This window comes from Saccopteryx leptura, chromosome 2 (assembly GCF_036850995.1).
Source record: "Saccopteryx leptura isolate mSacLep1 chromosome 2, mSacLep1_pri_phased_curated, whole genome shotgun sequence".
Classification (NCBI taxonomy): domain Eukaryota; kingdom Metazoa; phylum Chordata; class Mammalia; order Chiroptera; family Emballonuridae; genus Saccopteryx; species Saccopteryx leptura.
Window position 1 is genome coordinate 134,806,480 of NC_089504.1, and position 72,089 is coordinate 134,878,568.

The following is a 72,089-nucleotide window of genomic DNA, read 5'->3' on the forward strand; positions in this document are numbered from 1 at the left end:
AAACCTAAACTATCTTTATTGCAGATGACTTGTTAGAGAATCAGATACTGCAGTTTTCAAATTAAATGTATTTCAATTAAAATGATTTAAACTGAAAGCACCAAAGTCATAAAACAATTTCCTACAATTGCTATTTCCCTCTCAGTTGGGAATAAACTTGGAAGGTGAAGCTTATACTTAACCGAAGGACTGTGCAGAAATTTTAGAGGCTGAAAATAAATGAGCTGAACAGAGTTCCCATTCCCTCAACTTCTTAAGACAGCTACAGCTTTCGCAAAGTACAAAGGCAAACCTGGAATTCACTGAGTTAGTTCTTTTTGCCCTTGTTTGCTGTGTGGCATCAACTTCAGAAGCTTTATTAAAACAGTTTTGTCAGAGGCCTTGATGAGTTAATGCCCAGCTGGGTTTTAAAGTCTTAATTCTTCATTCAAATAGTAATTAAACTTTAAAGCTTAACTCAGTTAAGACTTTTTTCCTTCCATTGAACAGGTAACATGCTTGTCATGGCAGGGGGTTCCTTAGCTCGCTAAGCCCCGATTAAAATATTTTTTACAAACATAACACACAATCACCCGGTATTATGTAGGGTTTTTAAAATTATTATTTCATGGCAAAAATGTAAGCTGATAACAGCAAAAGGAAATTTTCCACTACTCTTACTCTACCAATTAATTTTTCTGGAGATTTATTTCTTTGAAAAAGTAATTCAGACTTACCATGGAAATTGAGGGAAATACAGAAAAATAGAAAGGGAAAAACAAATAAAAGACGCATAGGCCTTTCCATAAAGATCACTCCTATTGCAAGTTGATGAATTTCCTTCACTTCCGTTTAGTCTTTTCTGCATGCACAATATTTGGTTTGGCTTTTACATCATTATAATAAACCAGAGTTAGGGTAAGTGTTTGTTTTTTGTTTTGTTTTTAATAGTGATACAAACTAAAATAAAGAACTTTCAGGCCAGTAGGGCTGACTTTTTTTTTTTAAAGCAAGATCAAATAAGTCAAACTTCAGTTGCATTTTCTCTAGCCTGATTTTTAATTAGTTTCTTTAGTTCATTTTGATGTAGGACTTAAAAACTGTGTGTTGTAGCAGAGAAAACAGGCACTTTGGAATCTTATCTTCATCCTGCATTTGAATTCTAGTTTCACTGCTTAGTAACTGTATTGTCTTAGGCATGTTCAGTTTAACAAATATGTCCATGGTCCATTTATTTTTATATGGTAGGCCCTATGATTCAATCTGAAGCAATGTATTTAACTTCTGAGAAGCTTTGCTTCTTACTTGTTGAGATGAAGAATAACATGAACAGTGTGCCCCAACAAGGACAAATTCACGGGATTTTATTTTATTCACTTAGAAAAAAAGCCTCATAGATTTTAAAACCCCTAGCTTCAGATTGTACAAAGGAGCCAGTTAATGACAGAAATCAACGTAGTTGATTCAAAGGAGTTAATTCACTGTAAAAAGTGTTTTAAGTAAAACAACAGAAGGGTTTCTGAAAGATTTTATGTGTGCTGCTGTTGCTTAGATCTGTAGAAGACCAGAAAATAGAGATAAAAGAAGAAGAAAGAGGAGGAGGGAGAAGGGGAGAAAAGGAACGAAGGGATGGAGAAAGGAAGAAAGGAGAGAAAAAATGAACATGAGTCTGGCAGGTGGACTAGAGAAGTATATGCAGTTGAGTTGATTAGACAAAAATGCAAGTACCTGTAAAAAATGAAGGATGTAAGTCCTAAGAAAAGAGGAATTCTGCTGTGAATACTAGACGAGAAGGAAATGTTAGAGTACTGTGTGGTGGATACATACAGCATGAACTGGTTCCACTGCTGGGTGCAGTGGTTGATGTGCCTGTATTCCAATATACATACCCTTTAGAAACACAGGCAGACCGCTCCGTGCTCTCTCCTGACATAGCAATCTGGAATGTTTGTGTTACCTCCAGTCCATTGGGTCTGCCCATAGTGACAGTAAATCATTCAAAAAGTCCTGACATTGGCCAAACTGTCACACCACCCCTACTATCCTCCACCTAATTTTCTTCCCCCAGAGCACCTCTGAAATGGAAAGGAGTTAGGAGCAGGTGAGGAAGGTGAACAGTGAGTGGTACGCCTATGCCTTCTTCACACTGAGTAACTACAGATTGTAATAAAGCAGACAAGTTCATTGTTGTGTTTGTCTTTCTGATCTTTTAAATGAACACCAACAGAAAAGGAATATACATTTGATAACAAAATATACTTATGAACATCATGTTTATATTTTGTTATATGATATTTATATTGAAGTTGCAATCATTTGGCATTTTGTTTTATTTCTTTAAAAGAGCATTAAAAATAATATAAGTGTTAAAATGAAACACATAGTGCTCTGGCCAGATAGCTCGGTTAGTTAGAGCATCCTCTCAAAGTGCAGAGGTTGCTGGGTTCAATCCCGGGTTGGGCACATACAAGAACAGATTGATATTCCTGTCTCTGTCACTTTCTCTCTCTTCCTCTCTCTCTCTCAAATCAATATAATAAACATTTAAAAAATAGAAATAAAAATTTAAGCCCATAACGTGTAGCTCCGCCTCTGCTCTGACCCCTCCTCATTAAGGAAATGATACTTTCACTAGAAAGAAGTAGACATCCTTCTGATAAGTTTTTAAAACATAATTATTAAAATTAAAAGCCGAATGTAGTACTCCTTCCCTAATTCTCTATTTTATAAGTTTTGATATTATGTTTTTAAGAAAATGCTTAGATTGTTGGATTGCCTATCAAAGCAAAAGTATGGACATTTGATGGCACATTGAGTGTGTTTTCTATTCTCTCTTTCTTCCTTTGTCCTTATAAGTAGATTTGATGTGACCTCCCATAAAAACTAGACTAGAATTATTACTTTTCCATTCTGTAACAGCTATAATCAGTTCTGATTTTCAACAATTTTAAATTCAAGTTTTTCTCTTTTTTTCTGAAGTATGAAAAGCTCCATCTTTACTGAGAGAATGTTAATCTGAGGTCTCTCTTCCATGTATTATAAATTATTTCTTTTTATGAAATTTGGAAAAGAGCTTAAGTCATTGGCAATAAAAAAGTAAAGATACAAAATAAACATTAAATTTTCAAGTATATTTAAGACAAAATTAGACTAGTCAGAAAGTAATATCAAAACAGAAAAACAATTTCTACATAAGGCCAAAAAATATTTTAAAAAACATTTAAATACAAAAAATTGAAGTAGAAATAGGGATTAAAAATGTAATAAATATGTAGGAATTGAATATATTTAGGGAATAATAACTTCTAAAAGAAATATAATCAAGAAGAAGCAGCTATAGTTTTTGTGATGACCTATTTCTCTTTTTTTTAATAATGATGTTTTAATAATCAAAAGAATGTCTAAAATGAATTACTGCATACATCTATTACTTGAAACAATCATGTGAATATCATGTATGAATCATTTTATACCTTTGAAGTCTATACTTTGACATTCTCAAAGCAATGAAGAAAAATCAAATTCAAGCCCCGGGGTATCAACAGTGACAGGGAAAGGTCAGGTTGAATTTTTTCCATGTTAATGATGGTGAGAGTGGGTTTAATTCTTCATTGAACAAAGTGGACCTTTATTTGATAGTTTCTCTCCTTAGAGAATTGGATGAAAACAGCCAATTTACAGCAGATGAGAGAATTCTTGCTGTGAATAACAAACATAATGCTTAATCAAGTTTCTCATACCTTGAGAAGTGCCACAGAAATCTAAACAAGATAGAATGCCAACTGGCTTGGACACAAAGCTTCCAGCTTTGTTGAAAACATCCACATGCACTGAAAATATGACATTTCTTTAATATTCCTCCTTTCTCTTTTCAGCAAATTGCAAAATTTTGATTATGAGTCCACATCCCCTATCCCACCCCAAGCTCTTCCCAATTTACTAATAACATCACAAGTATTATAGTTCCAAATTCCTTGGCTTGTTGTAACTGGCAGAACTTGTTTATTCTCCTTCCAAAAATTGTTTTATGTCTGACATTTCTTCATATTCTGATGCACACTGATAACAAAAGGGTCTCTAGTACTTTTCGTGTTTCAGATTAGAAAAGAAAAAAAGATATCACACATCATATACAGTCCAAAATAAACAAAACTGAAATGCTTTTAAGCATCTGGTTTGCTGTAGTTTTCAGAATGCTGAGACTTTGAAGGAAATTCTTTTTAAAGGACTTTAACAATGAAGTAAAATAAAGGAATAAAGATCTCCCTATGAGAAAAATCTTAACTAACCATTTTTGAGCATTTACTCCTTTTAGTCACCTATGCTCAGTAATTTTACTGTGTTCTTATTTAAAGACTTGTGAATAGATAGTTCTTATGTCAAATAATTATAATAATCTTTCTCCCTGATTAATTAAAATGGTCCTTCAGATTAGAAAATGGTGATGATAGAGTTTACTGACCTAACACTATGTTTAGCTTTCAACTGAAAAATAGTGTATCATTAGTCTTAAGTATTAGTGCCTCAGAGAAGTAGCACAGGCATTGATTTCCTTTTTCTTTTAATTTCCAAAATATCTTGCCATTTTAATTATGAAACACTTATAAAATAGTTTCTTCCCTGTATGTAAGAAAAAAGTTGCAACATATAATTTTAAGATTTAGAGATTATTCACTTTTAGCAGAAATAACTTTGCAACAAAAACTAAAATAATCTAGATCTCATTGTATAGATAAAATAAAACACAATTGTGTGTCAAAAGATCCCTCAAGTGTTTTATTTTTTTAAACTAATCACTAAATAACATAGGACTGTCTTGGTAATTATGGGTTCTTCAGATTTTAGTTGATGATTTTTCTGTGTTTTTTTTTAAGGTTTATGTAACTATAATGTTGTGTTAAGGCATTCAATTAAGAAGAAGTAAATTTAAAAGTTTTTCTTTTCTATACATCTTATAAATGAACGATCATCATTAATCTCAAACAAGTGAAATTTAATGCAACGACAGATTTGTTCTTTGCTTATAATTTAAAATTTTTATATGTAGAAAAATTTTACCATACTAGTTTATAGATACTTGATAATTTTTATGGAGAAATTATCTTTGTTTCCACTATAATACAGAGGTGCATCCATGTACATAGTAGATGCTCAGTAAATAATGGTTCTTTGACAGAATGTGAAGCCATTTTCATTTAACATAAAATAATCTCATGCAAACTTTTCTGTTCAGTTCCTAGAAAAAAAAAAAGGAAACATTATATAAGGCCTCTGCCTTGCTTTATATTACCCATAAACACTTCCTTTGGCAGCCTTCAGTTTTGATTTTTCTCCAACTTCAATGTTTGTTTGCTAATTAATTCACTCATATTTATTTTATTTATTTATATCACCATATATTCAATTTCTATTCCCCTAAGAGACCAACATGCAGGTAGTCTCAGAACCAATATCTTTTACTTTTCTCTGCTTCATCAGCTCTGGAAAAAATTTTAACGGGTATCTTTCAAGTGTGATAAAGGCAAAAGTTACACATCTTACACAACTATACTTCCTTCCCCTTAAGATCTGATTTCTCTAGAATACCCTTCATTCTTAAAACCTTAAGAACACTAGGTTTGAAAATGCACACTCATCTAGGATTGAAATTTTATGGTCATGAAAGAGAATCCCTGAAACTCCATCAGTGTCACTGGGCAGAACTCTACCTGCCCTGTGAAACCCTGAGCCCTTGGGAAGCCAATAGTCAGAACAATTGCCTGTCCTTGCTTTGACATGAGGAGAGTGATAATAACACTCATTTTTAAAGAGGTGTGAAAGTTTTCCCATCAATTTCCACTTTGTTTTTCACTTCTAGGGAAACTGTTCCCTTGGAGATTTCTGGTCACCTCCTCTCTGCTAGGAGTAGGCTCAGGGGATTGGCATGTGCAATTTAGGCTTACAAAAGGCATAGGGGGGTCGAGTCCTGTCATCTCAGACTCAACCATCCTTACCTTCTAAATAGCTGCACCATGACAAGTAGACCTTTAGTAATTACACTCCCGACAGTATGCTGAGCTGGCCAAAGCCAACGAGACAGAATAAGGCATTTAGAAGATGTTCCCAGGTCCACTTTCCTCCCCACTCCCTGACTCACTGCTACCTTGGGTGATGTCATCAGCTATTTTAGGTATCATGTTGTTCAAATGAAACTGCTAATTGAAATATTTGCTGACCACCTACCTCCCAGAAGTATTATGAAGCTCAGCTATTAAGCTATTGTAAAGCAATCTAACATCATAAAAGACTATGTCAGCATTGGCTCAGTGAGAAAAGAAAGAATGATGTACATTGAATCACCAGCTTGGTTTCCTTCTTTCAGTCTTTCATAGTCATTTCCTGGAAAAATAAAAGTGCTCTTCCAGGGTGACAGGTCCAGGCCTGCTCCTGGAAGGAACTAAGGGGATTGAATTTAAAAGCCATAAAGCCCTGAGCCACATTACTTTCTTAGTTTAGGGAAATTGATCTTCAAAATTTAACAGAATTTTGTTCAGAGCAGTTTCAAATTCACAGAAAGATTGATCAGGAAGTACAGAGGATGCCGAAAATGCCCCCCCCCCCTAAGAATTTCTCCTCTTATTTACATTTTGTATTAGTGTAGTATGTTTCTGACAATTGATGAACCAATACTGATATCCTTACTAATAACTAAAGTCTATTGTTTGTTTGTATCAGGGTCCACTCTTCATGTTGTACATTCTATAGATTTGAAAATCTATTTTTCAATGAGCCAGAGTAGAATTCTACATCATTCACCTACACTATATATAACTGGATGTTACAGAAGAGGGGAAAAGACTGAATAGGAATACATTTCATCCTGCTTATACAAAAATAAAAAGAAACCAAACGCTGATAGAAATTTATAAAGAAAGAATATTGTTCTTGGGAGCCTAGAGTGATGTAAAAGGTACTTTTAACAAATAAGGTAGGAGACGCCCTTAAGACTCTTGCCTACAAGAGGTGGATAACAACCTCAAATTAAACTAGGGATAGGAATTGGAAAGATATCAGGGTCACAGAAAATAATTTAAGACAAAGAATATATAATAGGGGGATTTTGAGAGTAATTAGTATCATTCAAAATTAAAAGCTTGAATATGTTTGAACTGTGACTTCATGAAGCCAAAGAAAATCTTTGAGAAGAGGAATGTTCAACCCATATGCCAAGTTTCTCATGTGGTTACCCTTTTCCTTGTACAGAATCAACCTAAATCTGCGCAGGGAAATCCCTTCATGTATTTTCTTCCGTGAAGTATCAGCTTGTGATTTATTGTAACTACCATTATGAGCAAAATAAAGAGCATTATGAACAAAAAGGTGTTTTTGTAAGAGTTTTTATTCCTTAATTAAGCCCAAGAAAGAGCTTGCATGTTATTAAATACAATTTATCTTGAAAACTATAATAATAAGATCACAAAATAAAGAATATATAAAAGACCAGGCTTCACTGAATCTTAGGAAGTCATCAACTGTAAGAAGTACTATTATTTTATGTGTCATTAAAGAAGTTAAAACTTTCCCAATTATAATTTTAATAAGAATCTTAATTTTAGATATTAAACTTTGAAAAAATGTGTCATAGATTTGGTGAAATACAGTTTATGGAGTAATCTAGAAGAAGAAGTACTCAGTTTTTTCAGATTTCATTTAGAAATGTATTAATTTGTAGGTGATTTATTTTTTTTCTTTAGAAAAATTAAATTTGACAGGGTGACATTATCAACAAGAGTACATAGATTTTGAATGACCTATTTTTAAAGAAATATTAAAACAATCTTACATTTAATCCTTCACTAGAGAGTTTTTTTAATCATTATGTTTTGTTCTATCAAATAGAAGTTATTTGCTAAAAACACTACTGAGTTTGCTCAATTTTAAATTTTTAATTTTGAGGTAGGTTTCTTATCAGAAGAAAATTTGTGTTTTGAGTCAATATTAGTTTGACTTAACTTCCAAGTTATTTGAACTCACTAAGCCTCAGTTTCCTGAACTGCAGAAAGAGTATCATAATAGTACCTATTTTAAAGCATTCTTATGAGGGACAAAAAAGCCCAGTACCTGGCATCTTGTAAGCATTGAATCAGCTATTGCTGTAAGTATTTGGTAAACAGAAATCACACCGATCTAAGTGTACCTTCTTTCTCTACCATTTTCTGGCCATATTAACTTGAGCAAATTGATTATTCTCAATTTCTTCATCGTAAATGAGGATAATCACCTTGGTCTTTTAGGTTATTATGAAGATTCAGTGAGTTAACTAAAACATAATTTATCACCTTCCCTACATTTTGCCAGCCATATTCTGCTGATTAACTCCAAATGTGATACCAGTACATGACATGTATCAAGCACTTACGTGTTCCAACATTCTATGCTCATTAACTCATTTGATCCTCACAATAATCCTACAAGGTAGCCATGGTTATTATCCCCATTTTCCAAACAAGGAAACTGAGGCACAGAGCAGCTAAGGAATGGTCACACAGCTTTGACAGAGCTGTAGATTGAGCCCAGATAGAGTGGCCCACATCTTGTATGCTGCTCAAGGTACCTCTCCCCTCAGCTTGACTTGAGCGTTAGGAATAATACAAGACAGCCTTAGAGAATGACCTTCTGTTAGGCCAAAAGATTTGGGAGATAACAACAATCCAAGATATGACTGGCCACCACAGTTGTGCTTTTCAGTGGAAGGCCAAAGGAGGGCATAGGACCCACTGTTAAACAAGAGAATTGCTCCCAGCAACAGTATCTGGCACACAGCGAAAGTTGAGTCATTGAGAACTTTCTGCACAGCCACATAAACTGAGGAATAACATGGAAGGTATTTAGCAATCTGTATGAACACGTAAACCCAGTGTAAGAATGAGCAATCTGTCTTTTCAAGTAACAAAAAGGGAAAAAGTTCTAAGCAAATTTAAACATTTCTGAAGACAACTGTGTTTAAAGATGAAAGGAATGTAATACTTGCACTTGGAAATATTTAATAGACAAGTCAAATGGAGTTCAAGAGAAAGCAAGCACACTGACTAAAATGGTATAGGAAAACAGAAGCTTGATGCGGGGCTCAGGAAAATGACAAGAGCGCTGGTAAGAACGGAGGCAGTATGAAACCTACTGAAAAATCACTGATGAACTCTGGACTCCCATTGTACTTGTTAGTAGTAGTGTCGAGTTTTGAGATTTAAGTGGTCTTTGTTTCATGTGTGTTTATGTGAGCTCCTAAGCAAGTTTGTAAACTCTGGTAACTGTTGTGGTGCAAGAAAAACACCAGGATTGGGATCAGAAGAGAGCTAGCTGTCTGAGACAAATGCCCACAGATCAACCATTTCCTCTGTGCTAAGGTTTCTTCATCTGTGAAATAAAAATGAGAATACCTGCTTAAAATAAGAATGTATGTAGAAGAATTTTATAACTTGTGTACTCCTACATAACTTAAGGGATTCAAAGGTAGGGGATAAAAAACAACCAACAACAAAGGATCAGAAGAAAAAAAAACTTGAGATCAAGACTTTACCACTTAGTAGCTTCATGACTCTAAAACAGAATAGTTTAATGATGCCACTGAACTTCTCTAACTTTAGTTTCCTTATCTACAGAACAAGTTAACTGTACTGAACTGTTTCAGTGGAATTCTGTATAAAGCACAGCAATCCAGCAAGGTAAGTAGCATTAACCTCTATTTTATAGATAAGAAATCTATGGTAAAATGTTTTTTTTTCCTGTCATTGTTTTAATGATTTTCGCAAAGTCTAAATATTTGGTTAATGAATTAAAGCATGTAGTCATCTTACTGGAAGAGAACCATATACCAATTAGAGGATCTCTTATCTATCCATGCTGCACATATTGTATAAATAAGGAAGTTGGACCAGGTGATCTCTTGATGTTCCTTTTAGTTATATGTTTCTGAGAAGTCAAGTAGAAACAGAAGAAAGAACATAACTAGCAGAAATAAAATGGCTGCTTTTCTGGAGACAGTGCTATTTGTCTGAAACTTGTAAGATGTAGCTGGGAAGGAGGAAATAACAGGTCTGTGATTCATGCTACCGAAAGCTAAGAAATGGTGGGTTTTCTTTGTGGCTGTAAAACGAACAATAAAGGTATAGAAACCCAGTGTTTAAATGTTAATTTGCTATAACACATCATATGTTTATAGCAAGAAACTGATGAAAGCATCAGATTAAAAAAAAATCCTTTCCCATTGCTTCGTGCTTATGAAGTAGATACCCAACTGTCTCCAGCAATGCATACTGACATTCTGCAGGGAATACCCTGACCTTTTTCGCTGCAGCGACCATGAAACAATACTTCTATGATGGGTAATATGAAATATTTCAGAACAAAGGAAAACCTTGTGGGTTTTGAGATAAAGAAAAGGCTCCCCTGCCTTGAGTTTCTTGTACTTGCTGCTATGTGCTTGGTCTAGGGCCTGGAATCCTTTGCAACCAGCCTTCAGACTTGTTCAACTCTCCACATCTTACAGCAGCAATTTGAAAATAAAAAATGGTTAGCTCAGTATTTTATATGTTAACAGGTTTTAAAAGTATTTTGGCAAACAATTAAATTAATAAGGAACTCATTATGCACCTGAAATAGTATCAAGGCATGGGGCACGCTTCTCCTCAACCTTTCTTTCTCTGAACAGACTTTTATCCACTTCGAGTTTACCTTATACTGCAGCATAAATCAGAGAGGAAAAAAAAGGACTCACAAAATTCCATCACATTCCATTTTACAAACTGTAATAACGGGGCTGTTCTTTAAAATGTCTGGTCAGGGAAAAGGCTGAAACTACTGACTAAAATGAGGTCTGAGTTTCTTCTGAGAATTAGAATTCCTTGTGTTCTTCCAAGTCCTAGATGACATAGATAATGGAAAATTAATTTTAATGCTAATGATATGCTTAAATTGGCAAAGATCAGTAGTCATTATGGATTGGTTTTTGTTCATGTCTTAAGTTTGCCATTCTAAACCTTTGAGCAGGTTTTAAAACACTTAATACATCACTCCCCAGACTCCAGTGTTTACCTTCCTCCCAAACCCATCTTTCATTATTTCACTTTCCTCCCACATAGAGAAGTTAAGTAATAAATAAAAGGGCTTTGTAGCAAGATTGTGACTGGATTAAATCCCAAGGTTTTTGCTCAATTGTGTGACTGTATACAAGTTATTTAACCCTCTGGAAGACGGGGTTAATATCTCATGAGACTGTCATTTTAGGAATCAGTGAGATTTAACTGAGATAGCCCATGTGAAGTACTCTGAACAGTGTTGGGGTCAATTTAAGGCTTCTAATAAATGTTAATTATTATTATTTTATTTCATAAGTGAAAATATATAGATATTATATATTTTTTGGTCAATATTATAAGTGCTACTTTTGAATTTTCTCATTTCTGGATTATAATAAAAGTTGACTGTTATAACTATGTAAAATTAATAAGCAACCCAAAGGAAATAGATTATATATGCAAATAAAAATTTTTTTAATGAAATGCAAATCTGAGTAATTGTAGTAAACTGTTGGATTTTTTATTTCAAACTCTTTTGTAATTCTATAAAGCATGTTTGCAAAACTCTAGTTTTTAAATTTTTAATCCAAAAAATTTTACTTACAGTTTACATTCAATATTATTTTGTATTTGTTTCAGATGCACAGCAGAGTGGTTAGACAATCATGTACTTTACAGAGAACCCCCCTCCCCGATACTTCCAGTGCCCTCCTGGCCCCATACATATACAATATCATTGGCTATATTCTCTAGGTTGGAATGTTCATCTCGGTGACTGTTCTGTAACTACCAATGTGCACTTCCCAACCCCTTCACCTCTTCCACTCAGCCCCAACCTCCTCTCCTCTGGCAGCCATCAGTTTCTTCTCTGTATCATGAGTCTGTTTCTGTTTTGTTCTTTAGGTTCCACATATAAGCAAACCCTTTACATATGTGAGTTTGAAAATGATTTTGCCAGTGGTGGTAAGGAGGACACTTTAGAGTAAAATTAAAATTTAGACTTGCAAAAGAACCTTAGATATGCAAGTAAATCATGGGCTCTGGACTCTGACTGTCTGGGTGGGAACCCTGATTCTATCACTTTATGAGGCTTGAGACCCTGAGCATGTTACTCAGCCCCTTTGTCCCTTAGTTTTCTCATTTGAAAAAAATGAAGATATTATTAGAACCAAACTCATAGTGCTACTATAAAGATGAAATGAGTGCTGATATTATCAGTGAGTTCTCATTAAATGTTAACTATGATTATTAGTATGTTTTTAATTTTTATTTGTTGATTTTATCCAGAGAGGAAGGGAGAGAGAGAGAGACAGGAACATCAATCTGTTTTTTTATGTGCCCTGACTGGGGATTGAACCAGCAACCTTTCTGCTTTGATCTGACGCTCTAACCAATGAGCTCTCTGGCCAGGGCGTTTGATGTGATTATTATTTTACTAATGAGGAAATCAAGGTGAAGAGAGGAAGTAGGATTCTCATGGTCATATTTCAGTTACTGGTGAGGAGAAGGGTCTGGTACTTCTGACCCTCTGTTTTCTGCTCTTCACACTCTAACGCCAATGTCCTTGATATCCTTCGCTTCTCTGAGCCTGGACGGGAGCTGCGCCTCGTTCGCCCACAGCTTAGCCAGGGAAGCTGTGAGTTCTAGGTATGGATCTTTATGACTGGTGTTATAGAAAGTTTGATACTTGACAGCGAAAAGGATTAAGTTCTGCACTAGATGGAGCTTGAAATTTCTGCTCAGTTGCTACCTATGGTCTTTTTCTGGCTTAATCATTAAATATGTATTTTAGAAAACTACATACAGCAAAGCAAGATATGAAGATTAAGAAAAATTGTCAAGAAGGAATAAACCTGTAGCTACCCCTCGAAGAACTCATGGGGTGCTTGAGCAGACTGATAAAGGCCTCCCCCCCAAACCTGCCAAGCGTGGGCACACTCGCAGAGCATTTTTGGTGCAGATGAGCTGGAGAAGAGGACTGTTTGCATAGTTTCCCCCGGGGAATCTTACCTGCAGGAAGTAAGCAGCCAAGAGAAAGAAAGGCGGGCTTCTGTGGAGAACATGTAAAACCTCATTTTCTGTTTATCTTTTTGCACATCCCCACTTCACTATAACCCCTACTTGCTTAAGCTCCTGTGTCACAATCCCAGGTGCACTCATCAGCATGCACAAAACACATAAAAAGGTGACTGTATTTGCATATGAAGATGGATAAATCAAATCTGAAAATGGATAATGACATCAGTGTATGCTTATAAACAACTTTTTGGTTAGACCTTGGGAACAAGGAACATGATAGCTTTTCTACAAACTTGTGTGGCTTTCTTATTTGAAGTAAGTTTTTGGTTTTGTTTTGAGAAAATTCTCTGAATCTATTTTGAATGTTAGACATTGGGTGGCTGCTCGTAGAAGTTGCATGAGCTTGGATGTCAGTACATAGATTTTTTTAGGCATTGCTTCTTCAACTTTTTTACCAAAGTAGACCTATCCACAGCCAAAAGTGAATAGCAGGGGGTAGGGGCAAAACCTGAAGAGGTCAGCTATAAGCAGATTGTTTTTCCAAGTTTCCCAAATGTATAGCATAGAGGCTAATTAACATAGGTTCTTGAATCCAAATGGTCTGATCTTTTTTTTTTTTTAATTTTTTGACATTTTTTTAATTAAATTTAATGCAGTGACATTGATAAATCAGGGTACATATGTTGAGAGAAAATATCTCTAGATTATTTTGACATTTGATTGTGCAAATGGTCTGATCTTGAATCCCTGTGCTATCACTTACTTGCTGGGTGACCTTGAACAAGTAGCCTATTCTTCATCTGCCTCAATTACTTTCTTTGTTTGGTGGGGGCAATAATAGTATCTTTTTTAGGGGGCTATTGTGAGGATGAATGGAATGAGTCATTCAAGTGAAGTATTCACAAAAGGGTCTGGCATACAGTGAGCACTCAATAAGTGCTAGCTTTTATTTTGAAGATAATCACTTGTATTCTACACTGTGATATATTCTGGTTTCTTTAAAATAAAAAAAATGGCTCTCTACTCCATGCTCCCCCCACCCTGGTGAAAATCATCAAGTAATTTATTCATTTATATAAGAGAATGTATTGGAGGTATATTGAAGACCTATATTGTGCTAGGCATTGTGAGAGATACAAAGAACAATAAAGTAAAAGCACTTAGCTCTCAAGGAATTTAAGGTATTCTAGAGGAAATGCATGAATGGTCACAATAATAAAAATAAATGTTTATTGATCAAGTATTATGTATCAAGTGTCATATAAATTAGCTAGACTCCAGACAATCCTGCAGGGTAGACATCAGTTTGACCATGTTGCAGCTGTGGAAACAGAGGCTTGGGAAGGTCAGGTCACATTTCCAAGTCACATGGTTTGCAAGTAACGGAGCAAGGATTTGAACCCACATATGAGTTCACAGCTCATGCCTTTTCCACTGCACTTCCATAATTCTAGTTTGTTCAATTTGTGGTCTGGGTTTGGAAGTTGGAAGTCCCAGTTAATGACTGGTAACCAAGGAGGAGCTTAAATATGAAAAACTGTGTAGGGATGTTTAGAAAATGAAGGGGTAAAAGATCTCAAAGAAAACTTGAATCATTAGCTTTATGTTGGAGGATCAGCCTCGACAAGGACAATGGAGAGAATTGGGTTTCATCTCTTGTGCCATCTCTGCTTGTTGGTTGCTGCTGGGAACAGCAGGTAGAGAAACATTGTTGCTCACCTAGACTCAAAGGGAGGAGAGCCTTGTCTAGTCAGCCATGTCTTCTGTGGGCACAGGAGTGGGGGGTGGCCGCGTGGTATCTGCAAGCCCCAGGCTGGGATAAACAGTGAGCCAGAAAAGCAATTAAAGCAGAAACAGATGACGATAATTAGAAGGGATCGCTCTGAAGGGTAGAAGGAGGTAGTGAAACTAAAACAGTGGATTGAACTATTTCCGTTCATCCCTTGATGTCTGGAAAAACAGCCTTTTTGGTCCAGACTACGTTACCACGCCCTGAATAGGACAAACTGTTCTCAGCACTGTCCCCTTAGCTTGCATTCACTGGTATCTCCAGGGTTCTGCGTTCCACTGCCCTGAAGAGGACAAAGGCCTAATGGGCATCTCAATTTGGGGGTTCTGTGGATTTCTACATAATTCTGCTTCATCAAAATTGAACACCTCATCTTCCTCCAAAAAGCCTGTTTCTTTCTCAGTATTGATATATATTGTTTAACAGTACTAAATTCATCTAGTCATCTAAATCAGAAGCAAGTCCTATTTTTTTAATGATAAAATGTTTCCCTCAAGCTTTCTGTTTTTGTGTATGTACTATACTATCCTCTCTCTCCTCTATACAAATTGTGAAATGAGTCAATTCTTTGAATGAAGATATATCACTACCATCATGGGGGGGGGGTGCTATTGGCTCAGAGAGTCCCCAGGAAAGCCCTGTTCAAAGCCTTGTTGGCGTGTTAAGCCAAAATCATGGGATTGCCAGGGTTGGTTTTCCATAACCTTTTAATAATCTAGGTGGAAACATTGGAAAAGTACATCTTTTATGAGAGTAAAGAGGTTTCAGGACAATTGGGACATCCAAAACCCGCGGAAAGGCACTAAAAAAATTAGAATGGAATGAAAAGGCACTAAGAACATTAACTTTATTATTCTACTTGGAGGATTTGGTCAGAAGAAAATGAGCTTAGAGCTTTTCAATACTGGCTGGAAAAGGGTGAAGACTGAAAAAGCAAACTGGATAGTTCCCTTTCTTCTTTCCTTCTACTTTCTCTTCTACTCCCTTTATCTCTTAGATGTGCATCTCATTACCCAGGCAGAGAGGTGATAATTGCATAATTTGACTTTTCACTAACGCCCTTATTAACTTGAACTTTTATTGATGGAACCCCAAAGTCTCAGTGCAATATTTCCATTATGAAAGCACTGACATCATACATCATTTAGTGTTCTTAGCGTACTCATTCAGAAGCGACAAAATCCATGGGTGCCACAGGGCAGGCCTGAGGCTGTCTGTGGGAGACTTCTCGGTGTCTGATCAGGCATAGATTAAAAGCACAGCAAATTTCTAAATTTCAGCCCTGGCTGGGTAGCTCAGTTGGTTAGAGCATCATCCTGACATGTTGAAGTTGTAGGTTTGACCCCTGGTCAGGGCACATACAAAACTCAACCACTGATGGCATGGAAGAGTGGAACAACAAGTCTATGTCTCTCTCTGTCTCTCCACTTCTCTCTCTAAAAATAAATAAAAATAAAAATAATTTTTTAATTTCTAAATTGCATTTGTGCTAAATTTACTGAAGTTTTCAAAGGATAAATTCTATTCACAGGTCAGACTGAGAGACCCCTGTGATGTAAGTCAATAAATGAGTTGCTCTTTTGAATTGTTACTTCGTTGAATTTTTTTGAACTTGCCGTGCAACCTTGGGCAAGTAAAGTAAGCTGCTCAAACTTTAATTTTCTCAACAGTACAGTAGGTGTAAGAGCACTACTTAATTCACTAGACTATTTTGAAGATAAAATTAAACTATCCTGGCACATAGTGAGGGCTCAAATAATGTTAGCTGTCTAATAACAATAATTCTGCCAATGGACTATTAATTTTGAGGCAAAGGAATGAAACCTTGGAAACCTCTACTTTGACTATGGCAGGCAGAGGTTGGGAAAGAATATCCACCAAGTGCCCTTAATAAAAAAGGTTTGAACTTCATCTTGTCTTTCTTAGGCCCACCTTTTTTTTATTCTTTTTAAGTCAAAGAACTGTAGTAACATAATCTAAAACATCAAAGTATTCTGCAGGAATGATGATGGAAAAATAGTAGTTACCTCCTCTATCCCTCTTCACCCAAATTCTGCCCCCTAGTAATAATCCTTTAACTCTTTAATTGATGTCCTCTGGTATTTCTAAATAACATGCTTATAGGGATAGCCTATCTTTATTTCCTTATATTTCAATATTAAACTGAACCTATTGACTTCCAATCATGGGAGATAACGAATGCTGCTCTTTTACTTCACACACACACATTTCACATTTTCCTCCTCTTCTCCTCGGAGAGTTTACATTATACTCAGTGTCTATGTTTTTCCATTCTGTTCACCACTGAGCCACATGCTGGGCTATGATTACATTCCCTTCATTGCAGGACATATTGGTTTTCCTTAGAGGTAACACATACCATATTTGGTGTTTCTTTAGTTTCTTTGTTTTCTAGGTAATTATTATTAATGTATAATCAAAATTTTAATCTAATCTATCTATAAAACTACTGTGAATACAATCTCAAATGTATTATGTAATTTATCAGTTTCTCTCTCTCTCTCTCTCTCCTTTTCTTTGAATAATGTCCCTGTCATTCTCTGCTACTCTGCTCCAGTCTAAACAGATTGCTCCTTGGGTATACTACGTAGCTGATTTCATGGTATTTCCTCTGCCATCATCCTGGGAATTTCTGTCTTCTATTGGAGCTCCTTGTTCTAGATCTTATATCTTCCTCCCTTCTGGTTTATTTCCCTATTTGAATGGCACATATATTCTAGTATCTGCCTAAGAAAGATTCAGACAAGGTTATATGGTTTGAGTCTTTGCATGGGAGGAGTTGCTGGTTGCTTCCAATACTTCCATCCCTCACTTCTTACAGTTGGAGAATTTAGCTGAGCCCCTACCTACCTCCCCAGAATGCATAAGACCTCTCCCAACCTCTTGAGCAGTTGTATGGGGTTACTGTGACTAAATGCTGTAGAATGGATTAGGAGCAAAAACACCAAGTGGTATCTTCTGTGAATCTTCCAGGAAAAGAGCTATAGTACACCCTTTCTATCCCTAGAATACAGATGCCAGCTTGGACTATGAGAACACGAGCCAAATCTGGTGATGATGAGGCAGAGTATTGTAAGGGGCCTGGGTCCCTGAGAGCATCATGGAGCCAAGACCTCCATGCCAGTCCTGAATTGTATAGCCCTATACTTTAAATAAGAAAGAAGTAACTTTTGTTTTAAGGAATAACCTGATCCTGACTATAATATTATACCTTTCATGTATGACAATTGCTTTACCTTCACAGTTGAGTGATATTTTGGTTGAGTTTAAAGTTCTAAGTTGGCAACCATTCATTCCTCAATATTTTGACGTCTTTTCTAGCTGTCTTCCAGTTTCTACTCCTGTTGTTGAGAAACCTGTTGCAATTTTCATTCCTAATATTTATGATGCCATTTATTAAGAGGGAATAGAGGAGGTAACCACTATTTTTCTATCATTCTTATTTTTTAGATAAATTTGTAACTTTTTAAAAATTTTCTTTTTAATTACAGTTTATATTCAATATTATTTTGTATTAGTTTCCACCTTCTTATTTTTAATGTCTCTTTCTCTCTCTCTAGAAGCCTTTATGGTCATTCTGATATTCCATGCTGGCTTACTTCAATATGAATTTTTAAAATTTATTTTGAAGGAAATTTGAGAGGCCTCTTCAAAATTGAATCCTAAATACTAGGATTCTGTCTTAGTCTATTTCTTGGATAGTTATTTCATCCTATGTAGCCATTTCAATTCTGCAAAGACTAAACTTCTACTCTTTCTCTAAGCTTAAAGAGAGCTAATCGCCTGGTTATTAGAGAGGGGTACTAGGAATCTAATTTCTTTTATAGAAATTTCAATTGATCTTCACCATCTTATTTTTCAAATTACCATCCACCACCTTCTTCTGAGGTATCTGGTGCCTCCAGTTTCTGAGACAGTTGAGGATCTGCACTATGACTTGGTTGGTTTCTGCTGACATTCTCCTAGGAGAGTTACTTTATACTGAGTGTCATTATACTCAGACCTGACATTCAGCGTGCAGATCTTTAGGTTTCAGCGTTCTCTTCTCTAGAAAGTTAGTTACCTCTCAAATGTGTGTTTTCAATTTTTCTAAAACAAAATACTGACATTTCTTGACCCATTTATTGACAATTAATGGACATCATCTTGCCCCTCCCTCTTAAAACTTATGTTTTAGAGGAAGAGAGAGACAGATAAACAAAAATGTAAAATATGTTTAATAGCAACAAATGGAAGAAAAATACATTAGGATGAGACAAATAAGAGTGACAGGAGTGCTATTTTACAAGCCATGTCTAGAGAAAGTCTCTCCCACAGGTGGCATATGCAGATTGTCTAAGGGAAGTAAACTCATTCCAATGCGAAGAATGTAGGAGCACAAGCTGGGTCTGCATAAAGAACAGCAAGGAAGCCAGTGCAGCAAAAAAGGTGCTATCAGAAGACCGTGGTGGTAACAGTATTGCACAAAGTTTTGTAGCTTTGGCAAGCACCTTGGACTTTAAGTAACGTAGGAAGACATTGATGGGTTTTGAATAACTGGTAATATCATCAAGCTTACACTTTCCACCCAATGTTGTCTCCTCTCCTGTTTTCTTGTTTCTTGTGAGCTTTCAATCCTTTTATTGTGTTTTTGGTTGTTGGGGTTTTTTTAGTTTGGTTATGGTGTTTAAGAGTTCAATCTACATGTCTGACCAGAAGTTCTAGTCTCCTTATTTTAATAATTTTTTAAAAGAGTTGAAATTGTCTCAAAAATAGAATGGCCTGCCTTGAAAGCCAGAAGCATGGATAATCACAGCCACTCTTAACCAAATGGAATTTTGCTTTATGTGACTCCCCATCGATCTTCACAGCTAAAATGTGCTAATGAGAAAAAGCACATTCTGGAATAGTCCACAGTCCAGTGGTTCTCATCTGGACAGGGACCCACCCACAAGGGGGCATTTGAAAATGTATCCACTCAGCCCAAAGGGGGCATTGAAAAAGTGTGGGGGCTCTGTAGTTTTCATGCTAACTGAGGGTTCCCCCTCCCTCTGCCACTGTTGTGCCACAGAGAATTATACAACCCCAAGGCGCAATAGTGCACCTACCTAAAAACAGCTTCAAACCTTCCCTCAAAAGGAAATCCAAGATGCTCAAGGTCCTCCATCAGTTGAGGATGTGAGTGAGTCTGGGTGCCTGATTTAGACTCTAAACATCTGTTTTTTTGTGTGTATTGATTTATACATGGAGGTAGCTACAACTTTTGAGGTATACTGGATTGTTAAAGTACATCTCTTTTGAGTTTCAAACCTTCACCCTCTCTAAGTCAGACTAAGATTTTATGGAAAAACAAGTAGCCCTTGCATTCCCCACTATTGCAGACACATAGTTTCTAAATAAATACTTGTATGTAAACCTGAGTTCTGAAACCGACTGCCATTGAGGCAGTACTTGTAGCATGTATAGTTAACTTTGCCAAGTCATATTTCTGTAAATTAAATTGCCTAATGAGAAATTAATATGGCACAGATTACTGTAAGTCACATATAGTAATGAAACTTAGTGTTCTTCTCCAAAACTCTGTAAGGAATAATTGCCATAAGAGTCCAAAGCACCATGAGAGTGTGAAATATTGAGTAAGAAGGTGAGGTAGGTCTTTATTACATAATGCAGTTCTTCCTATTGCAGCTTGGCTATCATGTGGAACCCTGGAGATGAACTGCAGGGTGCAGACTGTATCATCATCACATGTCAACTCTGAAAAATAGATACTCACCGCTTATAATCGTAGATACAGCTGAGCCCACAGGAAATACCTAACCTGCCATCAGTCTCCTCTTCACTGTGGTCTGGCAGAACAGGGGATACCTGTCTACATGGATTTTTGTGTGGGAAATTCATTTTACTTTCTGAATCAAAAGCACAAACTTTTCTTGACCAGCTGGAGACCTGTTGATGGTCTATCAGACTTTTATTTGTGTTTATAACAACAACAAACCATCCACGGCTACTTCTATATTTGTTTATATGACAGTGTTTTCATGTAAAAAAGTGATTTTCTTTCAAAGGACTTTCAGAATCTGTACCTTGTTAATTGCCGAGCCATGTTGTGAAGAGAATAGTAAAAATGACTGGCCGCCCATGACAAGTGGAAGTTGGAAAGCCCAGGGTGTTAAATAAGGTGCTTTCCAGTATCACGGGAGAGTGAGTAAATGAATGGAACAAACTCATGCTGAACAGGACGCTATTTGTCAGAGTATAGTGCCATTTTTTCACTGTACTATAAATACTTCACTTCGCTTAGCAATCTAGCCATCCCAAAAATCCTTATCAAGGGCCTGCACTGTGGCAGGCACCATGAAAAACCAACATGTGGTATTTTAAATTACTCTCGACATAACCAGACAATCCCCACAGTGCTATGGAGTGTATAAAAACAGAATAAATTGATATTTCTATATTTAAAAAAATATATTATCATGTGTATAATTAATAAACCTTGCTCACTATTGAAACAAAAAAGAGAAAATAGTGTGCGAAAGAATGAGGTAAAAACTATATTTTAATGTCATTAACTAAGTAAAAATAGTAAATGCAAAATGCTTATTTTAGTAATACTGTAGTAACCATTTGGACTTTGTTAAATATTCAAAAATCGAGATCAGAATATTGTGGAATAATGTTTACTTAAAAAAGATTTAAGAAAACCTAAATAAATTCCAGGCAGTTTAAATATTTAAATGTACATAAGAGATAATATTAAGAGAGGTAAATTATTTTTATAATTTTTAGTTTAATTATAATTTTTGAGTTATAATTTTGAGGGGAGCCAACAGTCATAAGAAAAGGACTAATAGATAAATGGATAAGCATTATAAGTCTCTATAATTAAAAGAAAACCTACACAAACTAATGGCAAACTGCACATGAGTTTCATGTTGACATGACATATGGCAATCATTATATACCTATAATATAAGTAGCATTTACAAACTAATAGTGAAGATATGTCTATCCCAATAGAAAGATGAACAAAGACTCTAAACATGCAATTCACCAAAGAAGAAATATATATGCTCAATAAGTGTATTAATAGCAATTAGTAATCAAAGAGTTCAATATGCAACATTTTTCACATATTAGAGTTTTCACATATTAGGTTAAAAGAATTGAAAATATATCATGTTTATGAAGTTGTGAGAAAATGGACATGCACATCAGCAGAAACAAATTGATATCTTTTTTTTTCTGTTCAGTCCTTTTTTTCAATCGGTAATCTAATAACAGATTCCAATTATTAGATGCACTTTCTTTACCCATTCCATTATTAGAAATCCTATTTAAAAATACAAAAGTGAATTAAGAGACAGGTATATTAATATTCAAAGCAGCATTATTTACAATGTTCTTAAAAGAGTATAGTCAAGCAGAAGAGAATACTTTAACAATTGAAGTTGATACACACTTTAAGTATTAAGAAGCCATTAGAATGATTTTCTATGTCTATATTTATTTTTACCAAAATACAATCTTTTTTTTGTTGGATGCAATTTTCTGTATTCTTAAATTATATAAAAAAAAATGAAAATGCTCTCAACAGTCCAATATTCAAAAGCTCCAGAAATGACTTCTACTAATAGATAGACATATGTCCTTTCAAAGGTTATATGTATGTATAAATACATTATTAACATAAATGACAACATATTGAACACTCTGGTCTTTTTATTTTTTTCCACTTAAAATATGATGTATCACATTTATTTGGCTGAGTAGTTGATATATGATCATCAGCATAGAAAAAAAAAGTTTACAACATAAAGTAAGTGAGAAAAAGAAAAAAACCAGATTACAAAATGGCCTTATACCAGGGATCCTCAAATAGATGGATTTGGGAAGAGTGGGAGACATGCATACATCATTCACTCTTCTTTCTGCTTCCTCAAAAATTTGATTTGTCTTTGCAGGAGTCATGTTTGAGTAAATCAGGGAACCGTGTGTACTTTGAGAAAGATCCCATGTAGTTTGAATCACCAACCACACCTCTCCTTCCTCCCCGGAAATTTCTCAGGTTGAGAATCATGGCTGTATATTTTTTTTCTTTTTAAGAAAATAATATGTATTAATTTAAGCACAGAAAAAATATCCAGAAGCATGTGGACTACAATTATCTTTAACGGAAGATATTTAGGTTATTTTTATTTTCTTTTTGTGTGTTTTGGAGATATATATACACATACATATAAATATATATATATATAAACATATATATATATATATATTTTTTGTATTTTTCTGAGGTTGGAAACGGGGAGGCAGTCAGATAGACTCCCGCATGTGCCTGACTGGGATCCAACCGCATGCCCACCAGGGGGCAATGCTCAGCCCATCTGGGGCATGGCTCTGTTGCAACCAGAGCCATTCTAGTGCCTGAGGCAGAGGCCATAGAGCCATCCTCAGCGCTCGGGCCACCTTTGCTCCAATGGAGCCTCGACTGCGGGAGGGGAAGAGAGAGACAGAGAGGAAGGAGAGGGGGAGGGGTGGAGAAGCAAATGGGCGCTTCTCCTGTGTGCCCTGGCCGGGAATCGAACCCAGGACTCCTGCACGCCAGGCCAACGCTCTACCACTGAGCCAACCGGCCAGGGCCTGTTTTGGATATTTTTATTTGCTGGACTTCTTAATTAATAAAAAAATTATTTTAAAAAACAAAATAGACTAGAAACTTGAAGTCCTTGGGGAAAATGCTGCTGGAGAAATCAAGCCACAATTATAACAAGCTAAAAAAAGTTCATAAAAAGGGTATCTTGTGTACTAAGCCACAATTACATATTTTCACCCAAGGTGCAAGATAAAGTCAAGTGCATGGCATAAATAATCTGGGCAAACTGAAACAATTTAAGAACCAATAGCTGGAAAATGATGGTTAAGTATCAAAACAATTACATTTCTAAAATCATGATGTATATTGGTAATCCTATTAAAAAGGGAACATTCCCATAAAAATTTTTAAACTGAAATTTAGGAGAAAACCGTATTTTGTATGATGGAAAGAAGACTTGGAATTGATTGCCTCCAGACGAGAAGGAAAACTACATACACAAATGGGTTGAAGAAAGAATTCTTGCTGAAAATAAATTAACCCTAGAGTCTTAGAAGAAAATGGAGAATTTGAGTTTGGCATTAGAAAATTCAAGCACACATTTCCTCATAAAACATCCTTTGTTACTCCTGTCAGAGGCAGCTACTGAGTTGGATAACTCTGGGTCTGACCAAAAGACGTTTTCTTCCCATTATAAATTCCACATTAACAGCAATCAACTTAATGATAGTTGACCATTTATTATTTGTATTCAAAACTGGTAATTTACGTATTTGAGTGGAAATATTAGTGAAAAATATTTTTTTATAGCTTTGCTAAGAAGATTCAAAAATAACACAAAGGTAATCCTACTCTACTCTTTGTTCTCTGTGCACCTGTTTGCTCAAGTTTGACTTGTGGTTTAGCAGAATTCGTCTACGCTTGTGTCTAGTGCTTCTGGTTTCTGAAATTGGTGAAGTTACTCCTTCCCCCAAATAAAAAGAGAGAAATTGTTAAAGAAGATCTGAACAATTTATACAGATAAGAAGTGGAAAGACATGGGGTTTAAAGTGAGATATGGCAAGGACGGAGGAGAGAACAGTATAAAAAGTCTTTAAGAGAGAAAGATTCTAGCCAGGCTCCTGGCTCATGGAAGTTCCTTTATTTTTATTTTCTCTTCAGAGAAATATTCTTCCAGCTTATCACTGTTTCTTCAATATGATGTCACATATCATCCAAAGAAAGAAATTTCTTAATTTAAATGGAAATATTTTTTTGCAAATTGATCTTAATCTGCACTTTTGATTGTTATTCTTCACCTTATTTTTATCCAAGAATTAGTAGAAATGTTCTTCCTGAAAAGCTATATTCGTCATTACAGTTATCCAGGTATTAAATTAAGTTCCTAATTCTTTGTTCCAATAGTTCCCAGAATTATGACAAGTCATTCTTTTGTTAACATGCTTCTTTCCTTGTTCCCTTTTCACTTGAAAACACACATGCCTTTTCACTTTAGAAGTTCACCCGATCAAAGCTCTGTTCCCCCACAATCTCCACCCCTGTTGAAGTCATAAGTTTCTGAATATGACCTCGTAGTCTAGACACACTGTTGATGTGTTTATTGTCACGTACGAGATCTTCTAAAATCAGAGAAGTGCATGTAGATACAAGCCTGCAGGAGATTTTTGCAAGGTAGATGGTGACGCACAGGTCCATGTTTTGATTGCTGGGCAGAATTGACCCCACAGGCTGTAAGATTGGTTACTATTTTCCAAATATTTCTAGTGAAAGAATTAACAGTGAGAAAGCTAGGCCTAAATGCTCTTATATCATCAGTTAGTAACAGCAGGCAAAAGTTTTCCCTTTAAATTAGTTCAGATACTTGTCTTGAGTTAAGAAACCACTTCTTTTGTTAATAAAGGAGCTTGGTTTTCAAATTTTTGCTTTATTATGCAGTTTTCTGTTTCTCTGAAACTTTGATTTTTAAGAGATTTAAGGAAATTGTTGCATAGTGATACATATAGTCCAAATGGCATGGGAAAAGAGTCTAAACACTTTCAACCAGCTACTTTCTTATCATTTTCTGTATTTATTTATTTATTTGTCAATCATCCAATCAAGATTCATTGAGCATATATTATGTGCCAAACATAGCTTAACACAATGAAATAAAGGTGAATAAGACACCTCTCAGGGGCCTCGAGGATTTAGGGAGCCCCCTCATGGTATGAACTACCACGTGATATCTCTAATAGAGTCTAGAAAGTTCAAGAAAGGGTCTGTACTAAAGATAAAAAGTCATGCTTCCTGAAATCACAGGAGTGGATAAGACTGCTATGGAAGAGTAAGTAGAGGAGACTAGGCAAGTTCAAGGACAGCATCTTGGCGAAAAACCAGAGTGTAAAAGGACCTAATGTCAGAATAAAGCAGCCAAAGAAAGAGCAGGTAGAATAGTTGAAGGTAGAAAATGAAGTGATTGCCACATAAAGTAAAAAAGGCAAATATTTTCAATAAAATTCAGTAAACATTTTGAGTTCTATTAAAAATATGTTGCAATAATAATTGATAATTGCTCATCAAATTTTGTAGCTTTAAGATCTTTGGAGACCATCACAAGAACAATTTTGGGGGAGTGAGAGAGGGGAGGGAGAAGCCAATTTGTAATGGATTCAGGAGAGAAAAGGAAGGGAGGGAGTGAAAATATCAGGGTGGAGTATTCTTTCAAAAAGTTTGAGTATGAGTAAAGATAAACAAAAACAAACTTTCTTTCTTCCTCTGTCTCTCTTCTCTTTCTCCTCCTCTTCCTTCTTCTCCTCCTCTTCTTCTCTTTCTCCTTCTCTCTTTATTCTCCTCTCTTTCTCTTTTTCGAAGAAACAAAAATTTAGGATAAAGTAATGGAGAGCAGTGCTATCCTAAAGAGATGCTCTGATTTGGGAGCATCTCTACTACAAATATCTATCTGCTTTGGGGGACAATTCCTTCATATTAGAGTTTATCTATAGTTATGTTTCCAGGAGCACAATCTGATGTGTAATAAACCAACCTCTATGTTAATAGCCCTTTGTCCTACAACAAGATACTTACACAGAAAAGTATGTGAAGCCACCAGCTAGAAATTCCAAGAATACAGAAACTGAAAAGCAGTAAAATTAAGTCATTTGAGTTCAGTGTGTAAAAGTGTTAAACCTACATAGAATTTTAAATTATTTTCTCTTTATAAAGTCTATTCGATAGATTAAAAAAATTAATTAATAAACTAATCAGTAAGCATTTATTTTGTACAAAGTTGAAAGTGTTATGGGTAATTTTATGACAATTAGGTACTAACATACATGAATCTCTCTTCTCAGGTTCCTTACATGTGTAAAAAGAAATGAAATACATAAAGTGCTTTGAATCCATATGGTTCTTATATTTGGGAAACATAAAACCTCTTTCAGATATTACCTTAGTAATCCTCGCAGCTTCTTAGTTTTTTTTTTCTTTCTGAACTCCATATCATCACCTCAGGTGGAAAGTCAGATATGTGTCATGACAAATTCTGCCTTCCGTCCTGGGAAATACAACTTTTCAGACAGTTTTGGCTCACGACATGGTTTGGGGAGTCCCACTAAAATGAGCTACTCTGTTAACTGCTTTTCCACTCATAGCCTCTTTTTTACAGAAAAGAAAATGTAAACGTATATCTCCACAGAATTTTAGGGCAGAGAGGAATCTTGAAGATTAGGATCATTTCTTGCTCACAACTAAAAGCAAACTGACTGGAACTGATAACAGGAAGGATATCTTGATCTCAGGCAGATTAGATTCTATCGTTTGTCTCTGCTTTATCCTCTTGTATTTTTCCAATACCACTCCCTCTGTATCCTGGGTAGTCAGGTAGAACATGGCTCAGGTTTATATGCTACAACATTAAATATGTCCAGCAACATTAAATACTGAATGTGGTTCTCCCCGCCTCAGTTCCAAAGCCCTGGGAGAAAAGAGACATTGATTGATGCTCATTCATAGTCTAATTAGCTGTGGTCCAGAAATGAGGATCACTGTCTAAACATGGCTTTCTGAAATATATCCCGGTAGATTGGGGTATGGTGGGGAAGGGTAGTTAATGGGATCAGTGTGTGCTAAGCAGATATTCCTGAATGTGTCTATGAGAAAAGCTACTCACACTTTGCCCATACCCCATGCACCAAGCATACCATTGTAAACATAGGGAAACATTCCCAAAAATATTAAATTATTTGGCTAAGTATAAAGTAAGAATTCTCAATCCAAAGCTCTATTGCTATATGTGACTGAACTTTCTTGACAGTAGACTGATTAACATTAAGTATGCTATACCGAAATACTGGTTCTCTTCTTTTTGTATCACTCTGAATCCCATAAGTCCCCTTCTCTGTACCTTCCTATTTGCCTCTAAGAAATTAGAGAAAGTGCTAGATGTAAGTTAAAGAGACAATTTTACAGCTCTCACCCTGGCAATATATTGATTTAATAAGTTCTTATACTAAACAACTATATTTTTACATATACAAGGAGAGGGAAGTAGATCTCTATAATACGAGGAAAGGATCAAAACATATGACCTCCGCTTTTCCCCAAATAAGTTTCCTAAATAATTGAGAAAATAACATTTGTTATATGTGAGTGAAATAGACAGCAGAAGCAAATATTTAGCAATGCAAGCCAAAGTACACAGAAATTACTGAAGGAATAGAAAATCAGGACGAAAGAAATCTTCAGGGAGATTTTTCTGGAGGCAAATTTTTAACAGATCTTAGAGAAGCTGATTAAACCTTAGAGGTTTCAAATTGATGGCTCACAGGCCAAATTAATTCTACTTATGTTTTGTAGGAGCAGCATGGTCATATTTTAAAAACAACTTACACAGTGCCTTCACATGTCACCTGCTCTTTCCAGTACAGCCATACTCTGTACTACTCTTTAGCATTTTATTTCATTGTTTACTCTACTGTGAGCATGTTACCTGCCTTACCCCTGAAGACATCTGAGTCTGCAGCACCTAGATATAAACTGTCATGATGAAAGAGTGGACAATCATTCATTCTTCAGAGACCAGTATATAGAAAGGTGAATAGATGTGAGCTGTGAGTGTGTGTATTGAAATAGTGATGCAATAGAAACTGGCCTGTGTGAAACTAAGAGATTCTAGCCATGAAATTATAAAAATGAAAGTGGATAGTTTCAGTAGGACCCATAAATACTGGGTCAAAGAATTTAGATTTTTTCCATAAAGCAGTTGTCTGTCACTTTAAGTTCTTGTGTTTGAGAGTTATTTGAGAAAAGGAACTTGAGTACAATTAGTCATATGCCACATAAAGGCATTTTGGTTAATGATGGTCTGACCACATGTATGATAGAGGTATACCATCTAGGTGTGTAGTTGTAGTAGGTTACACTTTATAATCTTAACAGGAGAACAAAATCGCGGAACAAGGCAATTCTGAGAATTACCCTCATCACTAAGTGGTCCATGACTGTATAACGGCTAAACTTTGTATAAAGAAAAAAAATAACAAGCGCAAAATCTTTTCAGTGATCTAGGTAGGAGATAACAGTTGGGATAAAAGTGGTAGTTGTGACTATGGAAAGACATAGGAAGAGAATTGGCAGGTAGGAGAAAAGGGCATTAGACAAGAATGACAAAGGAAAAAGAAGTTACAAGGCTGCTGTTTTCACCGAGAGTAAAACACTGTAGAGGAATGGCAGAATCTAACATTGCTACAAAGGTGATGAAATAAATAAAAGCTGGTTTTCATATGAGCACGCAGCAGCTCTCAATCCTGTTCATGGGCTTATTTCCTGCCAGCACAGTTAGTACCTCATGGCTCTAGCCCCTTCACTGCGCTGCTTGTCAAGAAAAGAACAGACAGCTGCATGGGGTCTTCTGTATTTTATTCATTACAGCTTCTTTTATTTGTTGTTTTAATGTATTTAATTTGCTAAATCATTACAGATGTTTTCTATTACAATGCTAATAAGAAAAATATGAAAAGATGCCTAACTTCTTTTAAGTCTGGTAGAAGTGGAAACATTTTTCCTTCTGCCTGTTCAAGTTTCAGTTGATCTTTTTGAAAATGCTGACTTAAAATGGATGGTCCACACTAATTTTATGTAGAGAGAAAGGGGAACAAATTTTAAGTGACATCTTGAAGAAATCATTATACAGTCTGCTGTGAGAAGGTCAGAGATATTGAGAATTTGGAAGCCTCATGGAGATCATCACAAAATGCATTACTATTCTTGTCTGTTACCTTTATTACTATCTGAGAACATTAAATATATAGGAAACGCTGACAGCATGCCAGCATTATTTGGTGTTAGCCTTCGTTGGATTACGTGAAAATCTTAGACCCAGCTTTTGTGGGAAGTACACTTCATGTTGAACAAAGGGAAACAGTCTCCCAAGAACTGTACTTATGTGTGATTCATGTATGCGGATTAGAACACTTAGGAAAAAACTCAACAAAGAAACTTTCCCTCCAGGCTTCATGATTTATATGAATTAGATTTGTCACTGTTAAAATAGATATAGAAAGCTCACCCAAGATTGTCCAAACCCTGCACTGCATTAAAGCTTCTGATATAGCCACAGGTAACTATGTTAGATTTTCTTTGAACTCATTCTCTAATTGGAGCCCTGTCACTGCAGAAAGCAGTTGAAATTTAATTAAGGGGCAGGAAACTCCCAAGTTTAATTTTGTCCCTGAACTGCTTGCTCTGTGGGTTGTCTCTCAGGACTTCCACAGCTGTTGAGTGAAGGTTTTGGCGCAGATGCTAAGCCTGCGCTGGTGAGGCACTTCACAATCACCATACAGCATAATGGCTTCTTTCTAAGTTGACTAACCCAACATTTGCATAGACACATTGTGTTACACTGTTAGACTTCAGCTTGCTTTGATGCACTGTTTAAGGGTGCCTTCAAATAAGGGCCAGATTTAATCATGATAAAAAGTAAGCACTTCAATAAAGAACTCAATTTTTCTTTCTTCTATTCCAGTTGTAAATGTCCTAGTTGTTTTTGGTACTGAACACTTCCAAAATAATCAGCTCATTTTAACCTAGTGGAGAAAACTGAAATGCAATTAAGTGAGAAAATATATGCAAAAAAAAAAAATCTGTGCAGAGTTAGGAAAATATAAGATATTATCAAAACACTGTTTCAACAAAAACAAACTTCCCAAAAACACATTTATAAATTTCTGTGAGATTCATGCCAGGAGGATAGCAGAACTCGACTTTTTCCATGAGCCCCTTGGAGTAGGCCCAATGTGCTATCTTAGATAAGAGCCTCTCTTCCCACTCTAGCAGATTTCTTCAGGCACTCTCCCATGCATGAGGAAAATGCTGAACTACCCGATCAGCTTACATTATATAGAACCTACCTGAATTTTTAGCCATCTAATATATTAATTTGTAGAGCAATGCACTGTATAAATACCAAAGATACTGTGCAATACATCCATGTAACAATAAAAATGTTCATATTTTTAAAATATCAAAAAATTAATTGCTGATGAATATATAATATGACCTAGTCCTAATATGTGTATGACTAGTTGCAAGTTGAACCAGACTGCATTTCTGCAATGGCTAAAATCCTGAAGGTCAATTTGAGATGATGGAGTCCTGCAGTGAGCAAAGCCTCGGTCTCGAACTGAGCAATGTCAGGACTACCCTTCAGGTAGAAAGCGAAGATCCAGAGCTCTTGTTTGCTTGCCTTTCTGTGTATGTGCTTATGGTCATCAAGTGGAGCAGAGGGTGAGTGTGATATGTTACCTCCAACATATAATTATGTCAGCCCACTGAAAGGCATTTTGGGTGCTAGTGCTGAACTCTTTTAATTGCTCCATTCTTTGGGAAATAGAAGGATGGGGGGGGGGGGGAACTGGAATGGGAATATTTTGACCAGGTTTCCTGCGGAGGCTAGAACTTCATGATATGCTGACATGGGTGATTTGCAATACTCATGGATGCTCAGCTTTTTTCAGTGGAAATTACACTTGCATTGGAGTAGATACAATTAGTAAACATCCCCAAATGACCAATTCTGACCTTTCCAATACTACAGACACTTCTAAAAAAAAAACAAAAAAACTGGAAAATGGAAAATGAATAAACATTGGGATAATTCAGTGGACCTTTCACTCTTCTTCCAAGTATGTTGCTTTGAGTAAATACAGCTTGAAGTCTCCCTGACATATTGTTACCACGTTTCTGTGTGCAGCAAATGCAGTGGATGGGGTAAAGACAAAGTTCTAACCACAATCATGTACTTCCTTTGTTTTATAAATTTAGGTCAGACTCTAAACATGGCTTTAACATATTTTCTTTGTGGTTTAATTTCCTTTGTGATTATTTCTTTTATTTAATGGGAGTGTAAAAATGTCCCAAGGACTAAAAACCAATTGCAGCTCATTTTTAACATACGCATTAAGAGGTTCTCTGTTAGTTTGCCTTTGGATCAAGATTAAACTTTCAGGATCATTTCAGGTTAAACATGCAACAGTGAGACATTTACATTTTCTTAACAAAACATAGGGGACTATAGGAGGTGGCATTCTTTCATACCCCCTTGGGCCCAGGTCTTATAACAAACAAGGAATAGAACATGTGGGCTCCACAGTGACTCTCAGTGTGTCTCTGGTCGGAGCCTCCCCAGAGATGCGGGTGAGGCGCCTGCGTGCGGCACCACCCCGCAGCCCATAACGACTCCCTGGAGAGGTGGAGGGATTCCTAGACCTATAAGAAGGAAAGGCAAACTAAGTCATCAGGGCAGCACCCCAGGACCACCATGAACTTCATAGCAGTGCAAAGAGTGATGTGTATCGATCTTCTAAGCGTTAAAACTGCAAAGAGGTTTTTCATTTCAAGTTCACTATCCAGCCTTTTCACGTATGTTTGCTTCTGGCACTTCATTCACTTTATGCCCTGATAGCACGCACATTTGTTTGAATGGGATATGTAATCATCATTTCATAGAAAAGGTGTTGAAATGTTTGCTTCTCAAACAAGACCGGAGACTTTATTTATTTATTTATTTATTTATTTTTTGACATTCACGTACCTGTTCATTTAGTGAGTAAGAGAAATACATTTTCTTATACTTTTGGCCTTTAGAAACATAATGTATTCATCAAATTCTAAAGTGTATTCCTAATAGAATTTCCTTTGATTTTATCCAGGACTTAATATACTTAACACCTGGATAAATTCAGACTTCTTTTGAACTAAATGAAATCACTGTGAATCTAAGAGTTACCAGACAGCTGTTATTAGTTACAACAACTTCTTGCAGTTGCCCAGAGGGAGGAAAATGTGGTCCATTATATAAAATACAGTGAATTACAATGGAAACAATAGTTTAATAAAGGAGAGTCCTGTTTATTTTAATAGAACTAGCATTTCAGTTAGCTAAGGTATTAAGACATTACTTTCCTTGAATTAAAAACAAGAATCCCCTAATAAATAGACCCATCAAAAATAAATTAGTAATGATTTTTTTCTATTCATATTCTCATTATAGGTAGACAATAAATTTTGCAATGACATAGAAAACAGTTTTTCTAAAAATATTATTTAATTACAAAGGACAAGTTTTCTAGAATGTACTAAAAGTGAATATTATATTAAATTAATGCCAAAAATAAACATATGGGTAATTTTAGTCTATGTTTTTCTAGCAAGACATAGGATGTTTAAGAAAAGGAAAACAAAATTGTTCAATAAATATTCTAAAAACATACAAAATTACTAAACAAAATCAAACAATTAAGTAGCTGATTTTTCTATTTTAACATTAATAAAATTTTCAAAAGTGCTTATTTTCTTCACCCAGAAAAGGTATGATCACTGTACCACTTACTTGTAAAGATGTGTTTTATTATATAAATAAATAATTGCATGTAAACATGATTATGCAAATTCAGATCACAATGTTTAAGACTAACCATGCTAATTTTTATAAAAATATTTCCCTAATAAATTCTTATTAGCTTTTTTTTCATGAAACATGTGTTTCTACTACTTTCAAAAATCTAGTAATCATTCATGCAAATGAAAAAAAAAGTATGTTTTCCATACATGTGTAAGTTGTTCCACAAACATCTGGTAATGAAACTTTGAAAGCTGCTAGATTTCAAGCCAACCCAGGTGTTCACTACAACATCTCTAGAACTCAGCAACTGCCTGCAGTAATTTGTTGCAACTCGTATTGGCATTTTTACGGTATGATGAGGCAAAGGGTGATGACATCATGTACTAATGTTACGAAGGTGCTGTGAATTCAGTGTGAAAATTCCATCAATGAGCGATTGTTACTGAAACTGACTACATTGGTGGTCATCACATTTTGCCAACTGAAACATCTGGGCACAAGTTAGTAGTGGCACACCTTGTAAATAACTTAATTGACATTAATTGCCAGAAGTTTGCAGCACCCTAGGTAGTTTATAAGTGCCATTTTTTTTTTTTTTACTGCAATGTTTTGGTCTTAAGAATCTTGTATTCGCAGATTCTGTTGCAGCAGCTTATGAGGAAAATGAAAAGTGTAGAACAGTGGTCCCAAACCCCAGGGCCGTGGACCGGTACCGGTCCGTGGGCCATTTGGTACCAGTCCGCAGAGAAAGAATAAATAACTAACATTATTTCCATTTTATTTATATTTAAGTCTGAATGATGTTTTATTTTTTTAAAATGACCAGATTCCCTCTGATACATCCGTCTAAGACTCACTCCTGAGGCTTGTCTCGGACATGTGATACATTTATCCGTCCCACCCTAAAGGCCAGTCCGTGAAAATATTTTCTGACATTAAACCGGTCCATGGCCCAAAAAAGGTTGGGGACCACTGGTGTAGAAAATACATAATGATACAGTAAGAAACAAGAAAATAAAAAAATCATTATATATAAGGAAGAAAACATTGGTATCCCCTCCAGGCGTCCCCAAACTATGGCCCGCGGGCCGCATGCAGCCCCCTGAGGCCATTTATCCGGCCCCCCACCGCACTTCCAGAAGGGCCACCTCTTTCATTGGTGGTCAGTGAGAGGAGCACTGTTTGTGGCGGCCCTCCAACGGTCTGAGGGACAGTGAACTGGCCCTCTGTGTAAAAAGTTTGGGGACCCCTGCTTCACGAATAAAAATATTCTCAGAAATAATTTTCAAGTTAATTTACAAAATAGTTTAGAAAAAGAGGACAATTAAATAATTAGATATGTCTCTATTTTTCCAGAAAATAATCTAGTGTTTTTTTAAGAAAATATCAAATGCTTGTTTTGTTGATAAAAACATTTGAAATTATTGTATACTGTAAAACCACATATTTGAAGAGGCCAAGAAAGAAGTAGGAGGCTGATTAGGAAGTATGGGTCCTATTATTTCTGTACAGATTCTAAAACATTTAGAACACTTTTCCAAATTATTAATACCTTTAGGCCTCAAAAATTCAGGGAAATGGTAACCAAAAAATTACTGCAAGGATTCTCTAGTTAACAAAAAAAAAAAAAAAAAAAGAAAAAAGAATGTTTTTCAAAGTCAGTTCTTTGCTTCTTCCCTTCCTAAATCCTCTTTCCTTTGAATTTTTTTCTTTTAAGAACATTTTTGCAAACATAAAGATGTCTACAGATATTAAATGTTGATATTTTATAATTCATATGAAAACCCAATTAATAAACTGTTTATATCTGCCTTGAAAGTACCACATGTTATTTTTAATACTGCAATATGAACGTCCATAATGCCCTGGATATTTCAGAAGCTTTCATAGAAGCTCTGTTTTAAAAAATGTTATTTTGTTCTGTATCTGCATATGAAAATCAATATAGCAAACATTCTTTAGAGTTTAATGCTGGGAAGAATGTTTTCTAATTAGTATGATTCTTTTTATTATAGAAAACACACACATATATACACATACACACATATACACACTTTTTGGCTTTGCTTGCAAAGAGACTAAAGCTAATTTTTGTTGTTGTTGTTAAATCAGTAGTTATCATGAGCACAGACTTCCTGGTATGACTGAATTATTGCTTTTTCCTGTCCATGCTCCCCTTTTCTTCTTGGATTTTGTGCTTTAACATTTGCTTCAATAGTCAGCTATATCTTTTTTCTATGTAAATTAAAGTACTAGATAGGGTTTAAAAGATAAATACTCCAGAATGTATATACTACCAGTTGATAGACTTCCATATAAAATATTTACAACTCAAAAAGCCTACCCTTTCTCAAGCTGTACGATATTTCTTATCTGAGATCTTTCCTCCTTATAGCACACCATAACAAAAATAGCTCTTTATAAGAGCATTTTGCTTTGTTTTTGGTGACAGAGACTTCTATGTTCACAAATAAACTTTTGAGGTAACAATGCAACCTAGCTGTGACAAAAAAAGAAAAAAAGAAAAAAAGAATTTGAATTCTTTTTCCTGAACGGGGAAAAACAAATTGCATCTCTATACCTATTCACACAAGTGATCTTGGTGCTTTTTCATAATGGACACATTGTTTAAGAAAAGTGAGTTAAATGAGCTATACAAATGTAAGAAAGGATTCTATTTAGTCTTTGCTTTTGTTAGAAACAAGCATGGAGAGTATGGGCAAAGAAGCAGCTTTCACTTATGGTTTTAATCTTCAACATTTGAGTCCCTGTATGTTTCCTTGAGGTTAATATTTTAATGGTATCAGATCAAACTAAATAGAGAATATGTGGAAGGAATGGCAGGCAATTAACAGAGCCAGATAAAATCAATGACAGTTGCTTTTTAATCATATTTCCACTCAGCTGCTTTTCACTACAAATAAATGTATTTTATAATAAAAATATATAAATATTTGGAGTTGTAGAGAGAGCTACATGATTTTAGGGCATACCATTATGATTTGAGATATAAAACAAGTCCTAATATTTAAGGATCCTGCTATTAATAACAACAGCTACATTTATTAAAGCTGTAAAAGAGCATGAAGTAGAAAAATGAGTCAGGGCTTTTGCTGATGAGTTGCAGAACTGACAGACTTGAAGAAGGTTGTTGGGAGGCAGTGTTGAACAGTGCTAGAAACAGGGAACAGGATGTGATACAAATACTGAAGAAAAGGGCAAGATAAAAGAGATCTTGCAACTACAAATAAGTAAATAGTTTTAGTTCTTTTATTAATCATTTTTCTTGCCATATCCCTCCACTGGTTTATATATATATTATAGTGCAAGAATGATTTCAATCCCAAACAGTTGCAATGGCTTTGAGAAGGTCATAAAAGTTTGGGGAGTGAAAAGTTCAGTGGATGGCAACTAATTATGAAGATCTATTTTTTCATTCAGTTCATGTAGCAGCACCTGTGATGCTTGAGGCCCTCCATCAGGCTCTAGGGATATGGAAGCCAATCGGGCTGCTCCTGCTTTGTCCTGTAATTTATGCTCATAATTAACTATCCTGAATTATTGAAAGCAATATTAAATTAGATTAGTTACATTTTATTTTAAAAGACAGAGAAGTACAGAGACAACAAGCTGACTTATGGTGTTAGATGTCAAGATGATGGTCAAGCTTGGAGGAGATGGGGGATGGGTAGAGAAAATAAGGGAACACAAAACAGGCATATGCTGGTAGTTTGTTTCTTGATCTGTGCATTGGTTACATGCATATACGAACTTCGTGACTATTCCCTAAGCTGTGCACTTAGTATCTGTACACTTTCCTGAATTTATATTTTGATAAACATTTACATAAAATGAAGAGAAAAAAAAAAGCAGGGAATTGTTTAATACATATACAAAAGATATGTTTCCCTTTCTTTTCCAACCAAGATAATTTGGCTTTTTCTTATTATGCTTTTAATTACAACATTCTGGTAAACTCCATGCAACAGTCCAGTGGTTCAGCTCTCTGTGGACTGCTAGTGACAGAATCACCTCCTCTCAATGGTTCAGCTCTCTGTGGGACTGCTAATGACAGAGTCACCTCCTCTCAATGGTTCAGCTCTCTGTGGGACTGCTAATGACAGAGTCACCTCCTCTCAATGGTTCAGCTCTCTGTGGGAATGCTAATGACAGAATCACCTCCTCTCAATGGTTCAGCTCTCTGTGGGACTGCTAATGACAGAGTTACCTCCTCTCAATGGTTCAGCTCTCTGTAGAACTGCTAATGACAGAATCACCTCCTCTCATGGCCACTCTTCCAGCTTTACCTCCTAAATGGCTCTTCTTTTTGACTCTGACCATTCTTTCTTTTTAAAATTTTCTCTAGCTTAGTATAGTTAAAAAAATTCTTTTTGTTTCTTAATTTAGCTTTTCTGACAGCACACTCTCCTGATTCTAGTTTTAATTATTAAATTATTTGCCTTCAGCCCACTTACAAGATTTTTTTTTCTAATTATTCTTTAAATATTGATGTTCTTCTGTTTTCTATCCTCTCAGCCTTTCCTCCTTGCTATCATTTCTTCTTGGGGAATTTGATTCAGACATTTTTTTATTATAATTTTATTTTTTTAATGGGGCGACATCAATAAATCAGTATACATATATACAAAGATAACAAGTCCAGGTTATCTTGTCGTTCAATTATGTTGCATACCCATCACCCAAAGTCAGATTGTCCTCTGTCACCTTCTATCTAGTTTTCTTTGTGCCCCTCCCCCTCCCCCTTTCCCTCTCCCTTTCCCCCTTCCCCCCGTAACCACCACACTCTTATCAATGTCTCATAGTTTCACTTTTATGTCCCACCTACGTATGGAATAATGCAGTTCCTGTTTTTTTCTGATTTACTTATTTCGCTTCGTATCATGTTATCAAGATCCCACCATTTTGCTGTAAATGATCCGATGTCATCATTTCTTATGGCTGAGTAGTATTCCATAGTGTATATGTGCCACATCTTCTTTATCCAGTCATCTGTTGACGGGCTTTTTGGTTGTTTCCATGTCCTGGCCACTGTGAACAATGCTGCAATGAACATGGGGCTGCATGTGTCTTTACGTATCAATGTTTCTGAGTTTTAGGGGTATATACCCAGTAGAGGGATTGCTGGGTCATAAGGTAATTCTATTTTCAGTTTTTTGAGGAACCACCATACTTTCTTCCATAATGGTTGTACTACTTTACATTTCCACCAACAGTGGATGAGGGTTCCTTTTCTCCACAGCCTCTCCAACATTTGCTATTACCTGTCTTGCTAATAATAGCTAATCGAACAGGTATGAGGTGGTATCTCATTGCAGTTTTGATTTGCATTTCTCTAATAGCTAAAGAAGATGAGCATCTTTTCATATATCTGTTGGCCATTTGTATTTCTTCCTGGGAGAAGTGTCTGTTCATATCCTCTTCCCATTTTATATTGTTTGTTTGTTTGTTGTTGAGTTTTATGAGTTCTTTGTATATTTTGGATATTAGGCCCTTATCTGAGCTGTTGTTTGAAAATATCATTTCCCATTTAGTTGGCTTTCTGTTTATTTTGTTATCAGTTTCTCTTGCTGAGCAAAAACTTCTTAGTCTGATGTAGTCCCATTCATTAATTTTTGCCTTCACTTCTCTTGCCATTGGCGTCAAATTCATAAAATGCTCTTTAAAGCCCAGGTCCATGAGTTGAGTACCTATGTCTTCTTCTATGTACTTAATTGTTTCAGGTCTTATGTTTAGATCTTTGATCCATTTTGAGTTAATTTTTGTACAGGGGGACAAATTGTAGTCCAGTTTCATTCTTTTGCATGTGGCTTTCCAGTTTTCCCAGCACCATTTATTGAAGAGGCTTTCTTTTCTCCATTGTGTGTTGTTGGCCCCTTTATCAAAAATTATTTGACTATATATCTGTGGTTTTATTTCTGGACTTTCTATTCTGTTCCATTGGTCTGAGTGTCTATTTTTCTGCCAATACCATGCTGTTTTGATTGTCATGGCCCTATAATAGAGTTTGAAGTCAGGTATTGTAATGCCCCCAGCTTCATTCTTTTTCTTTAGGATTGCTTTGGCTATTCGGGGTTTTTTATAGTTCCATATAAATCTGATGATTTTTTGCTCTATTTCTTTAAAAAAAGTCATTGGAAGTTTGATGGGAATAGCATTAAATTTGTATATTGCTTTGGGTAATATAGCCATCTTGATTATATTTATTCTTCCTAACCAGGAACAAGGTATATTCTTCCATCTCATTATATCTTTTTTGATTTCCCTTAACAATGGTTTATAGTTTTCATTATATAAGTCCTTTACATTCTTTTTTATGTTTATTCCTAAGTATGTGTCCATGGTGATTTCTCCTCTTTCATTTTGGATTTTGTTTATATGAGTTCTTTCTCTTTTTTTCTTGGTAAGTCTTGCCAAGGGTTTGTCAATTTTGTTGATCTTTTCAAAGAACCAGCTCCTTGTTCTATTAATTTTTCTATATTTTTTCTGTTCTCTAATTCATTTATTTCTGCTCTGATTTTTATTATCTCCTTTCTTCGGCTGGTTTTGGGGTTTTTTTTGTTCTTCTTTTTCTAGTTCCTTAAGGTGTGAAGTTAAGTGGTTCACTTGGGCTCTCTCCTGTTTGTTCATATATGCCTGAAGTGATATGAACTTCCCTCTTATCACTGCTTTTGCTGCATCCCATAGATTCTGATATGTCGTATTGTCATTTTCATTAGTCTGTATATATCTTTTGATCTCTGCACTTATTTCTTCTTTGACCCATTCATTTTTTAAAAATATGTGTTTAGTTTCCACATTTTTGTGGGATTTTTTTTCTCTTTTTTGCAGTTGAATTCTAGTTTCAAGGCTTTATGATCAGAAAATATGCTTGGTACAACTTCGATTTTTCTGAATTTGCTAATGTTGTTTTTGTGGCCCAACATATGGTCAATTCTTGAGAATGATCCGTGTACACTGGAGAAAAATGTATACTCAGTCACTTTGGGATGAAATGTCTTGTAGATGTCTATCATATCCAGGTGCTCTAGTGTTTTGTTTAAGGCCACTATTTCTTTGTTGATTCTCTGTTTGGATGACCGATCTAGAGCCGTCAGCGGTGTATTGAAGTCTCCAAGTATGATTGTATTTTTGTCAGTTTTTGTTTTAAGGTCAATAAGTAGCTGTCTTATATATTTTGGTGCTCCTTGGTTTGGTGCATATATATTAAGAATTGTTATGTCTTCTTGATTCAGTGTCCCCTTAGCCATTATGAAATGGCCATTTTTGTCTCTGAGTACTTTTGCTGTCTTGTAATCAGCATTATCAGATATGAGTATTGCTACGCCTGCTTTTTTTTGGATGTTATTTGCTTGGAGTATTGTTTTCCAGCCTTTCACTTTGAATTTGTTTTTATCCTTGTTACTTAGATGAGTTTCCTGTAGGGAGCATACAGTTGGATTTTCTTTTTTAATCCATTCTGCTACTGTGTGCCTTTTTATTGGTGAGTTTAATCCGTTTACATTTAGTGTAAGTATTGACACTTGTGAGTTCCCTATTGCCATTTTTTATCTTGCTTTCTGTTAGTTTTGTGTCTTGTTTGATCCTTCTCTTTCGTTTTTCTATCTTTTGTTTTTATTTGGTTGTATTCCATACATCTTTCCTCTGTTGCTATCTTTTTTATTTCATGTGCTTCTGTGGTGGTTTTTTCAATGGTGGTTACCTTTAAGTAATGAAAAGTGTTCCTACCCTGTTCATTGTAGCGAACTATTTTGTGAGTACTTTTGCACTTCATCGTCCTTTGCTACTGTTAATCTCCATCTTCTCCCCCCCTTTCTTTTTGTTGTTGTCACAGTTTAAATTTGGTTTTATTGTGTTCTTCTTGGAGCTTTTACTTGTGGTTCTTTTTTTTTTTTTCTTTGAATCTGATTGGAGAACCCCCTTTAGTAATTCCTGGAGTGTGGGTTTTCTGATGATAAATTCCCTCATCTTTTCTGTATCTGTGAATGTTTTTATTTCTCCTTCATATTTGAAGGATAGCTTTGATGGGTATAGTATTCGTGGCTGAAAGTTCCTCTCTTTCAGGACTTTAAATATTGGGGTCCACTCTCTTCTAGCTTGTAGAGTTTCTGCTGAGAAATCTGATGATAATCTAATGGGCCTTCCTTTATATGTTGTATTCTTCTTTTCCCTGGCTGCCTTGAGAATTTTTTCTTTGTCATTGGTTTGTGCCAATTTCATTATGATATGCCTTGGAGTAGGTTTGTTGGGGTTAAGAAAACTCGGAGTTCTGTTTGCTTCTTGAACTTGAGGCTTTAGTTCTTTCCACAGGCTTGGGAAGTTCTCTATTATTTGTTTGAGTATGTTCTCCATTCCATTTTCTCTCTCTTCTCCCTCTGATATACCTATTATTCTTATGTTATTTTTTTTGATGAAGTCCGATAATTCTTGTAGGGCCATCTCATTTTTTTTAATTTTTGAGTCTCTTTCTTCTTCTCTCTGTTGTGCCTCAAGTTGCTTGTCTTCTATTTCACTAATCCTATCTTCTATCTGGGCTGTTCTGTTAGGTAAGCTTGTTACCTCGTTTTTCAGCTCGTGAATTGAGTTTTTCATCTCTGTTTGATTTGTTTTTATAGTTTCAATTTCATTGGACATATATTCTTTGTGTTCATTGAGTTGTTTTCTGAGCTCCCTAAATTGCCTTTCTGTGTTTTCTTGTATATCTCAGACGATTTTTAAGATTTCTATCTTGAATTCTCTGTCATTTAGCTACAAGGTTTCCAATATATTAAATTTTTTCTCCATAGATTTTTCCTCATCTAGCTGTGTTACCTCTCTTTCTTTTGTATTCATGATATTTGATTTTCTCTTCTTTAATGGCATCTGAGGATGGTTTTGTTGATATTATTAATGAGATTTAATAAAGAATAAAGAGATAAAAAAATCGAAAAGAGTTGTTTTTTTTAAAAAAAATTTAATAATGAAATAAAGAAAAATAAAATAAAATTAAAATTAAAAAAAAAGGAAATTATTCCCCCCCTCCTTTTTTCCTCTCCTCTCCTCTCCCCTCTTTCTTGAGAAAATCTGGTGGTGAACTGTGAATTATAACAAACAATGCCTGTAATGGAGGGCCTGAATTGGGGAAAAGTAATAAAGGGGCAAAAAAAAAAAAAATAAAAATAAAGAAAGAAAGAAAGAAATAAGAAGGGGGTATGGACCCACAAAAAGCAAATAAGGAAAAAATTTGGGTCAAGAATAAAATGATTTGCTTTTAGGTGTTGGTTGACTAAGAGTTATGATGAGAGGAATAAGAGGGAAACAGAAAAATGGGGGGACAAATTAAAAAATTACTATTGTATTTAGTGGAACAAGAACTAGATAAAATGGAGAGCCAGGAATGGGAGCACTGCTAGTGAGTTAAAAAGGTGAAGTAAAAATGCCACAAACATAAGTTTGAGTCCCAGATAAGATAATTTGTTTGTCATTGAGGTTTGAATGAGAGGAGATGTAAAGGAGAAAGGAAGAAACTAATATAGAGGGAGAAAAGAAAGAGAGAGAGAGAAAAAAAGAGGGAACCACTAAAAGAAGAAAAAAGAAAAAAGAGGAGAGAGAGAGAGTTAAGGGTTTTGGAGTGCAACCCTCATAGAGAGAAAGAAAGAGGAAAGAAAAGATAATGGGAGATGTAACACTTATGGGTAGTGTAGTTCAAGGAGAGGAGAGAGTAAGACCGGCAGAGAGTTAATCGGCCAAATTGGAGGAGGAAAAAAAATATCAACAATGAAGATAAGAGAAACAAATGAACAAATATAATAAAATGGGATAGGTTATAAAGTCTGCAGATTATTCTTGATTTTGAGAGGTTATCTTCTTGCTTTTTCTTTTCTCTCCCTCTTCCTGGTCGGTGACTCTGTACCCCGGGTTCTTCCCCTTTGGCACGCTCAGGTAGAGGTTAGCAGTTGATAAGTCTCTATGGCGATGTCATGTATTGTTCTTTAGTGTCGTTTGCAGTCGAGGCTCATTAGCATTTATAGGCTCCGACAGTGAGAGAGTCTGTGTTCCTGGAGCCTTTCTCCTAGTCTTTCCTTCCTCAATTAGTAGCCTGATAATCCAGCTATGGGGTTGCTGCTGCCTCTGCCTGGATAGTAAGAGGCTCAAAGAGCTGGCAACTCCCCACTCTATTTCCACTCAGCATAGGGCTCTGGGTAAGGCTCAGTCAGTCAGAGCTGCTAGCATAATCTGGCGGGCTTTCTGCCCACTCAAAGACCTCTGGCTCTGCCACTCTGTCCGGAAACACAGGCGGGTGCCCACTTCCGGGGCACTTGGAGGAAACTCTCGCTCACTATCTGCGCGCGCAGACCAGGATATCCGGCCGGCAGCCTCACACTCTGAGTGAAATCCCCAGCCGCATGGAAAACTTCCAGCATTGGAATTGGCTCTCGCTCCATCCCCGTGCGTGGCTTTTGCAAGGTGCTGGGGTGGCCCGAGATTCCACTTTGGCCCACACAAAGGCCTCTGACTCTGCCCCCTTTGTGCGATAACACAGGCGCGCACTGCCGAGGCACTCGGAGGAATCTCTTGCTATCTGCGCGCAGACCAGGATATCAGACTGGCCGTGTTTCCCTCTGAGTGAAACCCCCACCACCATGGAAAAGTTCCACCGTTGGAATTAGTTCTCGCTCCCTCCCATGCGTGGCTTTCTCAAGGCGCTGGGGCTGCCCAGAGATTCCGCTTTCAGCCCACTCAAAGGCCTCTGACTCTGCCTCTCTGTGGGGTAACACGGGCACACACTCCCGGGGCTTTGGAAGAAATCTCTCGCCCACTATCTGCGCGCGCCGACCAGGAGATCGGGTAAAATGGCTGCCCCGCTTGTCTTTCTTTGTCTGGGTTTGGCGCGAGTGTTAGCTTGTATTGCCCAGGTTGCCACAGGAACAGTTTTTCCTTGGCTTGTATCTCCGTGCCAGAGCCTGGTTCTGCCGTTTGTGCCGTGGCCTGGATCTATTCACCCCCTTTGTCCGCCTCAGTTTCTATATTCACAGATCCCAGAGAAAGCCACCCTGTTTAGGTTAGTGAGGAAGGCGGAGCATTTCCTACTCCCTAATTCCTTCGGGGTTTGGTTATATATTTAGCCAATTTTTCACTCGACCATACCTTCGGGTGTATTGTGAAACATCTGGAGGCTCCAAGGATAGATTTTTCTGTTTCTGGTTGAAGATCTTGTTGAGTTTTGGAGGAGATTTATTGGTATCGCTTCCTACCCCGCCATTACTCTGACGTCATCTCCGATTCAGACATTTTTAAAACTACAATCTATTGATAATGCTCAAATCATCATATCTCCACCTCCAAACATTTGAGATTCTGTTCCTTATTTAAATTGTCTACTTGGCATTTCCACCTGTTTTTCATAGAAATATTCAAACTCAGTTCCAAACTGAAATTATTGTCTAAACTCCAGAAGTCTGATTTTCCTTCTTTATTTCCTGTCTCAATTAGCAATCCATCCTTAACTCCAAGTCATCCAAGGTAGATATATCTGAATAATTCTCTATTTCAGCCTTTCTTTCCACTCCCACATGAATAAACTACTGTGATTGTTATTAGTACCAATTAACTATTTCTCAAGTTGACCCTGTTTTTTCAAATTCCATTGAAATGAGTATAGTTTAGACTCTTGTTTTCCCCCAAGACTATATTTATATCCTTATATGTGGGTTGGTCCTCTGCCTAAGCTGTGAATGTCCTTCTTACCTGTTTTTACATTGCTCCTGAAGTCATCACATGGCTATCACCACTTTGTATAGCCCCATTCAAAGGGTACTTCCTGGGAGCATAGCAACGTGAGCACAGCTGTCTAACTCCTCTGGTAACATCTTCTTTTTGAGATACAAAAGTGGCTATTCCCAGCATCGGCACTGGAGCCTATGGAAGGGTGCCATTCACTTGTCCTAATATTCAAGGGATTTTTATTGGTTATAGTGCAAGTGGGACAATATTGAAGAAAAATGAAATCTTACAGTATTTCTATTAAAATTCAAGAGAACCAGATCTGGACAAAAGAGCAGAGAAAAGATCAGAGAGTAAGTTTATAGATTAAGACAAAGGGAAGTAATCTAAAAAAGAAGAACAAAATTTCAAAGAAGTTGAATTAGAAAAGAGAAGACTTAATACTTAAGAAATATAATAGGATTTTATAAAATCTCAGCAAAAAAAAGTAACATTGCGGAAAGTAAAATTAATATTTAAATAAAAAGGATAGAAAGACAAAAACATAGGAGAGAAGATGATAGACCTACATGTTTTGATATTACAAACAAGAGTGTTAAGACCATTTTCATATATAAATCTTTGCATGTTATCTCTGTATTTCTTAGAACTAATTTCTAATTGTGGAAATAATGGCTTATAAGGTATACATTCAGAAAATTTCAAGGATGTGTTATCAGTTATCTTATAAAAGTATTATATAGATTTATTCTTTTACCAACAGTGACTAAGAATATTATCTCATATCCAATCTCATGACTGTTATAAATATCTTTGATCTTTGTGTTGCTATATCAATTTAAATTCTATTAATGATTACCTTTAATCTTAAATACTATTTATATTAAACATCCCTTTAGAATGTTTTGACATTTGCATTGGCTTTGCATCAGTAATTCCAACAAATAGTTTAATTTGGTTCAGTGTTGAACTGCCCTTGATGCTAATCTCAATTCTTTTTACTATCAATTTCTCCTCTTTTCTATTATTTCCTTTATCTCTCTCAATGTTTATTTTGATGCATTTTACATATCTTTGAAATATTTTCATTAAGAATATTTATGTGGTATACTTTCTAAATCCTGTAAATAAGAGAATATCTTTAAACAAACTTTCTCTCAAAAGGATACATTATTTTCTCTCTTTTAATGTTATAGTCAAGCCAAGGCCAATCTGATTTTTACTTCTTTATAGGCAACAAACAGCCAACTAAATGGAAGATAATATTTTCATTGGCTGCCATGCTGTAGAATATTTCCTTTTGTCTTTGATATTTAGAATTTTATTATAATATGTCTAAGGTATTAAGGAATAAACATAACAAAAAATGTAAAGGACCTATATAATGAAAACTACAAAGCATTGTTAAATGAAATAAAAAAAGACAATGAAATGGAAAAATATTCCTTGTTCTTGGATAGGAATAATAAACATAGTTAAAATGATCATATTACCCAAAGCAATATACAAATTTAAAGCAATTCCCATCAAAATTTCAATGTCATTTTTTAAAGAAATGAAACAAAAAATCATTAGGTTTATATGGAACCATAAAAAACCCTGAATAGCCAAAGTAATTCTAAAAAAGAAATGAAGCTGGGAACATTACAATACCTGACTTCAAATTATACTACGGAGCCACAGTAATCAAAACAGCATAGGCCCTGGCCGGTAGGCTCAGTGGTAGAGTGTTGGCCTGGCGTGCGGGGGACCCAGGTTCGATTCCCAGCCGGGCACATAGGAGAAGCGCCCATTTGCTTCTCCACCTCCCCCTCCTTCTTCTCTGTCTCTCTCTTTCCCTCCTGCAGCCAAGGCTCCATTGGAGCAAAGATGACCCGGGCGCTGGGGATGGCTCCTTGGCCTCTGCCCCAGGCGGTAGAGTGGCTCTGGTTGCTGCAGAGCATCGCCCCCTGGTGGGCAGAGCGTCACCCCTGGTGGGCGTGCTGGGTGGATCCCGGTTGGGCACATGCGGGAGTCTGTCTGACTGTCTCTCCCCATTTCCAGCTTCAGAAAAATACAAACAAGCAAACAAACAAAAAAAAACACAGCATGGTATTGGCAGAAAAATAGACAATCAGACCAATGGAACAGAAGAGAGAGCCCAGAAATAAAACCACATATATATGGTCAAATCATCTTTGATAAAGGAGCGAAAAACACACAATGGAGAAAAGAAAACTTCTTCAATAAGTGGTGCTGGGAAAACTGGAGAGCCACAGGCAAAAGAATGAAACTCGACTACAGTTTGTCCCCTTGTACCAAAATTAATTCAAAATGGATCAAAGACCTAAATACAAGATCTGAAGCAATAAAGTACATAGAAGAAAACATAGGTACTAAACTCATGGGCCTTGGCCATAAGAAACATTTTATGAATTTGATCCCAAAGGCAAGGGAACTAAAGGCAAAGATAAATGAATGAGACCACATCAGACTAAGAAGTTTTTGCTCAGCAAAAGAAACTGACAACAAAATAAACAGCTAACTAAATGGAAGATGATATTTTCAAACAACAGCTCAGATAAGGGCCTAATATCCAAAATATACAAAGAACTCACAAAACTCAACAACAAACAAGCAAACAATTCAATTAAAAAAATGGGAAAAGAACATGAACAGACACTTCTCCCAAGAAGAAATACAAATGGCCAACAGATATATGAAAAGATGCTCATCTTCACTAGCTATTAGAGAAATGCAAATCAAAACTACGAAATACCACCTCACACCTGTTAGATTAGCTTGTATCAACAAGAAAGGTAATAACAAGTGTTGGAGAGGCTGTGAAGAAAAAGAAACCCTCGTTCACTGTTGTTGGGAATGTAAAGTAGAACAACCATTATGGAAGAATGTATGGTGGTTCCTCAAAAAATTAAGAATAGACCTACCATATGATTCAGCAATCCCTCTAGTGGGTATATACCCCAAAAACTCAAAAACATTGATATGTAAAGACACATGCAGCCCCATGTTCATCGCAGCATTGTTCACAGTGGCCAAGACATGGAAACAACCAAAATACCCTTTAATAAAAGATTGGATAAAGAAAATGTGGTACATGTATACTATGGAATACTACTCAGCCATAAGAAATGATGATATCGGATCATTTATGACAACATAGATGGACCTTGATAACATTATACTGAGTGAAATAAGTAAATAAAAAAATTATGAACTGTATGATTCCATACATAGGTGGGACACAAAACTGAGACTCATGGACCTAGATAAGAGTGCAGTGGTTACCAGGGAGAGGGGAAGGGAGGTGAGTGAGGGGGTGGGGGGAAGGTAGGGGAGGAACATAAAGAAAACCAAATAAAAGGTGATGGAGGACAATTTGACTTTGGGTGATGGGTATACAACATAATCAAATATCAAAATGATCTGGAGATGTTTTCTCTAAATCTATGTACTCTTGTTGATCAATGTCACCCTGTTAAAATTAATTATTTAAATAAAATTATTAAAAATATGTCTAGGTATTAGTATTATTGCATTAACTTAGTCTGATTTCATTAATAACCTATTTCCACTATGAACAAATGTGTTTACTCAGCTTTGGAAAGTTTCTTGTTTTATTATAATATTGATTAAATTTAGAAAAGCACAGATCAATATTTACTTATGAAATAGGGACAAAAGGTTTTGGACCCAAAAGTTTCCTGTGAGTTATTTCTAATTATTAAGCAATAGATCATTCCTATGTGATAAATTTAAACTTTTTCCCAACACAAAAAAGGATGGAAACTTTCCCAATTCATTTTATAAAGCAAATATAAATCTCGGCAGCAAAATCAGACAAAGCTACCATAACACAACTGCAGAACTCTCTCATAAATATAATGTTAAAAAAACCCCAACTAAATAAAATAGTTTTACATTAAATTTGATAGTATATTTAAAAATACCCCAAGGTAAGGTAGGTTTTGTTTCAAATATGGTTTAATATTAGAACACCCATTAATATAATTCATTACATTAAAAAATCTATATTTTCATTGCAATAATGCTCACCTTCAGAAACTAGGCTGGGTATTTGTTCACATAGTCTAAGTTCTGTGCCATTTTATTGCAAAGGAGAAGCCACAGGCTACTACTCCTGGTCAGAAGTTGCCAATAAGATGCATTGACATGAGATTTATAGTGCACAAGAGGAGAGGCCATTATTCTCTGGAGGCACTGCAAACTGAAAAATGAGCAAACATGAGATTCACAGTGGCATCCACAAGAGTTCTTGCGAACCACCTAATGTGTTGTTTCGGGCTGACATGTTCAGTTTTGATCTCCCTGACCTTTGTTTCTCTAATCCTTCCAAGAGTTGTGTAAACCCAAAATTTCTATTAAACTCTTTGTACCTGGATTACATGGAGTACCTTCTGTTTTTCTGGTTGATCCCTGGTTGATACAATACAGAAATTATATTTGATAAAATTCCAAATCCAATCCTTAAACAAAAACATGTAGTATCTTTTAAAACATGTAATATCTTATTCCACTGGATTCCATCATGTTTAATAGTAAAACATTAGAGCCATTCCAACAAAAGTTAGACACAGTACAGGATGACTGCTAACACCACTATTATTTACTGACGTATTTCTATAATCTTTAGTCTTTAGTCCATGAATGACAAGGTGTAATTACAGGATGGGAAAAGAAGAAAATATTTGTTATTGTCAGATTTTTTTTTCACTCTGTAAAACCCAAATGAATTAAAGTTAAAATCAGTAGAATTTGTGAATATTTTTTCTATGTCAGCAATAACAATCAGCATACAGTTAGGAAAGATGGTGGGAAAAATTTATTATATACATCAAACAGCAACAATATGAAGAAAATACATAAAGAAGTCAATAAAACATTTTTTAGAGAGAAAAGTCTTGAATAAATGGAACAAATACCTCATTCTTGGATATTGAAGATTCACTATTATGAAGATAGCAAATATGCTCAAATTATACATTTAATATGATTTAATAAAAATTCAATAATAATGTTTTTAAACTTAATAAAATTTTCATAATTCTTCAATAAATCATGAGCAAGATTAATTAAATTATTTCTGAAAAAAAAAGAACAATGTGTAGATTACTCATCTACCAAATGTTAAAGCAAATTATATCATTATAAAATTAAAAATATATTGTGCCATATAACCATTAAAATAGATCAGTGGAGATAGAATTTTAAAATGCATAAACAAAACCTAGTATACAAAGGCACTTAATAAGAGCTAAGCTGTTTTTTTTGTTGTTGTTGTTGCTTTGTTTTTTGTTTTTTTACAGGGTCAGAGAGAGAATCAGAGAAAGGGATAGATAGGGACAGACAGATAGGAACAGAGAGAGATGAGAAGCATCAATCATCAGTTTTTCGTTGCAACACCTTAGTTCTTCATTGATTGCTTTCTCATATGTGCCTTGACCATGGGCCTTCAGCAGACCAAGTAACCCCTTGCTCAAGCCAGTGACCTTGGGTCCAAGCTGGTGAGCTTTTACTCAAACCAGATGAGCCTACACTCAAGCTGGCGACCTCAGGGTCTCGAACCTGGGTCCTCTGCATCCCAGTTTGGCGCTCTATCCACTGCGCCACTGCGCAAAGCTGTTTTTAAAAAAAAAAATTTTTTTTGATGTCTTTTCCACCACCTTAAGTTAACTCTACTTTCTGTGTTTGAATTTTTTTAATAGACAACTTCATCCCTCACTCCCTCATCAATTGCTTGGAAATTAGCATCATAATTGCCTAAAATAGAATGTTTACAGTGCTTGTTATCTAAGAAATGGGCTTTAAAGAAATGGCCCTTGTTTTCAGCCTTAAAGATATGTTGGAGATTAGAAGATTTAGTATTGTTAAAATTTCAGTACTACCAAAAGTGACATATAGGTCTTACTCAATCAAAATACTATCAAATACAAATAATATTTTTGTTGAATTAGAAAACTTCATCCTAAGATGCATATGGAATCTCAAAATACCCTGAGTAGCTAAAACAATCTTCAAAAGGAAGATCAAAGTTGGATGTTTCACACATCCTGATTTTAAACAGTGTACTACTGGCATAAAGACAGATATATAGACCAATAGAGTAGGATAGAAAGCCCAGAAATAAACTGGCACATATATGATCAAATAATTTTTCAACAAGGTTGCCAAGACCATTCAATGGAAAAAAACACTCTTTTCAACAAATGATGTAGAAACAGCTGGTAAGACACATACAAAAAGAGTAAAGTTGGGCCCTTACCATTCATGATATACAAAAATTGAACTACAAATGTATAAAAATCCTAAATGTTAAGAGTTAAAACTAAAACACCTTTAGAAAAAAACATAGAAGGAAGGTTTCATTATGTTGGATGTAGCAATGCTTTCATGGATATGACACTAAAAAGCATCAGCAATAAGAGAAAAAAATAGATAAGTTTGACTACATAAACATTAAAAACTGTGCACTGGATTTTCAGATTAAGTACAGATGAAAGGCATTTTTTCCTGAGCACTTAAAAAAAACCTGAAATCAACAAAAAATACTGGCATACACAGTAGTAACCATCTTTCTGGGGGGAAAAAATTCAACATACCTCTTATTCTGCTCCTGTTAAGAATTTACTATTTTTAAGAAAGAAACTTTTTCTTGAGAAAGTTCAGTACATGTGATTCTGTGTCTTGGTAACTCTCATTGCAAACAAATTTAAGAAATGAAGGAAGGAGGGAAAGACAAGATGGTGCTGGAGTAGGCGGACGTACCAACATCCACCTCCCAGAACCAAAGTGGATTACAAACTAATTTTAAGAACTATCATCTAGAAAAACCAACTTTGGACTAAACTAAGAGGACTCTTCAACCAAGGAACACTGAAGAAGCCATACCGAGACTGGTAGGAAAAGCGGAATGCGGAGAGGGCTGCCCAGCTCCCCGGAGCGAACAGCAGCCGGGAGAGACTCGTGTGGGGGGAAGTGAGTTTAGCAGAGAGGGAAGGTTCCAGAGCCCCAGGAACAAAGCCCCAACCTGCAGCCCAAGAGCCTAGAAGGGGCATATAAACAGTAATTAGCTGGAAACAAGTCAGGATACTGTTTGTGAGAAAGAGACTGATTTCTCAGACCCAGGATTCTTCTTAAAGGAACCGCACAGAACACCTCTCTCACAACCACTCACCTGGGGCTCCAGGGGACAGGGAGAGAGGAGAGGAACAGAGTAGCAGGAAGAGAGTGTAATCTAGGAGGCACAGGGACAAATATTTTGGGACACAGCCACCCTAACCCCTGAGATGAGTCACTCCTCAAATCTGAAGTGAATATTTCCCCTGAAAACAGCATTACCAACAAAGGGAAGCAGGACACCAGCCAAACAAGCTCTCCTGTGGCACTCAGAGTAGAGTCACTTAGAAGGAGGGAGCTTTTGGGACTACAGTACGGAGTGTTAGGGTCTGAGATGCAGCGCCCACACCCCACATGGCTGAGGGCTCGCTGGAGGGTGGGTGGTGGCAAGATGCAGAAGCACGATTCTTTCAGCAAGGGTAGAAGCCGGCTGGCCACCACTGGGCCCAGGTGTGAGCTCAGACTTGCCTGACTGGGGAGGAGGGGGCGTGGAAAAGCGGTCAAGTCCAACTGTGGGCAGCCTGTAATCCAGCCTGTGGGAGAAGGGCGGGAACCCTGGAAGGGGAGGAGACCAGTCCTTGAGCAAGGGTGCAGGAGCACAGCCTTGCCCCGCCCGTGGAACCAAGGCTTGTGGCTTGACTTGGGAGCTGGCTACTCCTGCCAGGGTGGAGCCAAAAACCCAGAACAGGCAGAGTCCCGCTACTGAGCATGGGCACGCAGTCGTGCTTGTCCTGTGGAGCCAAGACTTGCAACCGTCGCACGTCCCACAAGCGGGCTTCTCCTGCTAGGGCGGGGCGAAAGCCCAGAAACAGGTGGAGATCCGCAGCTGAGCAAAGGTGCTTGCCACTGCCCTCAGGGCCAAGCAAAATGCCACCCACAGGGGTAGGGCAAAGGCCAAGGCCATCAAGGTTTGTACACCAGAGCATGTGATCACAGCCACTCCCGTGAATGAATGGTGGAAACCACAGCAACAGCCCCAGTGGGCAGGCACTGGCAACACTCATACCCAAATGCCCTTGGCAGCAACAGCAGAGGGGGTGACAGGACTGCAGACAGACCATACCTAGGGAACAGAGGCCACACTCAGTGGAATCCAGTAGACAAAACCTTCCTTTACACAGAGAAAATGAAGAGGCAGAGAAATGCAACACAAATGAATCAAAAGAAATCCCCAGAAAAGGACCTGAATGAATCAGATATAACCAAATTACTAAATGCAGAGTTTAAAATAACGATTGTTAGGATGCTCAAAGATATTAGAACAAAAATAGATGGTCATTACAAACACCTAAATAAAGAGATAGCAAATATAAAAAAAGACATTGAATTAATAAAAAAGAATCAGTCAGAAATGACAAATACAATATCAGAAATGAAGAACACAATGGAAGGAATTAAAAGCAGGATGGATGAAGCTGAAAATTGAGTAGCGAGTTAGAAGACACGATAAATAAAGGCACGGAAGCAGAGCAGAAAAAAGAAAAGAGACTCAAAAAGTCTGAGGAAACTCTAAGAGAGCTCTCTGACAACATGAAGAGAAATAACATCCGCATCATAGGGGTTCCTGAAGAAGAAGAGAAAGAACAAGGTATAGAGACTTTGTTCAAGCCTATCATAGCTGAAAACTTCCCTCAATTAAGGCAGGAAAACATCTCACATGTTCAAGAAGCACAGAGAACTCCATTAAAGAGAAACCCAAAGAAATCCACACCAAGACACATCATAATTAAAATCCCAAAGCTAAGTGATAAAGAGAAAATATTAAAAGCTGCTAGAGAAAAAAAGACTATCACCTACAAAAAAGCCCCCATAAGGATGACTTCCGACTTTTCAACAGAAACACTTGAACCAGAAGGAATGGCAAGAAATATTCAAAGTGGCCCTGGCCGCTTGGCTCAGTGGTAGAGCATTGGCCTGGCGTGCGGGAGTCCTGGGCTTGATTCCCAGCCAGGGCACACAGGAGAATCACCCAGCTGCTTCTCCACCCCTCCCCCTCTCCTTCCTTTGTCTCTCTCTTCCCCTCCTGCAGCCAAGGCTCCATTGGAGCAAAGTTGGCCTGGGTGCTGAGGATGACTCTGTGGCCTCTGCCTCAGGTGCTAGAATGGCTCTGGTTGCAGCAGAGCAATGCCCCAGATGGGCAGAGCATCGTCCCCTGGTGGGCATGCCAGGTGGATCCCGATCGGCTGCATGCAGGAATCTATCTGACTGCCTCACCATTTCCAGCTTCAGAAAAATATAAAAAGGAAAAAAATAAAAAAGAAATATTCAAAGTAATGCAGAACAAGAGCCTACAACCAAGACTACTTTATCCAGCAAGGCTATCATTGAAAATGGAAGGAGAAATAAAAAGGTTCCAGACAAAAAAAAAAACTCAAGAAATTCACTACAACCAAACCAAGGCAGCAAGAAATGCTAAGGGGCCTGTTGTAAACAGATCAAAAGAGAAAAAGAATATAGCAAAAGAGAAATATAGTTTTAAAGAATAAAATGGCAATAAACAATGACATATCAATAATAACCTTAAATGTTAATGGATTAAATGATCCGCTCAAAAGACATAGGGTAGCTGCGTGGATAAGAAAACAGGACCCATACATATGCTGTCTACAAGAGACACATCTTAAAACAAAAGATGCACATAGACTGAAGATAAAAGGATGGAAAAAATTATTTTACACAAATGGAAATGAAAAAAAAGGTTGGGTAGCAATACTTAGAGCAGACAAAATGGACTTTAAAACAAAGACTATAGTTAGAGATAAAGAAGGTCACTATCTAATAATAAAGGGAGCAATCCAACAGAAATACATAACCATTATAAATATCTACGCACCTAATATAGGAGCATCTAAATATATAAAGCAGACTCTAATGGATTTAAGGGTGAGATCAACAGCAATACTATAATAGTAGGGATTTCAATACCCCACTAACATCACTAGATAGATCCTCAAGAAAAAAAATTAACAAAGAAACTGCAGACTTAAAGGACATACTAGATCGAATCGATTTAATAGATATCTTCAGAATCTTTCATCCTAAAACAGCAGAATATTCATTCTTTTCAAGTGCTCATGGTACATTCTCTAGAATAGACCACATGTTAGGGCACAAAAGCAGTCTCAACAAATATAAGAAGATTAAAATTATATCGAGCACTTTCCCCAATTACAATGGCATGAAACTAAAAATCAACCACAACAGAAAAACTAAAAAATACTCAAACACTTGGAAACTAAATAGCATGTTATTAAATAACTAATGGGTAAACAATGAGATCAAAGAAAAAATTAAAAAATTCTTAGAAACAAATAATAATGAGTATACATCAACTCAAAATTTATGAGACACAACAAAAGTAGTCCTGAGAGGGAAGTTCATAGCATTACAGGCATCCCTCAAGAAGCTAGAAAAAGCTCAAATAAACAACTTGACCCTACATCTAAAAGAACTAGAAAAAGAACAGCAAGTAAAGCCCAGAGCTAGTAGAAAGAAGGAAATAATAAAGATCAGAGCAGAAATAAATGACATAGAGGCTAAAGAAACAATACAGAGGATCAATGAAACCAGGAGCTGGTTCGTTGAAAAGGTAAACAAGATCAATGAACCTTTAACCAGACTCACTAAGAAAAAAAGAGAGAGGACTGAAATAAATAAAATTAGAAATGAGAGTGGAGAAATAACAACTGACGCAACATAAATACAAAATATTGTAAGAAAATACTATGAAGAACTGTACACCGAAAAACTAGAAAACCTAGATAAAATGGACAAATTCATTGAAACATATAATCTTCCAAAAATTAATGTGGAAGAATCAGAAAACCTAAACAGACCAATTACAATGAATGAGATTGAAACAGTTATCAAAAAACTCCCCAAAAAGATAAGTCCTGGGCCTGATGCCTTCACAAGGGAATTCTACTAAATATTCAAAGAAGAACTAACTCCTATCCTTCTCAAGCTATTTCAAAAAATTCAAGAGGAATGAAGACTTCCAAGCTCCTTTTATGAGGCGAGCATAATTCTGATTCCAAAACCAGGCAAAGACAATGCAAAGAAAGAAAATTATAGGCCAATATCCCTGATAAATTTAGATGCTAAAATCCTCAACAAAATATTAGCAAACCGGATCGAGCAATATATGAAAAAAATCATACACCAGGATCAAGTGGGATTTATTCTTGGGAGGCAAGGCTGCAATGTGATTCATCAAATAAACAAAAGGAAGGGGAAAAACCACATGATAATTTCAATAAATGCAGAAAAAGCATTTGATAAAATTCAACACCCATTCATAATCAAAACTCTCAGCAAAGTGGGAATACAGGGAACATACCTCAACATGATAAAGGCCATCTATGACAAACCCACAGCCAACATCATACTCAATGGGTAAAAATTTAAAGCAATCCCCTTAAGATCAAGAACAAGATAGGGGTGCCCCCTTTTACCACTCTTATTCAACATAGTTCTGGAAGTTCTAGCCACAGCAATCAGACAAGAAAAAGATATAAAAGGCATCCAAATTGGAAAAGAAGAAGTAAAACTATTATTATTTGCAGATGAGATGATATTGTACAATATATAGAAAACCCTAAAGACTCAGTCAAAAAACTACTAGACCTGATAAATAAATTCAGAGAGGTGGCAGAATATAAAAATAATACTCAGAAATCAGAGGCATTTTTGCCCTGGCCAGTTGGCTCAGCGGTAGAGCGTTGGCCTGGCGTGCAGGAGTCCTGGGTTCAATTCCCGGCCAGGGCACACAGGAGAAGCACCCATCTGCTTCTCCACCTCTCCCCCTCTCCTTCCTCTGTGTCTCTCTCTTCCCCTCCCGCAGCCAAGGCTCCATTGGAGCAAAGTTGGCCCGGGTGCTGGGGATGGCTCTGTGGCCTCTGCCTCAGGTGCTACAATGGCTCTGGATGCAACAGAGCGATGCCCCAGTGGGGCAGAACATTGCCCCCTGGTGGGCATGCCGGGTGGATCCCGGTCGGGCGCATGCGGGAGTCTGTCTGACTGCCTCCCCGTTTCCAGATTTGGAAAAATGAAAAAAAAAAAAAAAAAAAGATCAGAGGCATTTTTATACACTAACAATGAACTGTCAGAAAGAGAAATTAAGGAATCAATCCCCTTTACCATTGCAACCAAAAAAAATTAAGTACCTAGGAATAAATTTAACCAGGAAGATTAAAGACTTCTACTCGGAAAATTATAAAACATTGATAAAAGAAATCAGGGAAAATACAAACTACTGGAAGCATATACCATGCTCATGGTTAGGAAGAATAAACATCATTAAAATGTCCATATTACCCAAAGCAATTTATAAATTCAATGCAATACCGATTAAAATACCAATGACTTACTTCAAAGATATAGAATACATATTTAAAAATTTATATGGAACCAAAAGAGAACATGAATAGCCTCAGCAATCTTGAAAAGAAAGAATAAAGTGGGAGGTATCACACTTCCTGATATCAAGTTATACTACAAGGCCATTGTACTCAAAACAGCCTGGTACTGGTATAAGAACAGGAATATAGATCAATGGAACCGAACAGAGAACCCAGAAATAAACCCACACTTTCATGGACAACTAATATTTGACAAAGGAGGTAAGAGCATAGAGCATACATTGGAGTAAAGACAGCCTCTTCAACAAGTGGTGTTGGAAAAATTGGAGAGCTACCTGCAAAAAAATGAAACTTGACCACCAACTTACACCATTCACAAAAATAAACTCAAAATGGATAAAAGACTTAAATGTAAGCCGTAAAACCATAAGCATCTTAGGAGAAAAGATAGGCAGTAAGCTCTCTGGCATCTCTCGCAGCAATATATTTGCCAATTTGTCTCCACAGGCAAGTGAAATAAAAAACAGGATAAACAAATGGGACTTTATCAAACTAAAAAGTTTCTGCACAGCTAAAGACAATAAGAACAGAATAAAAAGACAAACTACATAATGGGAGAATATATTTGACAATGCATCTGATAAGGGGTTAATAACCAAAATTTATAAAGAACTTATAAAACTTAATATCAGGAAGACAAACAATTCAATCCAGAAATGGGCAAAAGAAATGAATAGACACTTCTCCAAAGAGGACATACAGATGGCCAATAGGCATATGAAAAAATGCTCAACATCACTAATCATTAGAGAAGTGCAAATTAAAACCACAATGAGATATCACCTCACACCAGTCAGAATGGCGCTCATCAACAAAACAACACAAAATAAGTGCTGGCCAGGATGTGGAGAAAAGGGAACCCTCCTGTACTGCTGGTGGGAATGCAGACTGGTGCAGCCACTGTGGAAAACAGTATGGTGATTCCTCAAGAAATTAAAAATCGAACTGCCTTTTGACCCAGCTATACCACTGTTAGGAATATACCCCAAGAACACCATAGCACTGTTTGAAATGAAGATATGCACCCCCATGTTTATGGCAGCATTGTTCACAATAGCGAAGATCTAGAAACAGCCCAAGTGTTCGTCAGTGGACGAATGGATTAAAAAGCTTTGGTACATATATATTATGGAATACTACTCAGCCATAAGAAATGATGACATCGGATCATTTACAACAACATGGATGGACCTTGATAACATTATACTGAGCGAAATAAGTAAATCAGAAAAAACTAAGTACTATACGATTTCATACATAGGTGGGACATAAAAATGAGACTCAGAGACATGGACAAGAGTGTGGGGGTTACAGGGGGGGGAAGGAGAGGGAGGGGGTAGGGGGAAGGGAGGGGCACAAAGAAAATCAGTTAGAAGGTGACAGAAGATAATTGGACTTTGGGAGATGGGAATGCAGTATAATCAAAAGTCAAAATAACCTAGAGATGTTTTCTCTGGACATATGTACCCTGATTTACTAATGTCACCCCATTAAAATTAATTACAAAACAAAAGAATTTGTCTCACGGCTAATTCAGGCAGTTAGAAGAATCGTATAAGGATGCTAATTCTGCTTCTTAGGCCACATCCTGCAAAAGGGCCCCAAGAAAATCGGTGATTTGGGTCCTCTGATTTTGCCAATTGGATTTAAAAAAAAATAAGTCAGGAACACCCTGAAATGGAACTAACAATACATGAGCATAAATTTAAAGGACTTTTAGATACTGGAGCTGATGTATCTGTTATTGCTAAGCTACATTGGCCTCCTTCCTGGCCCACTCATGCAGCAGCCACAGAATTACAAGGTATAGGGCAGAGTAAATCCCCTCAACAAAGTTCTAGTTTTTTACATTGGGAAGATTAAGACGGTCATTCTGGATTTTTTATGCCTTATGTGCTCCCTGAATGGCCAGTTAATTTGTGGGGTAGAGATGTTTTGAAAAATATGGAAGCGTTGCTTGTCAGTCCTAATGGTCTAGTCAGTACTCAGATGCTTGATCGGGGATTTTTGCCCATAAAGGGACTAGGGAAAGAACAGCGAGGAATTCTCACCCCCATAGAAGTGGCACCCAATACCAGAAGGTATGGATTAGGATATCAAAATTTAGCATAGAGGCCTTGGTAACTCCTGCTACCCCAATAATGCATTGTGCAGACCCAATTACTTGGAAATCAGCTAATCCTGTATGGGTAGACCAATGGTCCCTTCCTCAGGAGAAACTTAGGGCAGCTGCTCAATTGGTACAAGAGCAGCTACAGCTTGGGCACATTGAACCATCTAATAGCCCATGGAATACACTTCCATATTTTGATCTTGTCGCCTCCTGGATTATCAAGGGGCATAGGCAACCCTTACAGCTTATAGGTTGTGAGCCTCAAAATTATTGTTGTTCATTTTTTCAAAGGATCAACAACAATGGCTCTGGGAAACTTCCACTAAATGGCAAATCACTTTTGCAAATCAATGGACAACTTTTTTTTTTTTTTTTCATTTTTCTGAAGCTGGAAACAGGGAGAGACAGTCAGACAGACTCCCGCATGCGCCCGACCGGGATCCACCCGGCACGCCCACCAGGGGCGGTGCTCTGCCCCCCAGGGGGCGATGCTCTGCCCATCCTGGGCGTCGCCATATTGCGACCAGAGCCACTCTAGCGCCTGAGGCAGAGGCCACAGAGCCATGCCCAGCGCCCGGGCCATCTTTGCTCCAATGGAGCCTCGGCTGCGGGAGGGGAAGAGAGAGACAGAGAGGAAAGCGCGGCGGAGGGGTGGAGAAGCAAATAGGCGCTTCTCCTATGTGCCCTGGCCGGGAATCGAACCCGGGTCCTCCGCACGCTAGGTCGACGCTCTACCGCTGAGCCAACCGGCCAGGGCCCCTCAATGGACAACTTTATACTGAAACAGTCAACTTAAAATCAGCTCAAAGACTAGAATTATATGCCATTATCATGGCTTTTCAGCATTTGCCATATTCCTCCTTTAATCTATATACAGACAGCAAATATTTACTTATGGTTGTTTCAACTATAAAGACTGCTGTCTTAGGGACAACTGCTGATGAACTATATTTCAGCAGTTCCTCCTTCTTCGAAGACTTGTATGTCAAATAGAGCTCCATGTTTTATAGGACATACTCAAGCTCACTCCATGCTTCCTGGAGCTTTAGCACAAGGGAATGAATGCCCTTGTTGATCAAGCTACCCAAAAGAAAATTATTTGGAGCAACCATGACAGATCGAGCAATTCAGTCTCATACTATTCATAACCAGAATGCTGCAGCCCTGTGTAAACAGTTTCAACTTTCTCGGGAAGCAGCACGGCAGATTGAGAAATCCTGTCCAAGAGGTCCTATATTACAATCTGTCCCTTCATTTGGAGTTAACCCTCAAGGACTCCTACCAGGACAACTTTGGCTAATAGATGTTACTCATATACCTTCATTTGGCATACAGTCCTATGTCTATGTTAAAGTGGATACCTATTCTGGATTTATAGTAACCTCTGTCAGAAGAGGAGAGGCTGCTAAGCATGTTATAGCTCATTGTCTGTATGCATTTTTCTCTATTATTGAATTTCCTAAACTGGTTAAACTGACAATGCTCCTGCATATTTAGCAAAAGCATTTACTGTATTTTGTCAACCCTTTTGAATTATGGGTATTTCTTACAATCATCAAAGTCAAGGTATTATTAAAGTGTACCCAGCAAATATTTTAAGGTCAATTTAAAAAAATTTAAAAGGGGGGCATCATATCCTGGAACTCCTATGGGTCTACAATATCATGCTTTTTACTTAAAAATTTTTAAATTTCTTTTGAATGCTGATGAACAGGAGACACCAAATCTTTTGCTCCTGCAAACTTCTCCCTTCTTTTATTTGATCCAGCTAATAACATTGTTTTGTCTTTTTCCAAATAGCTCCAGATATACAAAAAAGGTTTATATAGGCGGATAGGGATCCTTAACCCCCACAGCGAGATCTTCTGAGCATGGCTTTTAAGGTACCAAGAGGCAGAAAAAGCCCAATAGAGATCAGGTGAACTGCCAGCTTTTAGGATATGCCCTTAAAGGCTCCAACACCTCAAAGGGGTCTCATAGGATTCCATCTGGGTCCTGCATCAATAGTGGAAAGGAAGGTCATTGAGCTAAAGCCTGTCAGGCTTACATGCCTTTTCTGTGAGGAAAAAAGGACACTGGAAGGTAGGCTTCCCCCTCGCTCCTCTAAGGAAGGGTTCAGTCTCTTCCAACCCTGCTCCAGCCACCTATGACCTAACCTTGCCCAGAAAGCTGCGGTTTGCCACTGAAGGCTGAAGGTGCCCAGGGCCGTCAGCCCCATCTACAACACTGTGGATGAGCCTAGGGTATTTCTTCCAAGAAGCAGGTAAACTGATCTCACTTGCACAAGGGCTACTTAACTATGTTTTGCCAGAATAGTCAGGTTTTTTATTCTTCCCTCAAAGATCTCTGTTGTGGGTGTTGATAGTCCTATTTTCTGCTGCTTTGTTTAATATATAGTGTTTCCTTTATTCTTCCTACCTCAATGCCCCACTCATATTTCAGGCTGGGACCTACTCCTAATTTAGAGCTCTCTTTCCCCCTTTTGCCAACTTCTATTATGAATTTACCTTTGCCACCCAGCTTAGTGTATCCCAAGGTTCTCTTTACCACGCCACAGTCACAGAGCTCCAGGGAAAAGCAACCTGGTCTCATCTCTCCAGGCAGAGGAGAACAGAAGCTCCATCTCCACACATGCTGCAGATGGCTTTTCTATTCTACCTGAATCATAACAGCTAGAAGCAGCGGTCATTGGGACTTGGACGTGAACTGCAAAATATAGAATTGTGACAACAATTCCAGTGCCATGTGGACTTATCCTGGATGTGGACTTTTCCTGGACTCTTGTTCCTTGTGACAGCTCCTAACGGACTGAACTGAGGTTGGGTTGCATTTTTCAGGGATTTGGCATGGTGTTGGCACCAACTTGGACTTGGTGAACATGTTAAGGACACTACTCTTTTATGGATTCTTGCTGTATTGGCTAAGAGTTTGGTTAAAGGCCTTAATCATTGTAAAAAAAATAGAAGACTGGATAAAGAAGATGTGGCACATATACACTATAGTATACTACTCAGCCATAAGAAATGATGACATTGGATCACTTACAACAAAATGGTGGGATCTTGATAACATTATACAGAGTGAAATAAGTAAATCAGAAAAAACCAAGAACTGCATAATTCCATACATTGGTGGGACGTAAAAACGAGACCAAGAGATACGGACAAGAGTGTGGTGGTAACGGGGTGGGGGGAAGGAGAGAGAGGGGAAGGGGGAGGGGCACAAAGAAAACTAGATAGAAGGTGACGTAGGACAATCTGACTTTGGGCGATGGGTATGCAACACAATTGAATGACAAGATAACCTGGACATGTTTTCTTTGAATATATGTACCCTGATTTACTGATGTCACCCCATTAAAATTAATAAAAATTTATTTATATAAAAAAAAAGAAACGAAGGAAGGAAAAGTTAAGAATGCTAGCTGTTTGGCATACTGAATGATTTTCCCAGTTTGCTGTTCGGTGTTCATCTTCTGTTTTTCAAAAATTGCCCTTTGTTTGGTCAGCCCCCTGTGAGGAGAAACAGAAGAGGCTGCACCATGCTCTCCGCGATGCTGCCTGGGCAGCCAGGCATCTTTCATTCTTCGCATCATCTTCTGCTCACTTGGCCCAGGATCTCAAATGGAGAACTGTTTCTTTTTTAAATTCTTTTTTTCTTAAGAAATCCAATAAAAAATATTAACCAAAAAAAAAAAAAAAAAAGAAGAAGAAAGAAAGAAAAAACTGCACTGAAGGAGATGCCTAACACAGTGAAAAGGTAATGCACAGAATGCAAGAAATATTTGCAAATCACATATCTCATATGGGGTTAAGATTTAGAATGTATAAAGAACTACACAACTCAACAACAACAAAAAGCAACCCAACTAAAAATGAGCAAAAGACTTGAATAATAAATAATTCTCTAAGGAAAATATACAAATAAAAGCATGAAATAATGCTCAACATCACTAGTCATTAGGGAAATGCAAATCAAAACTACATAAGATACCACCTCACACTCATTAGAATAATTAGCTACTATAAAAATAAAACAGGAAAAAAAGTGTTAGTGAAGCTATAGAGAAATTAAAACCCTTGTGCACTTGTGAGAATGTAAAATGGTGTAGTCAGTATGGAAAACAGTATGGCATGTCCTCAAAACATTAAAAAATGAAATCATCTTATGATCAAACAGTTATACTTCTTGGTATATACCCCTCTCCCCAAAAATGGAAAGATAAAAAGTAGCATCTCAAAGAGATATTGTACATTCATGTTCCTAGCAGCATTATTCACAATAGCCAGTGATAGCAATCCAAGTATCCACTGATAGATGGGTGGATAAACAGAATGTGCTCAGTGTTATTCAGCCTTAAAAAAAAGCAGGGAGCAGGAAATTCTGACACATGCTAAAACAGGGATCGACCTTGAGGACATTAGGCTAAGTGAAATAAGCCAACCACAAAGATACAGATACTTTGATTCTACTTAATATGAGTTGCCTATAAGAGTTAAATTCATAAAGTTTGAAAGAATGGTTGTTTCTAGGTGTTGGGCGGGGGGAGATGGAGATTTGTTGTTCAGTGGGTATAGAGTTTCAGTTTTGCAAATTGAGAAAGAGTTCTGAAAATGGATCATGGTGGTTTCACAACAATGTGAATGTGTTAATATCACTGAACTATACACTTAAAAATGGTTAAGATGGTAACATTTAGGTGTATTTTACCAAATTAATTATATGCATACATAAATAAAGATATGTTAGAGAGATACCTATGGAAAGGAATACCAGAGATTTTTAGTTCTGTTATGCTTTCTGATCCTTGGATAATAATTAGAATCCAGTTTCATGGAACCTCCCTTTTGTTTCTCTTTAGCAGAATACCAGAAAATACTGTGACCTTTTCTACTGCCAGAAACCTTGGTACTAGCTGACTCCTTCATTCCCTCTTGTTTTGTAAAAAGTTTGTGCTCTCAGAGGGCTTCTTAAGCAAGACAATGTCCTTCCTCTAGGTGGCTTACCTTCCAGTAGGAGTATAGAAACAACAGAAGGGGCAATCACAATACAATGTGGTGGTGTTGATTTCTGGAAAATCACTGCAAGTCCTGATGGTGTTGAATTCAAGAGGGCTTCCTATGGTATCTTAGCACATCTAAGTGACTAAGAAACTGATGTTAAAACCTGGAAACTTTCATTTGACAAGATATACACTAAGAAATATCATGTACAACAGGCCATCAAGATGAAAGGCTTATTTTTGTTCTAAATAATTATAGATAGGTATGTAGTCAGTGTGAAGAGGACATGATTAACATGTAGAAGACATATTTTGTGTTTTATACAAAAAATGTCAAGCTATAGGGTCCACAAGTATGGACAAGAGCTATCTGAGTAACAGGTGTTTCAAGGGTCAAGAGTGAAAGATAGGATTATAGAACTCAAGTTAGTGTGCAAATTTTACTACTAATTTTTATTTTATATTTTTAGTGGCCAAGAAACAAGTCCATGCCACTTATGAAGTCATTATTTATTTTGAGTAGAAAAATTAACAGATGAACTTAGGGCAACTCCAAAACTTCCCATATGATTGATTGAAAAATTTGCCACAAAAGCAGATACTTCAGCTGGAAAAGTTTCTTTCACAGCTTGGTCTCTGGGTTTTGTAACTGTCAACTTATTTGGGAAAAAATATTACAATGTTTTTGAACAAATGGGACTCCATTACAGACTTTTTCAGTTAATACATACAAGATGTTTAAAAATATTAAAGGGAGTTATATTTGTTCCTTTTGTTTCTTCACCAAGATTATTATAGATTCCTTTAAATATTCTATCATTTTTCTATTAGAAAGAAAAGTGCATAGAACATAGTTGCGTCAGTGAAAAGTTATAATTACTTCTTTTTTACTAACAGAAATTCACCATTTGTAAAATTGGGATATTCTCAAATTTTTAACATCAATGAACTTTAACACCTTGCACTCCTATTTAATATGATGATGTAATCCAAGTCTGTGAACCCTGAGTACATAATAATCTCCTCTTAGATTTTCACATTTAAAGATTTCAAAACATTTTAATAGACAAAAATTTGTTGTTTTAGTAGACTTCTGGGGGTATCAAGACTAATGAGTACTATAAATTCATTTGAATTAATTTGGAAAAAAGAGGAGTATTTCACTTCATAAAAATTTTCATTAGGATTTTCTATTTGTTTTTTGGTAAACATATCCATTTCTTTTCCAAACCTGCTTTTCCTGGGTCTTATATTTCAATCAATGAAATTGTTATCCTGCTAGTTCAGCTAAAACCTCAAACTATGTTTTGACTTTTTTCTTTCTTTGCCCCACCCACATTTATTTAGTTTTTACTCATACCAATTCTACTTTTATAGAACTTTCTTGGCTTTTACCCCCCGCCCCCCAGTCTGAAAGCCTACAGAATTATTGAATAGCCTTTTAACTCAACTCCCTCTCTTTGGATTCTTACTAATATATCAAGTCTAACCCACACAATGCTGCCAGATCAATTTTCTGCCAGTGTACAATGCTAATGCTGATCTTTAGCTCCTACAACTTTCTGTGGTCAGTTCAGTTTTGGAGCTTGCAGTAATAGCAAGGACCTATTCACAATATAGCTCTCTAGAATTATTTCCCACTACTACCTTTAACATATTCCAAGCTCCTAGGTCCTTTAACTTTCCATATCCATGATGTTTCCTTGACCTAGGATTTACTCTTATTCGCAGTATGTCCGAATGAATTTGCCTCACCTGGAAGGCTTTGCTCAGATTCTGAACTTGTTCCAAAGGCCTTCATCTCTTTCATCCTCTTAATTCTAACAGTGCTGTAATTTATAACTATCTCCCACTTTATATAATTTTCATCATGTATCTAATTTTTTATTTATACTTTAATCCCTTGATAGATTTCTTTTTTTATTATTATTATTCATTTTGGGGAGAGAAAGTGAGAGAGAGAGAGAGAAAGAGAGGGATAGAGAGAGGTAGGAACTTTGATCTGTTCCTGTCTGTGCCCTGATCAGGGATTGAACTAGCAGCCTCTGTGCTTTAAGGAAATGCTCTAACCAACTGACCTCTCTAGCCAGGGCCCTTGATAGATTTCAAGCTCCTTTTAAACAGGATTTATAGGTGCTTTGTCTTGTTATATACTATACTTCAAGAGTTCAATAAATATTCACTGAATTATTTAATCGGGTTGTAAGATTGAAAACCTTGAGAATTCAGGTGTGAGTTATTGGATAGTATTATGCTTTGTAAATCTAAAGAGGAGAACTGAGTTCAGTAATCCCAAACTTAATGTCATAAAGTTGGAAGGGTAACAGAATTTACTAAAAATTCATTACATTATATCTTATGTGGTAATTAATTTCTCAATATCAAGAATTCTTTGTACAGGGTAGAGATACAACAAATCTAACAAAACAATTTTCATAATCTATTATCTTGCCTGTTTGTTTCTGATGATTTGACATTGGCTTTTCCATAAGAGAGATCCAATGCAGGAAGCTGTAGAGCCAATTACTGCACACTGCCCTCTGGTGAGCCACAAAGGTAATCTAGAGGGGAAAATTCAGGGTTGAGAATATAACTCACTCTCGATGCCCAGGATGCCAGTGGTGCCAAAGAGTGAGGTCACACTTTGAGATGTGATCACTTCTCTCAATTGTGCTCTCCTGAGTGTACCAGTTCTTTCCATGCAGGTCATCAAACGGCCATCAACTGGTAAAACTTTCCTCTTTATTTAGCCAAAAACGGATCCAGAATAGTTGTAATGAGTCTTACTAACTTAACCTTTAAAAAAATATATTACTATTACTTCCAAAGTGACATTTGCCTGCATCTTCAAATATCTCTCACACATTACATGAAAACAATGGTAAAAATGTTCTCTTTTGTTTGCAAAAAAAAAAAAAAAAAAGCCTCAGTAATTGACATGCTAAATTCTCCTACATCCACATTAACAAATTGTATTTCATATACAAAAATATAGAGCTTTCTCATTCTTAAACAGGATGCCAAGAAAACAAAATAACCAGCCTAATAACATTAGAAGCACTGTTTGACTTGGAACAACCACAAGTATATCTGGTTTTTGACAATATTAAAAGTGCCATATTGCTGGGTGATATTATTTATTTATTCACTGGCACTTGATCAAATACCATCCATTACTAAATAAATAATTAAAAGTTTCAGAATAAACACGAAACTATTCAAAACTCATATTCTAGGAGGTATATAAGTAATTCACTGTCCAATGAGGTGTTTCATTGGCTTCTGTAATCAATTCTATTTAACCTTTGTACATAGGGCATTTTTTATCTTTTTTTTCCTGTTTCTAACTTTGGGAAACTATGGTTTGTAGGAGTGATACTAGTGATAAAATGATCTTCAAATAAATGGAAATTTTATTTCTGAAGAAAAAAATGACTTGTAAAAACATGGAATAAATGGCTTCCTGTTGATTAATGGAGTGCAAATGTTGCAAAAAAAAAATAAAGTGCACTTTTGTCAAAATTTAGACTATCTTAAAACTCCAAGCACCTGATCTTGCTTTTAGAAGGTTCTAACCTTCTAAAATAGAAATGTAATGATCCCTTCTGTCCTTTATATGCATTAAAAGTTTAAATTATACTAACACTAAAATCCTTCCTTTACTCTCAATCTTTTATTTTTCTGAGGCTGTTTACATGCAAACTCAGTAAAATGTCTTTAACTTATTGTTAATTTATTTTAATTTCAAATTTAAAAATATACAAACCGTGTGTGGGAGGTTTAACATTGGTTTCTGTTGAGTTGTTGCTTAAATGTAGGTAAATAGATCCTTAATTCAGAGAGAAGGTTATGTAAAACAACATCTAAGATCCCTTAGCCTCCACAATTCTGTTTCTGATGGTATTTTAATTTGCAATTCCCTAATGATATATGATATTGAATATCTTTTCATTAGCTTTCATATTAACCATTTGTACATTTCCTTTGGTGAGGTGTAGGTTAAGGTTTTAGCCCACTTTTCCAGTTGTTCATCTTATTATTGTTGAGTTTTAAGAGTTTTTTTTGTGTCTTGTGGCTAAAAGTCCTTTATCAGAAGTGTTTTTGCAAATATTTTCTCCCTGACTGTGGCGTGTCTTCTTATATTCTTGACATTGTTTTTTTGCAGACCAGGTATTTTTAATTTTCATGAAGTTCATCTTCTCAATTATTTTTCATTGATTGTATGTTTGGTATTTTATTTAGAACAGCGGTTCTCAACCTGTGGGTCGCGATCCCGGCGGGGGTCGAATGACCAAAACACAGGGGTCGCCTAAAGCCATCGGAAATGTGTTTTGGTCATTCGACCCCCGCTGGGGTTGCAACCCACTGATTTAGAAGGTTATCAGTAAACCTGAGGACACTTATGTTATCGTCTAGAAGTTTTATAGTATTGCATGTTGTATTTTGGTTTGTCATCCTTTTTGAATTATGTGTGTGTGTGTGTGTGTGTGTGTGTGTGTGTGTGTGTGTGTGAATGGTGTAAGGTCTGTTTCTTTTTTTTTTTTAATTTAATTTAATTTAATTTTTTTTTAGTTTATTCATTTTTAGAGAGAAGAGAGAGAGGAGAGAGAGAGACTGGGAGGAGGAGCTGGAAGCATCAACTCCCATATGTGCCTTGACCAGGCAAGCCCAGGGTTTCGAACCGGCGACCTCAGCATTTCCAGGTTGATGCTTTATCCACTGCGCCACCACAGGTCAGGCTAAGGTCTGTTTCTTGATTCAGTTTTTGCATGTGTATATCCAGTTATTCCATCATCATTTTTTTTTTTTACAGAGACAGAGAGAGTCAGAGAGAGGGATAGATAGGGACAGACAGACGGGAACGGAGAGAGATGAGAAGTATCAGTCATCAGATTTTCGCTGTGACACCTTAGTTGTTCGTTGATTGCTTTCTCATATGTGGCTTGACTGTGAGCCTTCAGCAGACCAAGTAACCCCTTGCTTGAGCCAGTGACCTTGGGTCCAAGCTGGTGAGATTTTGCTCAAACCAGATGAGCCCGCGCTCAAGCTGGTGACCTCGGGAGTCTCGAACCTGGATCTTCTGCGTCCCAGTCTGACGCTCTCTCCACTGCGACACCGCCTGGTCAGGCCTCCATCATCATTTGTTGAAAAGACTAATTTTGCTCCATTGTATTGTCTTTCCTCCTCCGAAGAGCAGTTGACTAACTATATTAATGTAAGTGTATTTCTGAGTTCATTAGTCTGTTATATTGAGCTATTTGTCTCTTCTTTCACCAATACTATTTTGTCTTTATTATAGTTTTATATTAAGTCTTGAAATTAGATAGTATATCAGTTCTCCTGCAATATTGAGTTGGTTAGTCTGGGTCTTTTGCTTCTCCATGTAAATTTTAGAATTATTTTGGCTATATCCACAAAACAACTATTTGTGATTTGATTGGAATTGCATTGAATCTATAGATCAAGTTGGGAAGAACTGACATAATGACCATATTGAGTTTTTCTATCCATAAACATATAACATCTCTTCATTTATTTAGTTCTTATTTACTATATCTTATCAGAATTTTATAGTTTTCTTCATAAGAATTTTGTGCATTTTTTATTAGATTTATACCTAAGTATTTCATATTTGGGGGTGCTAATGTAATTGATAATATACTTTTTAACTTCAAATTCCATTTTTCATTGCTGGTATATAAGAAAGCAATTAACTTTTATTTATTAATCTTGTATCTTGTAATCTTTCTGTAATCACTTATTGATTCCAGAAGTTTTTTAATTGATTCATTCAGGTTTTCAAGATAATTTTTATATATGCAAACAAAGCTTTTTATTTCTGCCCTATCTGTATATCTTTATTTCCTTTTCTTGTCTTATTACATTAGCTAAAAGATCCAGTATAATGTTATAAAGGAGTGGTAAGAGGAGACATCCTTACTATATTTCTGACCTTAGCAGGAAATTTTTGAGTCTCTCACCATTTAATATAATGCTATTTGAGAAAGTTTGGGAGCATGGAATTTAAGAAAATAAGACTGAAGATAGGGAAATTACTTAAGAATTGGTCAAGAAAATTGAAGAAGTACCTAAATTGGCCATAAATATTAGGAGAGAGTACAAGACAGAAAAGAGAAGACATAATTGAAATTATTTAGAAAGTAAAGTGACTAGGATTTGGTGAACATAGACTTGAAGGAAAAAGAAGTTTAGGGAGGTTCTCAGTTTTCTAGCTGGATGATTAGGTAACACCAACAAGGAGATAAGGAATATAGAAGAAAAAGCAAGTTTGGGGATAGATAATAATGTGTGTCCTGTGAGATATGTTGATATGTTTAGTCTTAGATATCTTTGTACAGTCAGAAGAAAATGTCCATCAGGCAGAAAGCTATATGAACATGAGTATGGGGAAGTAGTCTGAACTGAGTATATAGAGCCCAATGCTACTACCTAGTCTATCATTACCTTAAAATTTGTAAAAATGCAATAAGAGGAATGAAAGAGTAATTGTAGAAATCTTTTGGGGTTTATTTTTTATAGAGAAATAGGGTTAAAAAAAGTTTTCTCATTTATTTAGGAAATATTTAATTTTCTTAGACAAAACACAGTTTTAGATGTTGGGAACATAAAAATGAAACAAAAATCCATTTTTTCAAGAGTTTATAATATATTGTACAATAGAAGCAAGTAAATTATTACAATATAGCTTGAGAATGGTTACAATATTGACATAAATCATCTGTAGTCAAAGTTCAGAGGATGGGCAACTATATGGATTGGACATTTCAGTTTTCCCAGGAGAAAGAGGGTGCCTGGGAAAAGAAAAAAAGAAAGTATATGCCTGGAAGAGGAGAGAGCATGTTCAAATACATAAAGATGAGAATGGTTCAGCCATCGGAGAAAACTATAAGTGGTTTAATGTGATAGATATAGAAATGTATGATCAGATTCACCTTCATGGAAGACTGCCTAAACAGCTCCAGGAAGTATAGCAATTATTCTATAACTGTCCACTCTTTTAGGATCTGCACAAGTACAAAAAGCTGTCTTCCAAATGTTGTAGCCTTTGCAGGATAATCTACTTGTGATGACTGACAGAAGTGGTAATACAAAGTTCTAGTCATTTTGACCTGATGCAGTAGTCTGAAAGACATATTTGTTCCAGAGCTTTCTACTGGGTTGACAGAAACTCTTTTCTGCCTACATCACTGTTCAATTTATCCCTCTGCCCAATCCTGCTTCCTTTTCCTTTCCTCTCAAAGGTTTGACCCTAATAAGCATTCTGCATGCCAAATTCTTTATCAGCTTCTGCTTCCTGAAGAGGTAAAGTATTCCATGTGGTACCAGGAGTGGTTTAAGGAAGCAAGTAATAAAATAAG